Genomic DNA, 58,886 nt, shown 5'->3' with positions numbered 1-58,886 from the left:
GTATAACATGGTGGGTTTTTTGGGTTTTTTTTACCTCTCTCTCTACTATGCTGAATGAAAAAGCACTTAATCACATCATTACTTTGTTCAACCTAATATTTGTGTGAATCTGTTCTAGCTCAGTCTCCACCCACAGAGGACAGTCTCCACCCCTGCTTCCCAAACTCCTGGCTCTTTTAAACTTCCAAAGAACAGTGAAGCCATGAAATGAGAGGAATGCCAAGGGAGATTGCCAGGTCACATTCACAAAAATAATACACAGTGGACGGATAGCAGCAGATAAGCACGGATGTGTCTCTCATAGCACACAGCAGGGGCAGATCTCTTCTCCTCATTAGGGTGGTACCAGGTTCCAAGTGACATTCATGGTTTTCGGAAAGGGAAATCACTGAGTGGCCAGATGCGAGAGCTTGTTCCTATGTGAATGTTAATGGGAGAAGTAATCATACTGATTTAAAAGAAGTCCCTCTTTGGCCATCACCTGCTTTTTGTGATAAGTTCAAAGGTCCAAATTTGCCACCTACTGTGGTAGGGAATGTTAATGAGCACTTAGCCATCAGGGTCCAGTTCTGCATACTGCTCCATACCCCTTTGTGTGCATATGGAAAATTAGTACGTCAGGGTTAACTGTTCAAGCCAAGCCTTTCCTCTAACATACTGTTTTTGTTTTTTTAACGTGCAGGGAAATTTCCTTTTTTTCCATATGGAGGGCATTGAACCACATTAGTCCCCTCTTGCAATTCAATATGATCAAGTTACATTACTTTCTGAGTGCAAGAACTAGGCCTTTGTTGTTGCTTATGTCTAGGTCTATGGTAAGTTATAGCATACTACAACTTTACAAATGAATCTGCTGAAAGACTTTCTGGCTCGACCAGGTGGTGTATTTTGTTGCGATGAAGTTTTTCTAACTTTGTGAGTCCTGATGAGACCCATATTTATATAAGGTTTATATACGGCATTCTATACACAGCAGGCAGAGAAGTCCAAGCCATACACAGAATCTTTAGGCTAACTCAAAGCCAATGTCCATACTGTTGCATACAAGTAAACCCAGCACCTGTGAGTTAAGATGTTCCTTTTTCAAAAAATGGCAGCAAAGAATTACTTGAGTGGGTCCTCTCTACTCTGGCTGTACTCAACACTTAGGCTGCATTCACACTATAACTTTAAAACATACTAGAAGCACATTCCCCCCCTTTAAGAATTCTGAGTACTATAATTTACCCCTCACAGAGTTACAATTTCTAGCAACCCTTAACAGACTAGTGCCCAGATTTCTTTCAGGGGAAGAATATGCTTGAAAGGTATAGCATGTGCAAATTCGGTTGTATGGTTTTATCATTCCCCCAACCTCATCCCTATAAAAGCAGCCACTTGAGAACCGAGTTTTAAGGGTTGCCTTAATGGAGTTTCTTAACTGGCCGTTTTCCCGTTCAAAATGGCTCTCCCCTGGCTGTTTTTGCCACACAGAAGGAAAGGATAACCATATATATTTCCCCTACAAGTGGAAACATACCAGAGGCACAGGAAGCAATGTTGAGCAGGAAAGCACCTGAGCAGTTTCCTTTCCACAATGTTGCAGCCTCCAGGGCTACTCTGGGAGAGAAACAACTACTGAAATACTACTAATGGAGCATTACATGTTATGGGGGCCTCAGTTCAAACCAAATGCTCCATCTATTGAGGGGGACACGCAAAAGGCCCTGGTCCCCATATCCCATAGGTAATTATATACTCGGGGTATGTGTGTATGCGCAAACACAGGTATCTATATGGGTAGTAAAACGTGTGGGTGAAGTTAATTGCTACAGCATTGGGCCTCGGGGCCCCTGGGTTTAAATCTACAGTGGTACCTCGCAAGACGAATGCCTCGCACAATGAAAAACTCGCTAGACGAAAGGTTTTTGCGATTTTTTAGGTGACTCGCAAGACGAAATTTTCGATGGCCTTTGCTTCGCAAGACGAAAATCTCAATGCGTTCCTATGGTAATTAAATTTCAATGCATTCCTATGGGAAACGGTGCTTTGCAAGACGAAATTTTCGCAATACGAAACGACTCACGGAACGAATTAATTTCGTCTTGCGAGGCACCACTGTATGCTACTCATAGTCTGCTTTAGTCAAGTTGCACTCTCTTGGCCTCAGTTTCTCCAGGAATAATGGTTTATCTTGTAGGTTTCTTGGGCGGGTTTAACACAAAATGCTCATTATAATATGCGAGGGTCTGTATGTGTGCTAAAATATGGCGCATATCCTTTCATTTAACAGAAAATACAGTGATTGGTTTACATGTAATGGTGAGGTGGAGAGGTCAACACAGGGTTTCCTGAAAGTAGAGCCCTTTTTTCCATGTCAGAACGAACACAGTTCATGATAAATACCTGCTTTCACCATGAGGGCCTGCTCAAAACGAGAAATCCTCATAGTGAAACCAATGGGGGTAAAATCCTCTCATGGGAACTTTACCACATCTGGTAAGAAAAGCTAACGTGTCAAAGGGCCAAGGTTAACATCAAGCACCTCATCATTATCATCCAATATTTGAGAGCAGGGCCTGTTGCTGTGCTGGGTGGCTGAGTCCTTACAATCCAGGGAGAAGAAGCCCAGATGCCCAAAGGCCCTCCTCCCGCAAGCCAACTAAGGAATGGAGAGCAAAGCGTTGCTGATGCCAGCACTGATGGATGCGTGGAGAGAAGCGATGGCGCAGATGAGATCTTCTTGGTTGAGAGGGGCCTCCGCAAGAGAGCTGGTTCAGCCACCCACATGATCATTGCAAGCAGGGAGTGCGGGATGAAGGCGATGCGGATGGTGGGATGGAGGGGATGAGCGATGGAGGGGGTGGCGGCGAGGGGTGGTGCTTAGATGCCCTGCTGAGCCGGGTCATACCTTCCTCTGCGAATGTTCCTTTGCAAGCCGAGGAGAGAGAAGGAAAGAGAGAGAGGGGGACGGGGGTTAGCAGGTAACTTCAGCTGGGTACACCTTGGCCTAACTGCCTCAAGTCTTCGTGCCGCATGCCATGGTCGGTAATGCAAAACCCAGCCACGCATGCAACATCTTCCTTACCATCCAGGACAGCTTTTGTGCAGAGATCTACCACCACTAACTATTCTTCTTAGCTGACATAGCTCCTGTCGGAACTTTAAAAGGACCTTGGGAAGGCCAAGAAAGGAGGGGTAGATTCGCCGGGATCTCCCCTGTGGCACACAAGTTGTTGCACAAGGGCCTCAAGTATAAAGTCTATGTTTGAGCTGAATTTTTAATATTGGATATGAGCTTCTTAAAGCATGTTTCTAGCCCTCAGCAGCAAATTAAATGAGCATCTTAAAAACAGGTAGCAATTAGAAAACAGAAGAAATGTGGTCAAAACTGCCACTATATTAAGGAGAGGGGATTTCCCACACAGCAAAGGTTTTATGGTTTCCTTCAGCCTCATGCTATTGAGCCCTCAGCTGAGGCACAGCTTTCTCTTTTTCTTACCACCTTCACCCCATAGTTCTAGTAAGGAAAGAATCTGAATTTGACCACCAACCCTTTCCTCCAAGCACATTTTGATCATCTCATGGCATATTCTCCTTAAAAAAAAAAAAAGGTCCGAAAAACAACAATTCAAAACACTTGAGAAGTATATAGCTGAGGAATGTGTTAGGCAGAGACTTGAAGATGCTCGTAATACCAGAGAAGAAATTGCAGACCTGGAAAGAAGGTGGTCAGCTATTTTAGCTAGAAACCGGAGGGCCAAGAGCGTGTTCCACCCCTCCCCATTCTCTCCCTCATCCCAGTGTCCAGAACAGCAGTTTGGCTGGGTCTGTTGTGCCTTGCTTTCCAATGCAGTAGTGTAGACAGGCAGGCACATACAACATACAAATACCAGCAATTATTTTTGTGGGTGGGGAAGATTTGGGGTGGGGGTTTGAGTGGGTTACAGTTAACTTTGTAGGAGCCAACTCTGAGGTCCCTGCAGCTTGTGCCTTCGGAATTTGCTTAGTAGAGGATGGCAGCTGCCACAGGTTTCCGGACTCTATTGTCCCCCACCCCACCTCCATGCCAACATCCCCTCCCTCCAGCCACCATCTCCTTAAAGCCAGTATTTTGAGTCATGCAACCATTATTTCAGACACTCCTCTTTCACTCATGCAAGTGTCAGTCCATGCAGAACATCAAACAGGGAGCCTGGTGTGGATCAGAGAGGAAGAGTGTGACACCCCAAGACATTCTTTGTTTACCCCCAACACCACCAGCAGCCACCGCCCCCCCTGTCAGCCCGCCTCCTGAATGCTGCCATTAACCCCCAGTCCCCAAGGCTGAATAACTGCCTCCCCCCAGCAGCCCCACCCTCCCAAAGCAAACAGTGATCTGTAGCTAAGCCCATGTCTAGATGATCTAACGCCAAGTGACCCTTCTACCCAAAGCAAAACCGCAGGGTGCTGGACCCACAATTTCCCTCCACAGTAATATGCTGCAGGTCAACTGGGTGAAAAAGCCCAGCTTGTTAGGTGAGAGGGCAATGGACAAAGGTTAAAGAGGATGCAAAGGCCCCAATTCAAAGCAATGCAGATGGCAGTTAAAGGTGTGCAGGTATATACACTCCTAGGACAGATTTTTAAGAACTGGGGTGGGAGGTGACAGCACTTACAGCCCTACCAAACTCCTACAAGCCACATGTTCATGTGGGGGCAGGACAAAGACCCTGCTCCAGCTGCTGCAAGTACAGACAAACTGCCTGAAATGGTTCAGGAGGGAAAGCTAATGGCATATCAAAAACTACCCCAGCCCGGTCACCGATTCCATTTGAAAGCTCCCTAAGACCAATTCATGTTCTGCCTTTACAGGTGGCAAAGTAACACCAGAAAGCAATTTTAACACATCATACATGGTGAATGTTTTGTCCTGGTGTGCCCCCATGCATCCGGAGCTGGGCTTCACTACATCAGTCTGCCCCCATCCCCACCACTCCCAGCGTGGCTGTCAACACAAGAGGGTGCCTTCCGTTCTCCATAACATGCGCCGTGCAAAATGCATTGAGGGTTAAAGAGTAAGGCTGACAAGTGGGCTCAGGAGCAGACCTGAAACGCTCTCTAAAGTTGTGGCCACATCTGGGCTGGAGGTGGAGTCAAAAATGCCTCCATCAATTGATATTCTCTGAGGCTTGGTGCCTCTCTCTGCTTTCCCTAAGCCTGCAGCCCAGGCTTGTCACATTTCCCTGCTGCAGCCAACCCCTATCTGTCTGAGGGTGGATACAGACTACCAGTCGGCGCCCCATTTTGCATGGCAATAAGCACCATGTGCAAACCTTTCTTTGTCACCCTTCCCCTTGCACTGATGGCTACTTCCTGGGATGGTTGAGGAGTCTCCTGAATGGCAGGGGAGGAATCTTAACCAGGCTCTCAAATCAACCCCCGGCTCCTCCTTTTCTGACTGAAGGTTCTGCAGAGAAGGGGTGTCGATCCATCAGGTAAGACCGATCCCTGTCTCCAGTCCAGACAGGTGTCTGGACCGTCCCCAGGAACCCCCCGTGCCTTCCCTACACTACCAAGTGAAGGAGTTAGCAAGTGGCCTTTCCACAACAACGCCACCGGAAAACCGTGGTTGTATGAATCCACCCTGAGAAAAACGGCAAAAGCTGGACTTGGTAGAGGGGTGGGACATGCCTCAGCTCAACAACACCCCCCCCCTTCCCCAGAGCTGAGTGCAGGCACCAAAGGAGCTCACTGCAAAGGACACCAGGAGCAGAACATGCGAGAGAGCTCCCCCCCCCCCGGCAATACAGTGCAGGGGCGCACTATTTGAACGTCACAGCATGCGCAAGTCAACGCTGCTTACTTAAATCCCCATCCGGTGCCACCCAGGACGATAGCAGCCACCAGGATTGCTCCAGCGATGGAGCCAATGATGATGTTGGTTCCGCTGGGACCTGCAGAGGAAGAGGGGACAAAAAATATATATACGTATTGTGAGGTTACAACCATAGGTGAATGGCAGAGCATTTGCCTTGCATGTAGAAGGTCCCCCATTTAAATCACCAGCATCTCCAAGTAGAGCTGGGAGAGTCCTCAGTCTGAAATCCAGGAGAGATGCTGCCAATCCGTGTAGACAATACTGAGCTAGATGGACTAATGTGCAGGCTCAATATAAGGCAGCTTCCTCCCCATGTTCCTATGAAAAGGGGAGGTCCAACAATATGGGTGCTTGACGGACAGAGCCTGAATTAGAAAGAGGGAGCAGCCAGACTGACCTGATAAGAGAGAAATAATTAAATGCAGGCTTAAAGAAAATGGTGGGTGTAAGAACTCGTGGGTTTAATCTGTGCATTTAGATCAGGGGTCGGCAAACTTGCCAGGCCTCAGGCTGGTTCTTCCAGCGCCGATCGCGCGGTGGGCCGGAGGGCGGGGGAGTGTGTGCCCATACGCGTGTGCACATGCCATTTCCGGTACACTTCCTGGTTGGTGTAGCACCGGAAATAGCTTGTGTGCATGTGCATGGGCCTCCTCCAACCCAGAAGTGCACCGGAAATTACGCTTGCGCATGCGCACAAGCTATTTCTGGTGCTCCGCCAACCCAGAAGTGGGCAGCTGCGCCATGCTGGTAAGAGCAGGCGGCGGGGGTCACCATAAGCTGGATAATTGAGTCCCTCGGGCCGTATCTGGCCCACGGGCCTTAGTTTGGGGACCCCTGATTTAGATTGACACCCAAAATAAGAGGTGGCTTTCAATGAACTGAAGCTGCGTGATTCTGGGACAGTCTTCCAAAAACACCTGTGGGAGAAAAGAACTAGAGCAGGATAAACTGACGAAAACTAGTGATATGTACTCAGGTTTCTCCCAAAGGTTTGATGGTTACCTCCCTTAATTTAGAATGTGATAAATGAAACAAGGTATGTGGAAGCCAACAACAGGTTCGAGAAAGGGCTTTGGGATCTTCAGAGGGAACACAGAGGAGGGTCTCTGTTACAACCTCATGTTGGTATAAGGACCACCACATTTGCCATTTTGATTTGCAAGTGCATGCGATAAGGTTCTGATCACCTTTAAGAGAATCTTGACCTGCAAACTTACCCTTGTACTTTTCTGTCTCCCCTGTGGGCTTTGGATCTGGGATAGGGTCATAGACACTGCAGTCCTTTCCTGTCCAATCAGGATAGCAGATGCATTGGCCCTCATTGCTGCAGACCTATAAAAAAACAAAGAAGCTGCATGCTTTGATCCTTGAAGATGTTCCTCTGACGTTTAGTTAGTATCCTAAAAATGCCCACTTGGGCTGCTTCTGTAAGAAGCAAGTTGGTTTCTCTATGGTGGCATGGACACAGTTACAAGATGAAATGGGAAAAACAAATTTAAATCCCTCAACAACATTAAACAAGAAGCCAAAGCATTGTTTTCTAGCCTTTTCCCCCATGGCGGGGAGAGACCATTTCTGAATGAGATTATTCTCAAATAAATTAAATGCATCCATCCCTTTCGATTTTGCCATCACGTAATACACCATATTATGCTCATAGAACATAATTGTTAAACGTTTGGACTGGGTCATGATGACATACTTCCATTTTGATCCATACTTTCCAGCTTCAGAAAAGACTAAAGGAGGCTCCCTCTCAACCCTCGAGTTTCAAAATCATTTTCCCCCAAGACTTGGGCCCTGGAGGAAATAAAGCCAAGGAAACCAGAGCAGATGGCTCAATATTTGCATCTGTGCAGACCGTACTGCTAAGCATACGCCAAGAGCAAGGCACTTATGAACTGTTTGCAAGTTGTACCCCATGGTCAAAGCAGATCTGGCCACCCCAGCTGCCTGGACAGGTGCTGAAGTTAAAGGCGGATACAGGAAGGCATTTGTGGTCAAGACACAGCATGCTGGGTCCGCAGGGCGTCCCGTCCTCCACGTAGCTCACATCCGTGCCATCTACAAGCTGCACATGGCCGCCCCTAGGAGAGTAAAAGAATAGTTCCACTGTGTGGGTGGAATACTTCACAGCTCCCACACATGAAAGAGACAAGGCTCTATAACTACAATGATGGTGGAGATAATGCGGGAGGGAGAGGGGCCCACCAGTGACTTCTTTTGGCAATTCCTGTTGCTGCATCTCATGATGTACTATGAGGGACACCTGCAATTCACATGGAAGTTGTGGCGGTGTGCCTGCAGGACTCTGCCAGCCTAGACTTTGCTAATTTGCTGAGAAAAGAACACCCTGGGAGGAAGTGCTTAACCCTCCCCCCACTGCAGATGGATCTAGATGGTGAGACTCCACTAACCTGCAGTCAACATAACGCTTCTGGTGATAGAAAGTCATGGTGGTGATTTCACCAAGAAGTTCGCCCATACGCGGAGAACCGGTCACATTGGCGCAGAGGAGGTATCCACACAACACATCTCTGAGTGCAGGGGGAGGAGAAAGAACCAGATGAGCTACAAAAAGAAGGGATTTTGCACCAGCTTGGCGGCTGCGGTAGTGTGGTGGCAGGGCTGTCGTAAAGGGATCGGCCGCCGTGGCGCGATGATCCCTCGGCGCCCCCGGCGTGCTGCCTCTCCGCCCGCCTCCCTCCCACGCTGGCCGCCCCTCGGGAGGGGGGTGGGCGAGCGGGGGATGAGGGGCGTGGCGCAGGGCTTTGCACGCCCTTCCCAGCGCTCCAGCTGGGGCTCCGGAGGGCAGCCGGCTTGCAGCTCGCCCCCCGGCGTGCGAGCGCCCGCCTGCCCGTGGGGGCGGGTTGGGGAGGGGGTGCCCGGTATGCCGGCGGGCTTGCGGGGGCGCCCCTGGGGGGCCCGGCGCCATAGTGCGCCGCGCCATCCAGCCCCTATGACGAGACGGCTCTGTGTGGTGGTCTGGTGCAGTGCATTGTAGGAAGGGGACACAGTGCATTCTGGGAAAGGGCAAAATCTGAGATTACTCACTGCTTGATGCAGGGCACCCAGCGGTTCCCCTCACGCCCACAATTCCCTCGCTCAGTGCCTTCAACATTCAGCTTCTCATAGCAAAACCTTTCAGCTGAAGCTTGAGTCCCAGGGAGGAAAAGAAGAGGGAGGTATGGCACACCAGAGAACATAACACACATAGATTCCATACTTCCCTGACCCAGCATTACATTCTCTACAGAGCTTCTCTTCTGAACAGCTGCTCATCAGGACTTCTAGCGAAAGCCAAAAACCCTGGGGGGGGTTTTGCTCCAAAAAGATTTTGCAAGGAAGGGTGTAATTCTACAATTGGTCTGAAGGTGGCGCTGGTGCCTTCAATGACCGTCAGTTTACATTTATTACTGTGACACTGGGAAGATCTCCATGGACCCAGCCCTTGGAACACAACTTTTTACCAGACCCAAAGCTGGGGAGGCCTTGGCGTTTATATTACTCATCCAAAAATGTTGCTAGTATCATAAGATCACAAAGTAATAACAGCAGGGCAGATTGGGTATCTGGGTTTTTAGTTTTACACTCAGAGAGGCAAACCTTCATAACTTAGTCCACAGTTTAACTGGATTATGACAGTATATTTTGCTGCCACTGTTGTGGAGACTGAGGTCAAGATGCTGCTTTCTTTGCTCTGCCCTACTCCACTTTCACAATTTGGAAAAGCAGGGTTTGGATTGCATGTAATTACTCACCTTATTTGTGGATGACACATTCCTCCTTGTTACAAACCCTGAATGATCTATCCCTACCTTGGAAGTTCTCATCAATGATTTTGGACACCTCTTAGGGTATAGCACTTACTGGTATAAACCAGCAGCTTGAGTCATTCACGGGCAATTGTTCCTCAGGCACCTCTGCATGTGGTGAACTGTGATCTGGATTGCAAGTGTTAACCTAAGTGAGGCTGCTGGTGGATAGGTCTACAATAGGACAAGGAGCTGGACTACGGTATACCAAGCTTGCAAGTCCAATGGGGGCCTTCTAAGGACATCTTGGTACAAAGCTTTGTTGCAATTCAGTGCCAGTTTCAGAGAGCATCCAACTTAAGCAACCCAGACTGTTAACTACAAATTAAGCCCCTCTTACATCGTGCCAAACAAGAACAGCATGTCTGGTCTTTAGCTGTGGTGTAGCCCTGACTATTTCATTACACTAATGTTGTGAAATGCTGTAAAGCCCTTGCCCTCTGCTCTTGACTTGGCTCTGGAAAAATCAGGATACAAGATGGAATCGGAGCCAGCCAGGCACAGACAGAGAAAGAGATTGGCTGGGTATCACTGAGAAACTAGCCTATAGATGGACGAGTCTGAAGACTCGCTCCCTCTGTCTCGCAATTAAATTTTGCATGTTAGCATCTCTTGGGGAGGCAATGGCAGGGAAGGCTGAGGATACTGCTATCTGTTCATCAGTGATTTGCTGGTGCTGAACCCTCACCAGCCTTTCAGCCCTTGGCATGATCGCAGGATCATCTTAGGTTGTCCCTCATTGACTCAAGCCATTAACCACCTCCACCTGAGGTTGCTAGGTCTATAACCTCCTGGCCAGAACTCAAACAATATGCCTCTCACCCTAGTTGTACCCCACTGCCAGCAAAAGAGAGCAGTGGGGCAACAGAGTGGGTATAAAAATGAGAGGTGATACAGCTGTGTACAACCTCCTTGCCCTGCTCCTTTTAAAGCCACAGGAAGAACCTTCAGGAAGAGCACCTGGTGGGGTTATGCAGGTAGGGTGGCTGTTCTGTCTTCCCAAAGCTGCGTATTGCTGTCACTTACAGAGATGGGGAGTTTGGTGTGATGCAGGCACAGCGCAGGCACACCGGCAGGAAGGGATTGGTCCTACTGCTGCACCCACACCACACCAAAGCTCCCAATGCCCTGTGCTTCCCCATCTTGGTAAGCAGCAGCAATGCACATCGTTGGGAAAACAGGAACAAAGGAGTCCTACCTGCACATCCCCACCCCACCCCGGCCACTAGTGCCTCCCTTTTGCCAGCATACATCACCCACTGATGTTATGGGGACGTAGTGGCAGCATGAAACCAGGCTTTGCTACAGCATCCCCCACTCATATGAGTGACCAAGAGCACTACTTACCACGATCCCACAATGCACTGCACTGGCGGTCCCTGGTTTTACAACGGCCTCCGTAGCACCGGCCCTGCGCAGCAGAAAGTCAGAGTTGTTAAAGGTTCAGAAGATGCTCACTTGATCATATGCCTCGGTGGACAAATAGAAGGCTCTAATGTAATGGCCTGGAAGTGCAGATTCAGTTCCTCAGGTCTCTGTAGTACTAAGGTTGCATTAACCGTTAGAGTAGCTATTCTACAGAGCAGAGGTCTGGATAATTTGGGGTCACTATGAATAAACTAGCATTTCCCCAAGCAATTTCCCTTTCTCCATATTTGGAGCCAATGAAACTTCCTTTAGCATAAATTAACGGGTAGGGAGACAAGAAGCTGCATTCCCAGGAAATCTTAACACACTGGGAGCCTGGCCAGCATGAAAAGCTTGCTGCTTTCAGAGCAGGAGGGAGTACGGCGGTACCCCGGGTTACGCCCCCCCCCCGTGTTGCGGACATTCGATTTGCGAACGCCCGCAACCTGGAAGTGTTTCCGGAGCGTGTGCTACCCGCGGATGCACAGAAGCATTCTGTGTACTTCGTGCATGCGCAAAAGTGCTCAAATCGCGCTTCTTCCGGGTCCCCCCCCCCGGGCATTCGTGATACGCATGCCCGCATTACGTACTGCGACCCGGAATGGATCGTGTACGTAACCCGGGGTACCGCTGTAGACACAAATAAAGGTGTGTCCTGCTGACCAGCTTCGTCCGATAATGTAACTATCAGACACAAGCTGCATCATGCCCAGGGGACTTGACTCATCACTCTCTTGATTTCCTCCCTACTCTCATGCCGTACAATATATGGCCACTCTACAAAGATAAATTTTCCCTCTCCATTCTACTGGACATTATTATTTCTAACAGAGGCTAGCAGTGAGCTCCTTCTGTGGGCTGTTTCAATCTCTACACTGAGATGACTTCTGTACTTTTCTGAATTGCCTATAAGTGAATATTTCATCAAAGCTGGCTTTCCCCTATCACAGTGGTGGTGCACTGCTAGGAGAAATTGTGCCTAGCAGAATTTTCACCCGCTATGCAACCCTTAAAAGGCATAGGCACACTTCTCTGGCAGTGAGCGCAACAGCTTTAACCATTCATTCATTCCCTTGCTTTCCTTCCCTGGTGCTGGAACAGACCAGGATTTCTCCAGCCTGTGCATGGCAAAGACACATGGATGCAACTGACTATGGTTGCAGCTATGCCCCTCACTGGCGGCAATGCCAGGGATATCACACCCAAGTGCGAAGCTGAGATACCAAACTTACCTGTTCATTTTCACAAAAATAGCCATCCTGTTTGTGCAAATTGGGTGGGCACTATGGAGCGAAGAAAAAAAATACAGAGAGAGGGGAAAGGCAGACATAAATATTTGATATAGAACAGGACAAGATACTTCACAGCTCAAGAGTCGCTAAATTAACCAGTTCTCCACATAGCTAGGATTGGAGGATAGGGCATCCAGATTAGCTTGAGAGCTTCCTGCCAGAATTTAGCCCATGTGCCTCTTCTTTTAGAAATTAAAGCCCTGGAGAATCAGATCTTGGAGGTGCAGGAGGCATCCCCTGGTGTTCAAAAGGGAGGTGGTTTGACTGGAACCCTGAAGTGCATCTTCCTGATCCTCCTGATCAGATCTTTGCCTGGTAACTTGCCCATCTCACCTGACTGGAGTCACCTGTGCAGGTTTCAGGGATGTCACACTCATTCACGGGATCTCGGCAGGTTACACCCCGCGGCTCATACTGTAGGGTGCGAGATGGGGGGAAAGCAAAAGAGTTATTTAACATTGGCTGGTAAGGAAAGGGGACAGGCAGAAACATCTTCCCGCTGTTCTTGCTCAGTGTGCTGGCCTTGGAGGTGAGGGGAAGCTAGGCTCCACAGTCTCCTCAAACATTCCTTCCCCGACCATTCTCAATGCAGAAAGAGAAACATTGTCCGCACTCTCCCTGGAGCAGCATGGCTTGCTGCATCTCACTTCTTTTAATAGAAAATAATAATGAGAGCAGCAATGGCAACTTCCTGCAGTTGCTTGTACATCTGTTTACCGAATGTTCATCCAGGTTTGTTTGCATAAAACAACATTGGCTATTTATTGAAAATTCATTCTGCTTTGATTGCAGGGAGGTTAGAGGACATTGTTATCCCAAACATTCCAGTGCATTTTCCTGACACTTTCCTTATTGCAAAAAGTCTTTGAGGGAAGTGGGTTTGTTATACAAGACCACCAAATCAACTATCAATGTGCAACCTGAATCCAGTGGCGGAGCATGTCCAAACACCGCCAGGGGATGCACCCGAGAGGGGCAGAGCACAGAGAAGAAGAAGAAGAGTTTGGATTTGATATCCCGCTTTATCACTACCCGAAGGAGTCTCAAAGCGGCTAACATTCTCCTTCCCTTCCTCCCCCACAACAAACACTCTGTGAGGTGAGTGGGGCTGAGAGACTTCAAAGAAGTGTGACTAGCCCAAGGTCACCCAGCAGCTGCATGTGGAGGGGCGGAGACACGAACCCAGTTCACCAGATTACAAATCTACTGCTCTTAACCACTACACCACACTGGCTCTCAGAGAGAGCCAGCTGCAGCTCACCTAGCATTCTCACTCGCGCATCCACAGCCTCTCCCACCACACCTCCCCTGTCAGGCTTGACCCAGGGGATGGAGGAGCCGTGGCTGTGCGCATTGTGTGCCTGCAACCTCTCTCTGCCCCTTGAACCAGGCTTGACCTGGAAGATGGAGGAGGCGTAGCTGGGTGCCTTACGCACCCGCAGCCTCTCTCCGCTGCTGTGTAGCTGCATGTGGCCCAACCCAGGAGAGGGGCAGCAGCTCTCTGTCACCGACTCTCCACTTCGCCCCCGGGTCAGAGGTGTGTGGAGCTGCACAGAAGGAAGCTGCCTCCGCAGCTCCAGAGTCAGGCTCTGATTGAGCCTGTTGTAGGGGCGCCTAGTCAAGCATCCTTCAGGAAATGTGCCCAGGGTGACCAGTCCCACCACTGCTGCCACTTCCTGGCAGATTCAGGCAGTGGCGTAGTGTGGGGACAATATGCCACTGCCTGAATCTGCAAGGAAGTGACTGAATCCTAGCCAAAAATAGTGACAGTTTGGAAGCACCCAAAGAGTCAAGTGGTTGCAGAAAGGCTCACCTCGTGCCTAGGACCCACAGTAATATCTAGAGCTGGACTTTTTCAACACAACACAACATGTTGGGGTTCAATCCCTGTGAATAGTCTAGAAGTTTCTATAAGACAGCTGAAGCTAAGCAGTTGTAGACTAATGACCTCGAAGGGGAGCATGTCACATACACCTATGTGCATGTTTATGATGTGTGTATGTATGATATGTGTGTGATGTATGATGCTTTATCTGCCTGAACTTATTTTGTAGAAAATCACAGACAATTGTGCAATAAAAATTCATGCCTCACATGGGCAGTGCCCACTGTGCTTTGGCCTGGTTTGCAGCACGCCCACAGGCACAGCTGATTTTTCATCTGCTGCAGAGTTCCTTAAAAAGGTGCCTCGCTTAAAACTAGTGCCAAATAGACTCCGAGTGGAGCTTATGCCCGTGGGAACACCTCCCCCTGCCCGCCCCACCACTGCTGCCAATCTCGCTCACTTACCTTGCACCCTCGGCAGCACAAGCCATCACTGCACATAGCATCATGCGTCAATGTGCATTTCTTGCAGCAGTTCCCCCCACCTTTGGAGCACTCCTTCAAGGGGCAAAGCAGAGAGAGAGAGAGAGAGAGAGAGAGAGAGAGAGAATAGCCAGGTGTAACTTCGCTGGGAATTTTGGATCAGAGCTGGAACAAACCCTGTCTAACAATGGGTGCCTTGAATTCTGAACAGGGCCCTTTGTGTTGAGACTGGAGACTGCCAGGTTCCTCCAAGGCTTTCACTGAGAGAATTTCACCATGTGTCCCAGTCTCCACCTCAGTGCTTTAGTGATGCAGTGTCTTCCAGGTACAATTTCTTGCCCTTAAAGGCACAGTAACCTCAGGGTCTGGGGCCAACAAGATAAACACTGCCATTATGTATGTTCACCTTTGCCCTGTCTGTTTTCCAAACTAGCAGTTCGAAAGCACGCAGTGCAAGTAGATAAATAGGTACCGCTCCGGCGGGAAGGTAAACAGTGTTTCCGTGCGCTGCTCTGGTTCGCCAGAAGCGACTTAGTCATGCTGGCCACATGACCCGGAAGCTGTACGCTAGCTCCCTCGACCAGTAAAAGCGAGATGAAAACCACAACCCCCGAGTTGTCCGCAACTGGACCTAACGGTCAGGGGTCCCTTTACCTTTACCACTACTTTCTGCCTCCACTCACTATCTACTGTTTTCCCACTGTGGCAGGCAACCTTCCACAAGTCTGTGCTCTCCAAATATTTTGGACCAACTCCCATCAGCCCCAGTCAGCTGCCCATGTCGAGGCTTGTGTCTTGCACCAAGTTCCTGAAATATCCCAGCCTCCTGAAATAATATGAGGAGCTCATAAGCATGCAGAAGGCAGGACTGAATAAGAGGCCCAAGTCCAGCAATGCAATCCCCACATCACCCCACCTCCACCCCCATGGCAGTTTCAGCCCCGCTTGAAACTTACCGCCAGAGACCCACAGTCACATTCTTCTCCTGCCTCTACAAATCCATTACCACATTCAGGGGGATCAAGGAGCTGTAACAACAGGGGGCAGGAAAGAGATTAAATCTTTAGCGGCCTGCAAGCCATCTTCTCATTTTGCATGTATATCTTGATATTCCACCCCCACCTCTTTTTGCACTAGGCCAAAACTGCCCTCCCCCCATTTCATGGCCCCATTTTGAGGGAATGGAGGAGGCTTGCTGTTAGAGTAGAGACGGAAGCGGTATTCTTTCGTTAAGTTATCCTTCCATAAACTAAATTTCTCCACTGCTGCACCAAGTGGCAGCCTAGCTGACCACCGTTTTCTTTGACAACGCCTTACTTGCATTGACACCGTGCTGCTTGCAATGACGGAGCAATCTAGTTTGCAAATTAAAAATTTAACACGGCCCAGGAAAGCCCTTCCAAAAGTATCATCAGCAGATGGCCAGGGTTCAATCTTCAAATATTTCATGAACATAACAAGCTATGTCTACGGTGATGCTGCTGGGTTTGAACGTTATAAAAGAATTAACAGGTTTCTTTCTATTGATTTTTGAAGGGAGCAAGGAGAAGAAAGAAAAAAAGGACAAATTTATGCCCTTCGGACCATCTGATAAATGTGTGTGAGAGCAACTAGCCCCCAGCACATGGCTGTCTCTCCTTTCCACTTGTTCCCACCCCCTCCTGCCCCCTCAATAATGTTACTGAATAGATGCCCTAGCCCAATGTGTTTCGGGGTGGTTGTAGCGGTTTTGCACAAGACACAGTCAAAAGAGTGTGAGGCCCACAATAGTAATTGCCAGTATAAGCATAAATGAGTAGGACAGTGGAAGTTTGCACCCCATAAGCGGCTCTGGGCCACCACTTCACTAGAAATTTGTGGTCTTTTGAGGTGCACCAGCACCATATCTGACTCAAATGCTTCAGTCTATGCAAGTCCATCTCATCTCTGCTGCCTCCACACCAAACTTTGCCAATGTACATATAATTCAATACAGAACTTGAGCTATGTATCCCCAAATAATTTTGGGGTCACCCCAAATCATACACACACAGCACCAACAGAATGTACCCTATGCCACATCCTAGCATTGCGGCTGGACCAATTATTGGAGGAAGCCGAGTGTCTGGACCTATTTTACTCTGGTCTCAAGTCAGTTGTATGGACACTGCCTTGGTCGCTCTGACTGATAACCAGGTCCATTCCCCTTGACTTCTCTGTGGCTTTTGATGGCCACAGCACCTTCTGGACCAAACCAATGCCATGGAGGTGTGAGCCCTGTGGGCTCACAGGGATACTGCTTTCTACTGATTCCAGAACCTGAGGAATTCCACAGTGCTGCCTCCTGTCCCTGGTGCTTTTTAACATATTCACAAACCCGCTGAGAAATATCATCAGGAGTTTTGGAACGAGGTGTCATCAATATGCGAAAGACACTCAGCTCTATCTTTCCATGCCATCTGAATCGGAAGAGGCCGTTCAGGTGTTGGACCAGTGCCTGGAGGCATTAATGGGCTGCATTGAGGCCAAAGAAAATGAAGCTGAATCCAGACAAGATGGGAGGTTTTATGTGTTCCAAGTTATTGAGTCCGGGAAGTGGCAAGGTAGCCGGTTCTGAATGGAGTTGCACTTTCTTGGAAGATTCTTTGGCTGTAGGCTATAGGTGAGCAGATGAGTGCTTTGGGTTTACCTTCAGTGGCTTGTTAAAGAGACAGCTTCCCCCACCATCAGCCAAGAATTTATTGTACTCATCAATGCTGCAGCGTGAGAACTTCCGTGGCAGGTAGAATCTGTGGGTTAGAGAAGAGAGCCATGGGCATACATTAATGAGGATGCTGTTCCTGACTGCAAAGTGAAGCACTGCTCCAACTGTTTTGCCCTTTGGTGAGCCTCATCTCTTCCCCACACTCACCCAGTGTCCTCCATAATACAGCCCAGCCATGAGTCGGGACAGCGACAGTCGCCTGCAGAGAAATGGGGTGATAAGAAAAGAAGGAGATGCCTTGTTAAGGAACTGGGAGGGGTATATCCTGTGACCCCCCTCTTTTCTCTGCCTACACTTTGTGTCCTTAGCTATTCGTTCAAATGGAACCTTCTAATCCAGGGGTCAGCAAGGTTTATCTTGCCTAGGCCGGATTGGTCCTGCCAAGATCCCTCCGTGGGCCAGATCGCGCACCCAAGCAAGCATGCCTGCGATTTTCAGCGTCTGTGTCTGCACAGATGCAATTTTCAGCGTCAGCTTCTGCGTGTGCACAGATGCGATTCCCGGCACTGCAGAAGTGAGTCCCTGCACCGTGCTGGTTTAGCGCAGCGCACAAGCGGGCAGCCTGGTTCGGGGGCAGCTCGTGGGCCAGTAAAACGACCTCCACAGGCCGCTTCCGGCCCATAGGCCTTAGATTGGTGACCCCTGTTCTAATCAAAGAATCCTAGGACTGTTATCCCCAGGTGTCACTTATCCCATCCTCTGTCTTAGGACAATACATCCCATCAACAGCAATTCTGTCTGTATAACCTGCACTAAGAATCTCTAACAAGGCTCGATGACCGATCCTTTGCTCCAGTAGCTAACCATTGGCCAAATTTATATTTAGCGGAGCTATTTCACACAGTGCAAACTGATTTGTTTGCGTAACACCTCAGACAAATGGCAGAATGGTGCAGTTTCATTTGATCTGGCAAGTTCAACTCTTGAGCAGCTCACCAGAGTGGCTAAGGCAAAATCAGGAGATCAGACTTGCCTTAAAAGTATGTCTCCAGTTCAGAAAGCAGAGTGTGTACATATTTGCAACCTCACTCTTCTCAGAGATGCATCAGAGTCTGTCATCGCTCCCTACTGTTATGATCTGAACCCTGATCAGCAGTCAGACTCTGACGCAGAAGAGCAAGATGAACCAGCTGCATCAGGACGACCAGTGATGCAAGCTGTTGAGGTGCTGAACCCACACCTGGACCCCGATACTAAGCTGAAGCCTGTCCGTCATGAGGCCCATGAGTCACAGCCTTCAAAACTGCGACCCCCAGAAACAGCAATCCCCGAGTCAGATTCCTTGGGGCCTTGAACTCCTTGGTACACTACCTGCCCAGCAGCACAGGGTGCTTTAAGCACCAGGGGAGAACAGACTCAGATTCCATTGAGTGCTATGCTTCAGACCAGCGGGCTACCCCTTGAAGCTCTCCACTCTTCAAGAAGGGGATGGGGCATTAGATGGTCAGTTGGAATAAAAAACCTGTGGAGCTCCAGACCCGGTTAGCGTAAGCTGTCTGCTCAAGGCTGTCCGAAGTCATGTATCTTCTGTCTAAATATGCTTAGAGGTCTACTGTGCCCTGTGGACTCCTGCTTACGGTCAGGTCAGGATATCTCTCCATTCAGTCTGACACCCAGCTACTTACCTGCAGAGGTACGGTGCTTGTTCCACATCATTCCAATGTTTTGCCCCAGGGTCTGAGCTAATGTTACAGCCATTGCTCCCACGTTGCCATACTTTGGGAAGGAAGAAGATGACATCATGTTAGGAAGCCAAGGCTCATCTTGTGGAGTGCTGCTTTGAGTAGGTTTATCTCTGCCCCTATTGTGGCCAGTTTCAAGCTCAAGTGGCCCTTGGGCATTCAACTCTGGGAAGATCAGCACCAGAGCCAGCCCAATACATTTACAGCTGCAGTTTGAGCAGCCCACTTCCACCAAGCCAAGGTGCCAGCCAAGGTGCTTATTCTGGTACTCAAGGCAGATAACCCCACAAACACCTCTCCTCCTTCCATGGCAGCAAAAATAAAACAAATTAAATAAGTTAGCAATTTCCTGACATTTCATTACACCCAGAATTGGCTGTCTCACTCTACCCAATGGTAGGACAGGGCATAATCAGCACCTGCTTGTGATCTTTTCTATGCTAATTATTTATGTAGTCTCATAACAGTCTATGGTGCTTTACAGACTAATGTAAGCAAACAAGGCACACCCCTTTCTCAAGGATCCCCCAATCTAAATGTAGATGAGAGGGCAAAAAAAAGAAATAAGAGATAAATGTGAAGAAGTGCAAGCACAAAAATCTAGTCTTTATTTGAGTGGGGGAATGAGCATGGGGAACCTGTGATCCTCAGGGTGCTGCTGAACTCCTAACTCCCATCAGCCCTGACCACGGGCCATGCTGACTGGGACTGGGTGCCCCAACAGCATCTAGAGAGCCCTGGGTTCCTCATCTCTGTGGCTAAGATTTTACAGAAACAGAAGCTTTGAAAGCAAGAGAGATGTAGCATCATAGAGGTGCTCAATGAGTTCCAGAGGTAGCAGGAGAGAATTGGAGGGGAGTTTTAGGAGATCTCTTGGGCAGCTGAGAGTGGCAGAGTTGGAGGAGCATGCCGCTTTAGTTCCCCACTTTCAATATCCCATTAATTCCAGTTCCAGTATCTGCCCCGCTCACCTCGTTGACACCTCCACCTCGGGTGACTGAGCAAATCCCTCCAACGTATGCTGTACCACTGCGGCTGCTTCTGAAAGTGTGTCCGCTGGAGGAAGAAGAGAGGAGGAGGGTTCACTGTACAGGAGAGGGAAAGGGTAGCCTTGACCAGTACTTCTGTGCTTCCCTCTTATTCACTTACTCCAGCAAGGCTGGCTGCCCTGTGGCACTCCATATCTTGTTGGACTACAGCTCCCATAATCTCTGACCATTGGCCATGCTAGCAGAGGCTGGGGGGAGCTGGAATCCAAGGAGATCTGGAGGGGCCACAGATTCCTCATCCCCATACTACAAGCTAGAACAGTTGCCTGGAGAAGAGTATGGATTCAGGGCTGCAGTGGAAAAGAGGCAATCACATATGTTGGCTCATGGTCTCTGGATAAAGGAAGAGCTGGGGAGAGCCATACTGCTCAAGGTATGAACAGTCTACACCATCACCCTTGCTCTTCCCCTTGAATCAAAAGTTCCCACCCCAGAACACATTTAGCACCCAGAATCCAAAGTCTGCACCCATAAGCCCATGCTTTTTATCAAGATGCACGCTAAAAAGGAGATACCATTTGCACTGGCATACTTTAGATTGCAAAGACTGAAATGAAGGTTTGTCCCTGTTTTGTTTTGTTATAGTCTGTCAATATATTCTAATTTTAACTGATTTAAGAGCTGCCCTCTTTTGCCTATGATGCTAAGAAAAAAGCTCCTCTGTAGTTTGATTTCACAGGCAACCTCTTGCAAAATGAATCCTAATTAAATTACAGAGCTTATGAGCTCTAGAATCTCAGTTCTTGCTAGGTATCATTTTGCTTCACCTGCCAAGAAAGCTCAAATAATGATTTCTGGAAAATCTCTAGAAAGAAATATAATTTGCAGTGTGACTTGCAGGTGGAAGTGGCTACAACACTGGAGAGTACCAGTCCATTTGCCAGGCTACCAGAAGGTTTGCCACTTAAATCTGCCACAGACCAGTCTGACCTGAATTTGTGCCTGTATAAAAACGTAATGATCAGAAATCAGCAAGTGAACTTTTTCATTACATGAAGATCAGCATCGTTACTTGTGAATAGCCTTATTCATGTATTGAAAGAACACATCTGTATAAATCATGGAGGAGACATGCAAAGCAGTACCATCCACAACAATTCCACCCCAACCTTCTTTGATGAGTGCATTTGGATGAATATCGGAGTTGGAGAGAATTCTAAGCACATTCATCCTAATACCCAAAGATTCCCCCTTTGGACTTTTCTGTTAGGGGAGGATGGGATAGGGATGTTGGAGGTTTTGTGCCCACGTGGGTTCTTTGAACACATGAATAACGTTCAGCCTACCATCAGCCTAGCATCAAAGGCAGAGCTACAGTGGCTACGACAAGTGAAAAGCTGGCAACCCTCTTTCAAGGTACTCAGGGTTCCCATTCAAAACTCACGAGAAGAGATGTACAGCATCACTGTTCTCAGGAAGAGCATCCTGGCGGTACTTCATGAATTCACTCAGTGTCTCCAGGGAATCTTCGTCTACCTGGATCTTGTCCCCTGATGCCCATGTCTCCATGGCAACCAACACAATTCTTGTGTTCAACTGCTCCTTATAGATCTGGGCACCAGAAATAGCAAATCAGAGGTCCTGCTTCAAGGGAAGAGGGACTCAGCCATCATATACCTGTGGCATCCTCCCCAGGCATAAAAAAGCCCTTGTGGACTATACAAACAAACAACCCCAATGCCAAATCAAAGCTAAAGGAAAACACATTCCCTCCTTGATACTTCGTATCCTCATTTTCTTTTGGGTCATCATGGCATGGGGAGTAGCTCCAGTGCTTGGCAGGACCCTATATAATCCTTTCCCATGGGGCAGAGCATCTCCTGCCTTGAATAATTCTCACCTTTTGGGGAGTGGGAAGTGACCATTATGCGTCCTTTTTGGACAGAGCTGCAATGTATCCTTGTACTCACCACATCAGCAAGGTTCACCACAGACTTCGCAAAATTGCTGGTAAGGAGTACAGAGCGACGCAGCTGCTCAAACTGAAATAGAACATAAGAAAAAGGGTTTGAAGGGACATCACCCCATGCTAGAAGACCCTGAACCTGGAGCAGCCATGGGTGTGGATGTGTGGCTTCTCCTTCTACTCAACCCTTGCTTTCTGGGGGTGGGGGTGGGGGTGGGGATATCAGTTTCCTTCAATGCATAAAAGAAGCCACAAGCAATGGCCTAGATTACTTCCACACTAAGGCCTTTGAGTGTGTCTGAATCATTGCTCTTCTGCAATCAACCACTGCATTATTTGGCAATGATTGCCCTAGTGGGCAAATCCTGGTGTTTAATCAGAAATGAGTCCTGATCACCAGAAGTGCTCTGAAGCACAAGGGGGCACCTTATCGCAACACAGACTTTTGGATCTTCTAGTTCAGTTCACTGAATTGCAGTGGCTATTTAGGGTTTCAGACAGGAGTCTCCCCTAGATCCATCTAGAGATACCAGCGATTGAACCTGACCATTTTCATGCAAATATTTATAGCTGAGCAGATCCCAGTTCCAATACTTTAGCCAATACATTGCAGTCTCTGCACTTCCTGTTCAGCACAGTCACAGTGTTACTGATTCCTTTAATATTAATGGCCTTAATCAGTCAGTTCCTGATCTGAGTGGGGTAGGATGCTTTAAGTATGGTAACTGTTTTCCTCCTCCACCACTAACGCTTCATTTAGATGAGAGGCAATCAGTAGTTTACCACTCCCCAAGAAAGAACAGGAAATGACTAATCAAGAGGCTATTCTCTGTGATGTTACTGCTGCACTGAACTGGATGCAGTAGCAGGCACAGAAACTGTCCCAAGGAAGCTGCTAATTAAAGGCACAATAGCACTGGAAAATTTGTCAATTCATACTAGACAGGTTGGCAGTGTAATTGCATTTAATATACAAACCAGGCCTGAAAAAGGTCGGAGGACAATATTGAAAATACTGGAATGCAATGGACTGGCAATGATGTAATCTGGATTCCCTGGAAAAAGAGAGTGAAAAAAAAGCAGAAATGGCTGGTGCAGAGGGGTGGTGCCCTCCTGACAGTGATGGCTGCTGTTGTCAGGTCCGCGAAGCAGTTGCTCACGAGTAAAGACAAAGTCCGTCTTGTCTTTAACTGGTTTTTTATTGTGAAAGCTATTTACAGTGTGGAGCTACTGAAAAACATGACTGCCTAGTCGCTAGAAGAATCCGGAAGTGCCTGTTTCTGGCTGTGATCCCAGCACAGGAATTTCAGCATCCTAAAAGGCCACCTTCCCGGTCTTTTGACCCCTCTGCACAGTTCAGGCAACGGAAGTGGGATCTCCCCCTCAGAACAGGTTTGCCGGATGGTGCTGGGTCTCTGGGCAACATCCTGGAGCCCACGCTCCACCTGGCTGCCTGAGGATAACTCCTCCTCCCCAGGGGAGGCGCTGGAAGACTTGCTGGGAGACGTATCACTGGCTAGGAGTGGCTGGGGCTGCCTGTACCCACCCAGACTGTCTGGCAGTGGAGTGCAAAGTCACATGAGTTATATGGTGCTCAACACTGATCCTGCAAGAATGAATTGTCAGTGCCTTTGTACAGGAGAAAGACCTCAACAAAGGACAAACTGACCATGCCTTTTAAAAAAGAGATGGGTAATCAGGTTACAGAGTGGGACTGGAAAGGAGATCTGCTTAAGCACTTTGTCCACTTGCTCAAAGAAACAGAGTTGGCAGGTGTACCTATGGTGAGATGGCTTATTTTTCTTTCTGTCCTCTTGGGCTGCCTTCCCTATGACCCATTCTAAGAGGTCTGCAACCACAACACAGTACACCCATCTCAACTTCTTTTCCCAGGCCTGGACCCACCTCTTGGTAGCACTCACCAGCTGGTGGTCATTAACTACAATGAGTTCAATGAATTTGGTCTCGCTGTGGACAGTTCGGTGACTTCGGTGAACCTGGGTAGGGTGGAGAGAAGAATGCAGGGTCAAATAGGTACTACTTAGGCCTCTTAGAACTGCCTTGCTTTCCCACCCAACAGGCATAAATTTTATATGCAGCCTTGAGTATACCCAACCCCTCCTCCCATGCCCACTCACCTCTTCTCTCAAAAATTATGTACTGAGGACACTCGTAATAGGAGATCTGAATGCATTGTGCAAATGAAACACTCTCCAGAGTATATTTTGGAATGCCATCATAATATTTTGCTGGATCAGTCAAAGTAGGCCCCAACTGCATCTTAGCTTTTGTACAATACTTTCCACAGCTCCCTTTTCAATGGCAGCTATGCCAAAGTGACACTCACTCTTTTTTGACAGTGGTTAATGGCCACCATAAAGGAACACAGTTTCCAAGGTAGGAGGAACTGCATTTCCCCAGATCCATAATAACACTGGGGAAAGTATGATAGTGTTGCAACACAAGGCTATCCTTGGTAGTGGTGACGGTAGAGAGGACTGTGTGCCACTGAGGACAAACCAGCACAGAGATTCCATTTTTTCCATAAATTGTGTGGAAAGAACACAGGAAGCTGTCTCCCTGAGCCACATTACTGGTTGGTCTAATCTGACACTGCCTACGCTGAGTGGCAGCAGATTTCCAGAATTTCAGACAGGGCTTTTCCCCAGCCCTCCTTGGAAATGCCAGGAACTTCTGCGTGCAAAGCATGAGACCTCCCATTGGCCCACAGCTCTAAGGCGCATGGATTCCCTTGATCCTGAACCTCCTGCGCTTCCGCGGAGTCAGCTGGTTGAGAAGTAAACCTACCTGCCGCCGGCGTCGTAATTTAGGGAGCCCAGATGGAATGTAGTAGTTCAGTTCAGCAAATAAACACCCTGGGTAGGGGGCAAGAGCGGGTACACATCAGATTTTGAGGGGGAGGAAAGGGGCATGACTGGAGAGAGAAAGGAAACAGCTGCTTAATTCCTAAGAAGCAGGCTGCTAGGCCTCAAGCCTGCCTGGAAGTCCCCCCTCCTGAATCAAAAGCATAATATTAGACCCAGGACTTGAGGACTCATTCATGAGTTATTTGTGTGCAGGGAAGGAGTGAGGAAACTTTTCCAGCCCAAAGATCACATTACCTTGTGGGGTGCCATTGAGGCTCCCAGCCTGTGTGTGTGTGTGTGTGTGTGTGTGTGTGTGTGTGTAACCAAATGCACATGGTGAAGGTCCCAAACTGGGTCTTTGACCCGGGTGAAATGACCCTAGTGTTGCCCCTGGGTAATCTTCCAAGAGCCAAGAGTCAATGGTATCCACACACACAGCCCTCCACCCTCCTCCTGAGCAAGCAAGTGGCATTATCACAGTTCAATGATACATTCCAGCTAGGCAAAAGCGCAATGAGTTTGTGGCCTGTGGGGGTATCTCAAAGGCAGGGGTGCAACTAGGCTTTACAGTGGTACCTCAGTTTAAGAACAGCCCTGTTCACAAACTATTCTGTATACGAACTCCGCAGAACCGGAAGTAGTGTTCCGGTTAGTGAACTTTACCTTGGTCTATGAAAGGAAGCCAAACGGTGGAAGGGCACCGGCAGCGGGAGGCCTCATTAGGGAAAGCGCGTCTCGGTTTAAGAATGGCTTTGGTTTAAGAATGGACTTCCGGAACGGATAAAGTTCGTAAACCGAGGTACCACTGTATTTCACCCAGGTCAAAGACCCAGTTTGGTACCCCCCTCCCACACATTTGCATACACACACACACAGAGAGAGAGAGAGAGCGAGAGAGAGAGAGAGAGAGAGAGACTGGGAGCCTCAATGGTGCCCCTCTGGAGGCTTCACCCGGGGCAAAAATCCTGGCTAGCCCCCCACACCACTGCCCGTAGCTACAGCTCTGTCAAAGGCGAAATGCAAAGCCTTGGAGGTTCTCCACTCCTAGTGTCAGACATAACTGTGTGGACTATGGACTGGGGCTGTGCTTTTAACCCAATCTTCAAAATTACATCTTCTTTCAACCACCATGTGCTCCATGCTGCTATTTATAAAGAAAGCCCAAAGTGCTCAATGGTTGTGCTTCCATGCAGTGAAGATTGTCAGATGTGCAGCAGTCCCAACAGTGCAGAGCAAATACAACACAGGCAGGAGTGCACATGTTGGGCTCTGTTTACAGATGACTCCATGCAACAGGTGGTTCTTGAAAGGTGACAACACAGTGTCAGGGGTTAGGCTAAACCTATGACCCCACTCCATACTTTTCACACACCTTAAACACAAGTAGCAAGTGAATCAACCCTTTGACACCACTTTAACTGGCATGGCTTCCCCGGAAGAATTCTGGGGCATGCCTTTGGAGGAAGAAACCATCTGATCAGTTGCCACCCAGAAGCCATGCTATCATGCAATCCAGCCTTACAAGGGCCCCCGTGGCATACTGGGAGTAAGTACAAAAGAAGCATTGTAGTTGAGCTAAGAAGAAGGAAAGGCGACTGGTTAACAGTCAGCAAAAACCTTTGTTTTAGAAATCTGATTTTGGAATATTTGCAATGTGGCTGAGTTTTCCAGAGAGGGGTCTGCCAGGAGGGCCTAAGCTTAAATCACTCTTTATTGACAACTCAGTGAACTGACCGTTAGATTTGCAAGAACAAGGAGTGGCAGATGGGAAGGCAAAATAATATAGACAGGGCATCCTAAGAGTACAAATACTGTTGGACACACAGTATGGGATTATTACAAGTACAGAACCATTCTTCTGATACCTGCCTTTAAAGAATCCTGGCATAAGCTGCTCAAGGAAAGAGCAGTCTGAGGAAGAAGCCCTTCAAGGAAGAAGCCTCTGGAAGCGGACACCTCAGGCATCTATTGAAGTGGACTCTTGCCTCCCCAAGCTTATGCCATAATGAATTGGTTGGTTTTTAAGGTGCAAGAAGACTCCCTGGTGTTTCGGTTGCAAGCGACTAAAGATAGCTTTCCCTCTGGAAATTGTTTTAAGTGGAGCTGTCTCTTTACCAACTGTTCAAGAGCACGCTGCAAGTTCGGAGCCTGAAGCAGTTTTTAGGCTCCAGATTGCGCTCTCAAGCACGCTCCAGATTGGCTGACCTACAACTCGGAGGATAAGAGCATCTATAGGCTATTGAACCACCATCTGGATTGCTGCAGCTGCTCACTGCCAGGCCATGTTTTCCCCCAAGAATTGAAATTATGGGAAGTGAGGGCTGGCGAGACAGACCTTCTGCCCTTGGCAGACTGACTGGCACTGTAGTAGGGGTGGGAGGAGATTTCATTTCATGTAACTTAAGCTTCCAATAAACTTAGCTTCATTTTTTATTCTAATTTTGCACAGCTCCATCAATGAACTTTTCACTTGCAGTGCATTAAGTTTCAGTAGCTTTTGGGGGCATCCGGTACATCCAATCCTTCAACTGATGGACTTATAAATTAACACACAGGATCAGGCCTATTTCAGAACACTGCATTCTGTTCAGTGACAAAAAAGAGAACTGAACTTGTTGCACTTGGAAGATGCCAGAGATGGCACCAAGACTCTGCTTTTGGCTTTTCACCTAGAAAATGACAACACTGCATCCTGATGATCTCTGGAGGGGATAGGGGATTCCCTGGAATACCCTTGCAGAAGGGACGCGGGTGGCGCTATGGTCTAAACCACTGAGTCTCTTGGGCTTGCCGACCAGAAGGTCGGCGGTTTGAATCCCCGCGACGGGGTGAGCGCCCATTGCTCAGTCCCAGCTCCTGCCAACCTAGCAGTTCGAAAGCATGCCAAAAAATGCAAGTAGATAAATAGGTACCGCTCCAGTGGGAAGAAAAACGGTGTTTCCATGTGCTGCTCTGGTTTGCCAGAAGTGCCTTTGTCATGCTGGCCACATGACCCGGAAAAACTGTCTGCCGACAAATGCCGGCTCCCTCGGCCTGTAAAGCGAGATGAGCGCCACAAACCCAGAGTCGTCTGCGACTAGACCTGGCTGTCAGGGGTCCTTTACCCTTACAGAGCCATCCAATTGATGGGAATTCTGCCTTTTTGTGGGCAAAATCTGATGGTGCAAAACCAGCTGCATCCAAACTGCCAGCACCTGAGCCCAGTGGAGGCTACAACACAAGCCCATGGTGCCCATAGCGTTGCTGCCAACAACCACTCCTAACACTCTGCCCACCAGGCATGCATGCCCCGTCCCCCCACATGCCTGGCCAATCCGCCGACATACAGTATGTGCACAACAAGCGCAGCCAAGCATGACTCTGTAAACAAAAGCATGTCTCACACCAGCATCCCAAGCACATGGAAACTGCAATTGCCGCCCACACAATCCTGTACACACACCACAGCCATGCCAACGAACCCCAGTGATGCATACACACAGGGCAATGCCTAGTCCATTGCCTTCAATCTGCAGATCCCAGGACGCAAGTGGTGGCTGGAGGCCACAAAGCCTGACTGCGGCTGATAATCGGCACAGAGTGATATGACTCCCCATTTTCCATTAAGCAGAGATGATCCCATCATACGGCTTGGACTCCTCCAGCACAGCATGACTGGGCTACCATGCAAGGCTGCAACGCCCAGGTGGTTGGGGGTGGGTGCCAAGGCCAGTGTCTTTGATGGTGCTGGACATCTCCTGCAGCATCGTTTGCAGTCTGGCACGTGGAGGCCTGATGGATTTGGCAGGTGTCTATGATACCAGAGTACCAGTGGGGGCATATGTATCTTCAACCTCTCAGGCCCAGCAGTTACAGAGTATGGTGAGGTGTTGATAAGTATTTGCTTGTAATTCATATACTCCCCAGCCCCCTGCACAGAACTATAGTTCCCAAAGGCAATAGTAGTTTTAAATCTGTAGTCTAGACATGCCCCAAAATCATTACAGGGTGTGTTATAGATCCTGCAATTATATCTTAAGAATTACTGGAAGTACATTCCAAACCAGGAAAAAGGATAGTAATAGAAAGGACCATTGTTTATTCCAGCAGTAAAAGTACTTCTCTTCTGTACTATCTGCACTGCTTACTCATTGTGGGGCAAATGACTCCTGTTCACCGTTTTTGTCTGCACTTATTAAGATGAAGTACTTTACGGCTGAAGAGACTGCGGGAGCGAATTCCTGCTTGTTAGGGAATAGGTGCAAAATGTCCATCCAAAATGTGGCTTAAAAGCAAGGAAACTATTGTACCAGTCTGTTAAAATCACACATACCCGGTCCAGTTACAAAATCAGGAGGCTTGTATGTCAAGAATATATTACAATTGAAACCAATATTTCTACATGTGCTGCTGCTACTACACAGCTTTACTTATTAATGGGAAATAATAATCATGGATGTTCTTAAAATGGACAGTGACAAATTTCTCCTCCCTCCACCCCGCACATGGTTAGAGTCTGAAATAGCATCTCTGCTCAGAAGTAAGAGGGTACTCTGTACATGCTCAGAGGTGCCTTTCTTCTTGCAGCAATAGAAAACAGATCCAGCCAATTAGCAACATCAGTTTTATAATTCATTAAGACCATTATAACTACCTAAATAAAAATATTTTGGAAATGAACGAAGTAGGACCCCAACCTAAAATAAGCACTGGGAACAATGGAATCAAAGAAATAGATGTGCATTGAAACATTCAGAAATTAGGATTTCCACATTCAGATTTGAAATCTGAGAAATGTTTTCTTCTTTTAAAGTTTTCTAATCTAAACATAGGAATACCTAAAAGAAAAAGCATGCCAAATTTCAAGATATGAAACACTGAGTGCATGTCCCATATTGTAAATATTTTATACAGTCATACCTTGGGTTCTCGAACGGAATGTGTTCTGGGAGTCTGTTCGACTCCCAGAACCATTTGAAAACCAAGGCGCAGCTTCCAGTTGGCTGCAAGAGCATCCTGCAGCCAATTGGAAGCCGCACTGGACGTTCAGCTTCCGAAAATCGTTCAAAAACCGGAACACTCACTTCTGGGTTTCAATCGTTTGGGAGCCAATTTGTTTGGTAGCCAAGGTACAATGTAATGTTAATGTACTTCCTCTTGGGAATACGTGGGAGACTAGAAGATTATTCACATGCTAAGCTTGGAAATTTGCTCCAACTCCTAAAGAACAAAAGTACACAAAGTCCTTTTGGAGGACAGTCAAGTTTACCTGGTTCCGTGCAACCCTGAGCAGTGCGAGGTACAGGTGTCTTGTAGATCAGATGCTGGAGTGGACCCTGCAGTAGGCAACAACAAAAGATAACATTTGCTAATACCCAGGCATCTATCCTTTTAACAGGGGGTTACAGAAATGGTGTCAAGAATTCTCACTCTTTGACCAGCCAAGAGAGCTGGCCTCAAGTTGTACAGCAATACCCCAATTCCTGGACTGATTGTATACATGAATATTGTTGGACCAACATACTTCTGCATGAAAACTGTATGAGGTATTTCTGGGCTGAAGTTTTCCTTAGGTTGCACCTTCTGTCTAGAAAGGCCGTTTCCATGGACCCACCCAAAATCTTACAGTGGTGAAGATTTGAACCCTTTAGTTAATGTTTTGTTTCCTTATTTCTTTGAGCTGGGCTCATTGCCAGGGTCTGGAACTGATTTTACCAGGGTGTTACAGCTTTGTAGTTTGAGAATCGGTGAGAAGGAGAAAGGGCTTCTGAGCCTGAGCTGTTCCTCCTGACCGAATAACTACAGACGCCCAGTGCAGATGACCCAAATCATGCTGAGTCAATCTTCACAGGGATTTTGTAGTTATTCAGTAGTGAAGAACCTCTTTATGCTCAGGTGCTCTCTCTCCTTTATTATTGATTCACACTCCTAAATGCCCTGGGGCTGAAAATCGATTTCCAGACCCTGGCAGAGAGTCCTAGTTCAAGTTTGTATTATATTACCATTACTGTGCTTTTTATTCCAAGATTTTGCTAACAAACCACCTGTATTCTATCGGCTTCTCTGCCCCTACCTCTGCTCCACCCAACTTCTCTGCCCACCCAAACCATCCCTCAAAAAGGGCACACTGAGGTAGAAGGGCATATTGTGCCATTGATGTACCACATGCTGTAGTGGCTGAAGGGTGAGAGTGTGGAGGCTGAGGACTCTCCAAGGAGGGGATGAAAAGACGCAATTGGAATCTCCATCCATTTGCTGCCATGGCAACAAGAGTGAAAGGAGGCACCCTGGGAAACTCCTTAAGATTCCTTGTGCAAAGAAATGTTTGGGACTAGACCCAATGCAGAAAAAAAATCATGTTTAGAAGATGCCTGGGCACCCACCCCTAAAGATATACCATCAAGATGTAACGCTATAGAAGTGCTTAATTTCTTTGGGGACAGGTTTCAGGTGGGTACAGAATTTTTTAAGCTTGCAGTGAATTGTTTTTTTATCATGCATGCCTCTGCCAAATGCTGGGGGCTTTTCAATTATCTGTTCAGCAAAGAAACCTACCATATGAATTTGCCTCGGAGGGAGAGAGAAATGAATGCTTTGAAAAATACAGCCTAATTCACATACATGTCAATGATAAACTGAACAATATACATGCACATGAAGAAAAACAGAGGAATCGAAACAATTGCTTTGAAACACTGGCCATAGGAAGAATCTACCCCTCATGGTTTTTAAACTGGCATCCTTCTGTCTGCTTTGCCATGCCAACCAAGCAAAAAATAAAACACATCTATTATGTTTGTATTTCACCCGTCCTTCAATGCTGCTTGAGGAGGAAGCATACATAGGGTTGTCACACTGTAGCCTCACAACAACCCCAAGAGGTAGGCTAAGTTGAAAGAAAATGACTGACCAAAGTTCAGCCGGAGAGATTAACAGATGATTGGAAATTGGAATCCAGATCTTAGCGCTGTAAAAAGCTAACATTCTGTTCCATATACCTCACACTGAGTCTTACTCTGTTATTACGAGCTTCTTCCTAGAACAGGTTCCTAGAACCTAAAGAGGGTTTTTTTGTTGAGGTTGTTGTTGGTGGGGGGGCCAGTCAGGATAAATAAAATGCAAGCTAATCCATGCACTGTTTCACTCGGCCTTCCTCTCACCTCTGGGCATGAAACCCAAGTGAGGCATCTCTGTGGCAGTGATGGAATTACAGCCTGGTCCAAGACTTACCTCTTGGTGCTCAGGTGAATTGTGAGGCTCCAGAAGGTACGTGGCCTTTCCATCAGAGAAAACGCCGCTGAAGGAGGGGCGCAAAGAAACACAGAGAGGTTAATCAGTCAGTCGTGGCCATTACACAGAAGAGTACTCACTGTACCTAGTGAAGCCCGTCACACCAGTTTGGAGGAAGGCGGATTTTGTGTCCGGAGGCACATATATTACACACCCTTGGGGATTGCTGGGGAAATAATATTCTCAGGTCCTAAGCCAAGCTCTAACTTGACAGTAAAAAGGTAAAAGGTAAAGGACCCCTAGATGGTTAAGTCCAGTCAAAGGCGACTATGGGGTTGCAGCGCTCATCTTGCTTTCAGGCTGAGGGAGCCAGCATTTGCCCACAGACAGTTTTCTGGGACATGTGGCCAGCATGACTAAACCACTTCTGGCGCAACGGAACACCGTGACGGAAACCAGAGTGCACAGAAATGCCATTTACCTTCCTGCCACAGCGGTACCTCTTTATCTACTTGCACTTTGACGTGCTTTCGAAATGCTAGGTTGGCAGGAGCAGGGACCGAGCAAAGGGAGCTCACTCCGTCGCGGGGATTCAAACCGCCGACCTTCTGATCGACAAGCCCAAGAGGCTCAGTGGTTTAGACCACAGCTCCAGGGGTGCTTTGGCTTATTGGCAGGGCCAATTCAAGACATGTAGCTGTGTGAGGTGGAACAGCAAACGTTGCCCTCTTTCAGATCGAAGCTGGCCAAGTTATTTTGGCACATGTAGCAGAGAATCCCACTAGCATCACTCTCCAAGAATAAAAATTACAATCTTATATGAACATTTTGTGTCCCTTTCCCTTCGTGGCATCCGAACACAGCTCCCGGAGGAGGCTGCTCCATTCTACCCAATGACAGGACTGGCTGTGCTTGACAGAAATGGATTTCCCCTTCACTGGTTCACTTCCCACTTTCAGTGCTTGCTACTTACTGGAGGCCATGGCAGGTGGACAGAGCCGCAAAAGAGTTTGCTTCCCCACGGAGACCGCCTTGATAGTAACAGTGCTCTCCGGCTCCCTGAAACAGACCATAAAAGGAAAGGACCTCTTTCTCAAGCTTATATAAATCAGATTAATTTGCCTCTTAACATAGAGCCCCTTAAGCACCAGAATCAGTAACTGGGTGCTTCTGGGTCAAACCCAGTCCTCAAGGAGTACCATATGGCCCATGCTTGTCAATCCAGAGGCAAGAGGAATATACTGGTATTTGCTGCAGCAGCAGAATGGTTTGGCTTGGCAGCTCCTCTTGTACACATAGATGAAGTCTACCATACCCCATACCCCCTTTCAAAGAGGCCCTCCCTTAGCAATAGAGAATATAGACAACAATTCTAGTTTCCAAAAGGGCAGGTGGTGTGGCTCAAACCTGCTTAGAAGATGCATTCTTGTTCCCTGACCCAAAATGCACAGGTGTGCCTTGCAGTAACTTGGTGGTGTGTAAAAGACACTCTGCACACACTCAGAAGCATTGCAGTTTTTTATTCACACATTCCAGGGCTTATCTGTGGCATCCAAGACAGGTTTCAGGGCTGAGCTCTGTGAGCTTTTTGAGCTGCGGTGAGGTTTTGTCACTAACCTAATTGTTAAAAACAGTGAGCCCAGAGGAACAAAGTTCCACCAAACTCTTCGCAAGTATTTAAAACAGGAAAAGAGATGGAACAATAACAATAAAACCAGCTAATTATGTAAGACTCACCCCACAGCCACTTTATATGTGAATAGGGGACTTGCATATGTAATGAGACTGCTGAGGCCACCCCATCCTATATAGCTTGGTCCTAAATGACCAGCAAGATCTACCAGTTGGTAGAGCACAAGACTCTTAACCTCAGGGTCATGGGTTTGAGTCCACTGGACAAAAAGATTCCTGCATTGCAGGGGGTTGGACTAGATGACCCTCGTGGTCCCTTCAAACTCTACAATTTATGATTCCATGAAATGATAAGGAAACAGCAAATGGGGGGAGGCAAGAGCAACTGGGGTGGCTATGTACAAATGCAGTTTGCACATAGATAGGGGACTAATAGATAAGGGAGTTATCAGAGGTTTGGAGGCTGGATTTGAAGGGGTGCAAGAGAAAGACAGGAGGTACCACATAAGTAGTCTGGGAAACAGAGCTCCAGGCATAAAGGGAGGCAAGAAATACTTGGCTGGGTCCACTATCCCATTTATACTCAGGGCGCTCCCACTGTTGGTTTGGGAAGTGATGTACACACATCCAGAGCTATCCTGTGGTGTCTTAGTAAATACAATAATGAGTTTTGATGCATCTCCCCCACACACACAACCAGCTTCCATCCAAACTGAGAAAAAGAACCACCTAGCTGTGTTTGAAGATGATGGTGTGTACACTGCCTAAGTTTAAGAGAGCAAATGTTCTTGAGGATGCAGATGCAGCAGCCAGGGACATGTTGGGCCAAAAGATAGGACCCAGGAAGGACAAAGGGCACTTTAAAGGGCAAGGAGCTAGTGTTGAATAATAATATTGATGATGATGATATTTATGCCCCAGCCAGATGGGCAGGGTATAAATATCATCATCATCATCATTAATATTATTGTCCCAGCCAGAAGGAAATGGGAAGCTGGTGGTGTTGCAGACTGAACAACAGGAGAAAGTGAACGAATTGGGCATCTGAGTTCTGGATAGTTGAGACTAGAGGGCAATGAAAAAGTTCTATACTTATCCACAGTTTCCCTTTGCACTTTCCTTTTGCGGCACAGGTCCGCACTTTAAGCACTGTGTCTGAGTGCTCTTTTCCCCCACCCTGGAGCTTTCCCAACAAAAAACCGGCTCTTTCAAGTTGAAGATTCAGCAGTGAAGAGCAGGTTTTCATTGGGAAAGCTCCAAAACAAAATTGCACTTGGACACTGAGCTTTAAATCATGGACCGTGCCTGGAAAGTGTGGAGGAAAGTTAAATGTGGATATGCCCAAAGAGAGACAGTTGCGGAGGTCCATGTGAGAAGTGACCAGAGGAGCATGCAAACCAGAGCTAGAATGGATGGGAATGAGGGCAAGGGTATGTTTACGCCATGCTCTGCAAGAAGAATCAGTGTGACTTGGTGATAAAAGGAACGTGAGGTTCAAAGGAGAAATAGAAGTCAAAAATAAAGGCAAGGTAGTTAGCAATGTTATCAAATAGATACAGGCAGCAATTAAGAACAATGATGGAATGTGGGACACTGCCAGTCACGGCCAGCCCACCCATGAGACAAGGTGAGGTGACCCCTTCGGGGGCAGGATCCACAGGGGCAAAAGAGCTAACCTCCAAGGACTGCATTGCTGCCTGCTGCTGCTGCAGCAGAGGCAGCAATAGCTGCAGCACACTCCTTGGTAGCCAGAACTGCCACCTTCTTGGTGGCCTCTCTCCAAACAGGGGGCACTGCTGGTCTCCTTCCATCTCTAGGAAGGAAATGGTGTGATTCAGAGCAGGTCCCTTTCCCCACTGCTACAGATTTTGATTCCCACTTCAGCCAACAGATAAGGTTGATACCATTCCCCACCTTGTTCCCAATGTATATCTTCCCTCCCTCCTCATTCCTGAGGCAGATCTTTATCCCCCCCTCCCCCAGTTCCTGATGTAGCTATTCACTCACCCCTTCTTCCCTGGCAGGCAGTGAGGGCACCATTTGTGGTTCGCCTCAGGTGCCAAAATGCCTTGGTCTAGCCCTGCTGCCAGTTGCCGGACAATGGGCACCTTTGCACGTTATGCATACACACAATAGGGGATCCATGGTTATGAACAGCTCAGAGACATACCACCATGGACTGCGTCAGGGAAGAGGCCTGCCGCCTCGCTCTCGCTCTCCTCCCTTCCCTGAGTCTTGCCATGCCCCAGTTCACGTGTGCCCCTGCACAGGCTGGTGCTCAAGGCTGCTGCTGCAGTCTGATAGGCAAGTGAGAGAGCCCCCTCCCACTCCCCCACCCAGGTCTATTTATAGAAGGCAGTGTGGTTCAGGTTAGCTCAGCAGGGGATGGGGGAAGCCAGAGCTCAATGCAAAGAGGGAAAGGAGAGTAAAAGTGGGAGGGGGGCTCAAAGAATCTGGCTGCCCACTGCTTGTGAGTGTGCATGACCAACCACTTAGCAAACACTTAGCATTATTGATGCTCCACTTGTGAAGCTCTCGTTTGCACCAATTCCTGGCTTGTGCGAGGAGGGCTATTTCTGGAGCTCCCATTCATTCGTTTTAAGACTCAGCGTCTGCAATCCACCTCACAGCGTTAGCAGCTGCAAACACCGAGAGGCCTTCCTCCCCTCCACAATCTCCCTCTTGGCAGCAATTTCATGTCTGAGGGAGGAAGCGGGTGGCGGAAGAGACAGAGAGGGATCCACCCTAGGACAACTGCAAACTGTGCAGAGTTGTGATTCGTGTGCAAGAGACTGGCCAGGTTAATTTAAAATTTTAAAAAAAACACTGGGGCTCAGACTTTCTCAGAAGCCCCATCCTCTAATGCAGAAGCCCAGCAGCCTAGTCTTAGATCTTGGGGTGCTTTGTGATCAGTGACGATGAAAAAGCACTTTATTTACGCTCAGGGAAGGAGGAGCAAATATTCATTCATTTATTAAACTTATTAGTCGCTCAAACAAGCGACTTACATTGAAAAATTGTATCTACATAAACACAACAAAGCCTCTTTAGCTTGTGTCCCCTTACCGTGGTGTGGCTGCCGTTTCCATCCTCCCTGAAATGGCGTTCCACATAATGTGAAGACAGCAGGTGGCTGATGAGAGAAGGGGAAAGGGGAGATGCATGAGGAGCGTTACAGATATAGCTCAGTTGGTTAGAGCATGGTGCTGATAATGCCATGGTTGCAGGTTCAATTCCCGTATGGAACAGCTGCATATTCCTGCATTGCAGGGAGCTGGACGGACGACTAGATGATCCTCAGATTCCCTTCCAATTCTATGATATATGGGATCACACTCCCACCCTCCTGTTGCCCCCACTCCTTTCATAACAAATCACATGGAATGAATAAACCTACCCAGACTTTCTAGTAGAGATGGCACACCAAATCCTAGGCCATTTTTCTTGGGCGTTTCTCACTGTGACCATTGTAGCCATTCACCTTTTTTGCTCAGGGTGGCTGCCAGCATCTCATCCCTAGCTGGCATGTTTTCTTTCTTTTTTAATGTATTTTTATTAATGATTTCTTGATTTACAAAGTATGTGCAATGTCTCTCTCTCATATTTTTTTCATGTATCATTTTTACAAATCAGTTTCATTTGTTGAGGCATTAGGCAGAAAAGGGGGAAAGAGGTGGATAGGGGTTGGAGGGGTTGGGTGACGATGTTTCTATTTTGCTTAATATATGTGGGGTTTGATGTCAGTGTTGCTCGTGCAGGTTCTCTGTTGTTTGCTTGTGTTCCTTTGGTGGTGAGAGAGGTTGGAGTTGGCCTAGGGTGTGGTTGTTCATTTGTGGTTGGCTGTGGTGGTCTTTGTTTTTATGTGTGAGTCAGGTGGGTGGGTGTTTTGGATCAGGTTAGCCATATTGATTTGTATGCTGTTGGTATGCTGGAGAAGAGAAGGTTAAGGGGTGATATGATAGCCATGTTCAAATATATAAAAGGATGTCATGTAGAGGAGGGAGAAAGGTTGTTTTCTGCTGCTCCAGAGAAGCGGACACAGAGCAAGATTCAAACTACAAGAAAGAAGATTCCACCTAAACATTAGGAAGAACTTCCTGACAGTGAGAGCTGTTCGACAGTGGAATTTGCTACCAAGGAGTGTGGTGGAGTCTCCTTCTTTGGAGGTCTTTAAGCAGAGGCTTGACAGCCATCTGTCAGGAATGCTTTGATGGTGTTTCCTGCTTGGCAGGGGGTTGGACTGGGTGGCCCTTGTGGTCTCTTCCAACTCTATGATTCTACGATTCTATGGTGGGTTTTTGTCATTATCTTGCTGGGCTGTGTATGTGATAAAGGGGAACCTGGCATGTTTTCTGTGTGCATGCCCATCATAAGGAAGGTCAATGGCCTGGACAGGTCTCTGGGATGAGCCCCACTGCTCCCCAGACCAACATGAATGAGTTTCCATTATCCCTTTCTTGGGTGTCAAGAGCCCTGACACCCCATTCATTCCAATGCACCAGCAGCTGGCTCCTCTTGGCTTCCGCCAGCCTAGCCCTTTGAATATGCAGTCTTTCTCTGGAAGGTCTAGGCCAGGAGATTCCTCAGGAGAAAAAGGATTTGAATTAATGCAGCTACTGGTAATTAAGATTTCCTCTATGGCATGTCTGGTTTGGGCAGTAACAAAATCCTTCTATTATTACAAAATAATTATTATTTCTAGGAGTTTATTTATTTTATTTAACAGAGTTCTTACCTGCCTATCACTATAAAGGCCCAGGGCATGTTACAACCATATATTTACGTAACATTAAAACCCAATAAAACAGTTTAAAACAAGCCAAAGGATGTACATCAATCACAGAGGTGACTGGGCCGTGATAAAGAGGTGCATCTTTATACCTAGTCCCACCTTCCACTCAAATGATATTCTGGGCTGCTTCCAACAGACTGCAAGAATACAAATCAAAACAGACACTGACATGCACAACCCCAGCAGCCCTTAATGTCCTGGCCAATTGCAGAGGCCAGAATATGCTTCCTGCCAGTTCTACAGCGTCACGGCAAATCCCAGCGCTAAGAAAAAGGTTCCGGGACCAGGCTCCGACATTCTCAGGGCATCTGGACTCCTGGATGAAAGCACGCATTGGCAAGGGGTGAAACTCAATTACCTGACACATGCGGTTAATCACACCATCTCTGGTTACAGCCCAAGACTCATCGGCCACCTCGTCTTACGGGTAACCTGGTGCCTTGAGCTTAATTTACTTGCAGGATGGCAAGGGAGAGGCAGAAATCCAGATGCCCTATTAAATATTCAAGGGCACTCACCTAATCGCAGCATTCAAACACTGCTGTCTCACCGAAGAGGGTAAAAGAAACTTCCCACAAATATATATACTCATACATATGTGGTGATTACTGTGGGGGAAAAGCTAAACTTCTTCACAGCACTGTGCAGATCATACAGCAGTGCACACAGTCCCAGCACTGTTACACAGTGGGGATTTGTTTTGTTCATGTTCTTATCCTGTATTATTTGCTTTTATTTTGTATTTTTAGGCTTATTTTGTATTTTTAGGCCTGAGATCTCCGGATGAAGGGCAGCACACAAATGTAATAAACAAACACAACTATGCTCTATAAATTAAGACAAACTCGTAATACACACACAGACGCACGTCTAGTGTCACAAAATACATGGGCGAGCTCTCAGGCACACAATCTCACCTTAATTTGCTCAGTCACATTTGCATTTTGCACAAACATGGTTTATATTTCACCAACCATATCTACACCCATAATCGCATACACAACTTCCAGGAGTACCTGCAAAAATACAGTCAGGAACAAGCCACACCAGAAGATACAACTTCCTGGCAGTTTAGATTTTGCTTCAGAAATCAGGTACTGTTCCCCCCGCCCTTACATAGTGTCATGGGTTAGTGGGAGAGCAGGGATCCCCCAGATCCCTGGGTGCCAGATTTCCCCCTCTAGATTCTTGGGTGCTGGGGTTTAATCAGAGCTTGTTTTTCTGCCAAACAGAGGGGCAAAGGGAGAGGAGCAATGATGGACACTCTTGAAGTGTAGTGTTCTGCACCCACTCCATGGAAGGCTTCAGGTGTAAATGTGGGTTTAAAAAACCATATTTCTTAAAGATACTAGTCTCCACTGCATCTCTTTCCAAAGGAACACGAACCCTGGTTACGTGCCAAGATCCCAGGGATTTCTTGCTATCACTCAGCAGAGATTGGGGTGGCCTGTGACAATACCTTCTTTGTACTGCAGCTAACATCAGGATTCTCCAACATGGAAAGAGAGTTACACAGAATGTTTCTGTCTCTCCGCTTCCATTTTCTCAATGCCTTAACCAGCCGAGGGATGCAATCCACACCCAATTTACTCCAAAACAGCCCCATAAAAAAGAATGGGATAGTGCTGGTGTAAACATGCAGTGGCTCTCCCTCTCATGCAGCAAGCCTCCCATTACAAACTCCCTCATGCATACACAAGCAGTAGGACGACTGCACCCACGCACACATCTTGCCACACATACCTTGGCACGTCGTGAGGAATACACAATCAGCACACAGATACACGTTCACTGCGGCTCCTATCCTGTCACACTCAGCGGCAGTCATGCGCTAAGAACACAAGCGCATGCACATCCGTTCCCTTACGGCCTTGCACACCACCTCACACGTCGACAAGTGGCAGCCCCACTCATGAGACTTCCAGTGCAAAGACAAGCTTGGCATTCTGTACAATCAGAGCTAGTACATTGTTTATCCCAGGCCCAGTTTTTAAAAAACAACAACAACAAAACCAAGAGCTTGAATTGAGACAATGGTTTTCTGTCCCACTACAGGTGTTAATTAACATAGCAAAGCTTGGATGGTTGCGCTATCACCAATTACTGTTGTTGAGAAGAGGCAATGTATACACTTATCTCATATACATTGAAGCTTTCTGCTGAACTGTCGCACACAGCCCCTCTTGCATTTCATAGCTATTTGACTCCACTATTAACTTTTCTCTCTCTAGTCCAGGGTTTCCCAAACTTGGGTCTCCTGTTGTTTTTGTACTACAATTCCCATCATCCATGACTGGTCTTGCTAGCTAGGAATGATGGGAGTCGTAGTCAGGGGCGTAGCTAGCCTGACTGCTGGGCGTAGCTAGCCATGACTGCTGATCTTGCTAGCTAGGAATGATGGGAGTTGTAGTCAGGGGTGTAGCTAGCTGCTCCGGCACCCGGAGCGGCAGGGGCGGGGCGAGCCACCCATGGGAGTGGGGCGAGTTGCCCACAGGGGTGCCACAGTGATCCGTGCATGGGGGCACCACATGGGGGCGGTGTAGCAATCCGTGTACAGGGGTGGCGCAGTGAGCTGCCCACGGAGCCTGCCTGGCAGACACAAGCCCCATGCTGCCGTTTTGGAGAGACACGTGACTCGTGCGCGCTGCAGGCTAGGTCCCGCGGTAAGTGCCGACCCCCATGGTGTGCCATTTTGTCACCCCCCTCAAAGATGACACCCGGGGCAGACCACACCCCCACACTCCCCCTTCCTACGCCCCTGGTTGTAGTCCAAAAACAGCTGGACACCCAAGTTTGGGAAACCCTATTCTTGTCCCCATCCATCCATCCATATGTCAGCTGTTTCATACATCTGATGAAGTGGGTTAGGTAATTTTGTGCCACAATAAATTTGTTAGTCTTCAAGGGGCCATAGGACCACAAAACGAGATGTCCAGATAGACGGAAATCACATCCTCTGTCCCAAGTCATTCCATATCTATAGAAACGTCATCTGGAAGATTGGAAAACGTTTACTGAATATATGGGAAATAATTGTGTACAGCTGAAAACGCTGGCAGCATTAAGATAAATTCAACAGTGTAAACAAGTTTTGATGGATGCAAGAATACTAAATGGTATAGTTTTTGTAAAATGTGCAGGGATTTATGATATGTAAAATGAACCATGGAAAGAGAAGAAGGGAAATCATTGATATCTTAAGGATGTAAAATGAGTATTTTAAATTGTAAAACAGAAAATTTAATAAAAATTATATGTAAAAGAAAGAAAGAAAAGAAATGTCATCCACATGCACCAATTAAAGTCCTAGGTCTATTCCCACGATAACTTTAGATGCAACTACTGCACTTCTGTAGCTTCCACTCCCTAAGTACGACTTGTATTTAAAAGGATTAATTTCTAAGCAGAGGTGTAAAGTGACTCTCAGGTGCATGGGGTTCAGCTGTAGTTACACAGTGGGGAGAAGCAAGCCTTTTTACACATGCTGAGAGACACATGTCCAAAGCCTCAGATACCACCATAGTCCAAGAATTACTTTGCATGTTCAGATCTAAATCAACTTAATCCAGCATTCTGTTTTCACATATGGTGGTGGACACCTCTGGAAGCGCACAAGCAGGGCATGGTGAACAGAACTAATTTTTTTGCAGACTGCCCTTGCATCTGCTGCTAGACCATCTGTGGACATAGAAGCACAGTACAATTTTGCTGTGTGGCTAATTGATGGACTTGTCCATTGTGAATCTGTCTTATCCTTTTAAAAAGCCATCTCTGATCTAAAGGCCACTATATCTTAAGAGGTCAGAGGTTTTATTGCCATCAAGTGGTATACAAATTTCGTTACATGAATGAAGTAAGTTCCTTCTAGCAGTGAATTTTTCATGGGTTCTCAAAATCTACCGTAGTCTACAGATCACAAGTGTGGTGTGTGGCAAGGATGCAGAACAGTTAATAATATCTGTAGGGTCCTGCACTTCATTTTTTATTTTTTAATGAAAAACCTGTTTTGATCAGGGCTTTTAAATAAACCTGTGGAGGACCTTTCCTTTTCCCTTACCTTATTCTGAAGTTGTACATTCCAGCAATTGACTTTGGTTTTAAGCCCTCTCACCATCTGCCTGGAACAAATATTTATGGCCACAGAACTGACTAGCCATTATTATTATTATTATTATTATTATTATTATTATTATTATTATTATTTCACACCCATCTGACCAAAACATAATAAAACAGTACATTAAAACTTCCCTATACAGGGCTGCCTTCAGATGTCTTCTGAAAGTTGTATAGTTACTTATCTCCTTGATGGAAGGGTGTTCCATAGGGTGAGTGCCACAACTGAGAAGGCCCCTCTGCCTGATTCCCTGTCACCTCACTTCTTGCAATGAGGGAACCGCCAGAAGGCCCTCAGAGCTGGACCTCAGTGTCCGTGCTGACCGATAAGGGGTGGAGACGCTCCTTCAGGTATACAGGGCCGAAGCCATTTGGGGCTATAAAGGTCAGCACCAACACTTTGAAGTGTGCTCAGAAACTTACTGGGAGCCAATGCAGGTCTCTCAGGACCGGTGTTATATGGTCCTGGAGGCTGCTCCCAGTCATCAGCCACACACACCCTCATACATACAAGGGAACACCCACATCTGAATATGAAGGAAAGATGCAGAGAATACTTACTGGTTCAACTCAAGGTCCAAGGTGAAGGCTGAGCCAAAGGCATGGACAAGGAAACTCACCTGGGCCAGGTGTATAATCTGATGGAAACAAAGAGAGACCATGTGAGGTCAGAGTGACACATTCTCACGTTCTTGCCTGGCATTTATTTTAAGTGTATCAGTTATACCAGCCTTCCCCAAGCAGCTGTCCTCCAGAAGCTGCCGGATTACAGCTCCCATCATCCTCAACCACTGGCTGTGCTGGCTGGAGCTGATGCGAGCTGGAGTCCAGCAGCATCCAGGGGGCAAAAGGCTGGGCAAAGGCTGGGCTAACCAGTACTGACAGGGGTTGTTCTGCAATATTCCTTTAAAACCAAGTATGTGTAACTGCGCTTGATCACATTCATTTCTTCCTTGGGCCAAAAAGGGGTTGATCCACATCCAAACTGGAAGAAAATTTAGGCATGCTTTTGAGTACAGTATATCTAAACCTGCCCTTTCCCACTTCCAATAGTAGAAGTGTTTAAAACAAACAAAAAACCTCAGTTTAGTGTTCTTCCACCCTCAGTCCCAGGAAGAGACCAGCAGGGCTTAGGATGAGATAATTCACCCTCCCCTCCTTTGTAAAACCGCTCACCTTAAAATAATGGGCACCCATAGCCAACGCTGGAATTCTGGGCCCACTCCAGTGCACTTCCAATATTCTATTATTACACTTTCCTCCAAGAAAATTAAGATGCTCGTGAACATTCCATGGCATCAGAGCAACTCAGCCAATAGTTGAGGATGGGGGCACTTTCAAGACAAGCAGGAGGTAGGCATACAGTATTTTCAAGTTACCTACTACACTGTACTGAACGTCTTTACAAGACAGGTTTTGGCTTCAAAAACTGTTTTCACCTGGATTTGGACTTGGGACTTATGGGGGAAGAGTTGTAGCTCAGTGGTAGAACACATGCTTTTCATGCAGAAGGTCCCAGGTTCATACCCATGAAGTCTTGCTGAAGGTCCAAAACTAGTCAACTTCTCCCTTTTATGTCTTAGCATGTCTGTTAAGACCCCAATTTTGGTCACTCAATATATTTTTTCCATATCCTTTCTCCATGTCTTCTCTAAGGCCACAGCTTTTAGTCGTCCCATCCTGAACCCAATTTCTCCAGAAAGGGCTAAGACTCCTGCCTAAAATCTACTGCCAGTTAACGATGGTGATGCTGAGCTAGATGGACCAATGGGCTGACTGAGTAGAAGGCAGCTTCTTATGTTCCAATGAAATAATAATAATACAATAGCCTGGATAGCTCAGTTGGTTAGAGTGTGGTATTGATAACACCAAGTCGCAGGTTTGATCCCCATATGGGACAGATGCATATTCCTGCATTGCAGGGGGTTGGACTAGTGTTTCCCAAACTTAGGTTTCCAGATATTTTTGGAGTACAACTCCCGTCATCCCTAGCTAGCAAGACCAGTGGTCAGGGATGATGGGAACTGTATTCCAAAAACAGCTGGAGATCCAAGTTTGGGAAACATTGGACCAGATTATCCTTATGGTCCCTTTCAGCTTCATGATTCTATGAATGCACACCCCTAGGCATGTGCAGAGTGCAATTCCCTCATCTTTTGATTAAGCATACTCCCTCCATCCATCTCTGATAATGGGTTTCTATATTGGCCTGGCTTAAGCTGCTACAAGCTCCTCTTTCAAAGGAAATTAACTATGCACATAGCGGTTTTCCTATTCTAGATGGCTATCTGGAAAAACTCCCACTTACCAAACCTGCCCAAGTATCTGGTATTCAGATACTTATCTGCCCAAGTATCTGGTATTCAGAAATATATCACCTTTGAAGATGCAGGTTCCATTTGTCTATTACGGATAATAAACTGCTGGCAGACCTGTCCTCTATAAATGTGTCTGATCTCTCTTAAAGCTTTCTAAGTGGGTGGTTCTCAACACATCTTGTGGCACTGAATTCCATAAGTCAATGCTGTATTTTGCAAAGTCCTCCTTCCCCTCAGTCCAGAATGTACTGCCAACATAATTTACTGCATGTTTTCCTGGACCAAATCGCATCAAGTGAAAAAAGTGATGGACTTGTAAGATCCATTGAGATGGGAAAATAACTTCATATACTGGGCAGAGCTATGTGCTATTGGGAGGAAGGGTGAGTACTGAACAGTTGAGTCAAAAAAAAGTTCTCAGAATGACTGGATGTAGCAGGTTAAAAGCTTCTGGGGTTGAGCCCTGGCTCAAAGTAACCCCTGCTCAAATGCTGCTGCAGCAAATTGGGATAATGCAATTTTTGGCTGTGCGATGGAGGAAAGGAAGGGAGAGGGAGGAGGAGGGAGTGACTAAGGTTGGATGTGAAGGTGACTCAAACATTAGGGCAAGTTCTGGTTTCTCTGTTGTGTGCTCTCTCCTTTCTTTAAGGTGGGAGGAGGGGGGAGAGAAAAGGAAGGAAAACGCAGGGTGAAATTACAAGAGCATTTCAAGGACTGAAAAATAAGATTTCCAGGGAGAGACATCAAGGGATCAACATATTTAGCTGCAATCAAAAAGATGACTGAAGGGTATGACACTTTCACTGAACACTCCAATAGAAGGAATGTGTTTTAACTCTTGCTGTGGACTGACTTGTGCATCCAGTTTAGCATCTTGTAATAAATGTGCTCCAAACCTTATTTCTATATAGATTGGGGGGGGGGGCGCTAAAATGGGGTAGAAGAGAGGTGAAGGAACGTAGCAAGGCCAAATAGTTTCGACTCATCTTTTCCCCATGCCAGGATAATCAGCTGTGTGCAAACAAACAGGACTGCCATATTTTGAAGGGCAAAAAAGAGGACACATTTGCCGACTTCTGCTTCTAACTATGGATTGCTAGAACTCTCATTTTACATATCCACAAAGAGGGCACGTCATGGGAAAAGATGACATATGGCAACCCAGAAGGACTTGTATATCTGGTGTGGTGAGTAAGGTAGCATACAGAGTTCCCTACAAGCAAGCAGTGGCTAGTGGACCGGCCAAGAAAAAGCAGTAAGAATTGGGCTAGCTGATTGAAATGCCATGGAATCCCTTGTCAGCCAGGAGCTGTTGTCATTTAGGATAACAACCCTGAATGCAAATATCTTCAAGCAGCTATCCTCTTGCATACGTGGACTTTCGAAAGGCTTTTCCCCAAGTGCGATGCTTTCCCTGCGTAAATTAAGCAGACATGGAATAAGAGGGCAACTCCGCTTGCCGAATGCAAACTGATTAAAAAAAAAAGGAAGCAAGCAGCGATTAAGAATAAATGGACAATGAACACAATGGGAGAGACGTAAGTGATTGGGAATCACTTGTACCAGGACCGTGACTTTCACTTTGTTCATAAAGGAAACTGCCTTGGGGTTTTTTTATTACAATCAAGCAGTATATAAGTGTTGGGAAATAAAGAAAGAAAGAAACTGAAGCAAGATTGTTATGGCAGGTCCACCTGTGACTTAGGTATTTTCACTAGACTGCACAGTCCCTATATGCATTGGAGACTTTAGTCATGTATACTTTCAATGCACAGAAGGGATCCGGAGGTCCATTCTACACAATGGCAGAAATGAGTCCTCAGTATGGCGCCACTGACTTTTCGTAACTTCCTCCAGTTACATATCAGAGAGACACTGATACCCTGTTTCTCCTAAAATAAGACATAGCCATAAAATAAGCCATAGCAGGATTTCTATGCATTTGCGAAATATAAGCCGTTCCCCAAAAATAAGCCATACCCCGAAAATAAGCCATAGTGACGTGGTACCTCCCATTAAAACAGCCTGGAGAGGCGTGGCTATGCAGCGTACCGATGTGACACGGTTAAAATAAGACATCCCCTGAAAATAAGCCATACTGTGTTTTGTTGAGCGAAAAAAATTATAAGACGGTGTCTTATTTTAGGAGAAACACGGTATGTGTCTGTCATATCACATGGATCACAGTATGTGATCAAATCCCACCTGAAAATAGTGACAGTCTGGAAGTGCTCCATGTCTACTATATTCACTTAAAACAAAAAAAGGTGGGGTCTAACTATTGCTTCAAATGAGCCATGAGCTGAACGCTTCCTGACCTGACCTTGCTGCCTGCTGTCAGTTCAGGAAGTATTATCCTCGGCCAAATCCAGTTTTGGCACAGGCGCTGAGCAAAAGGTGCCCAAATTGACAGAGAGCAGCAAAAGCAGGCAGGGGAAGAGAAGGGAGAGAGCGTAGCTCCCTTCACCTGTGAGTCTCTTTTGGGGTAAAACATTAGTTTCCCCATATACATTTTCTACATGTATATGGCAGACACATAAATACCAAATGCAATTAGACATTCATTATTTTGCTTTCTGTTTTACAGATCCCATCTGTGTTTTATTCGTTTTTAACAGTTTTGTGGGTTTTATTTATGCTCTATCAATCAATACTTTTATTGTGTACACCTCTTATAAAGCTCTCTTCTCCAAGTAAAAATCTGGCTTCCCTCTTACTGTTAGTTTGGCCCTTGGGAGCTGCAGATTTGAAGCTAGGAGATATTTATTTATTACATTTATATAGCCACCCCATAACAAGAGTTCGCTGGGTAGCTCACAAAGCAAAAACATCACCAACAACATTTAAAAGCCCGCACAAAACAATAACTATAATAAATTATTAAATGCAATTAATTGGTAAACTGACTTTTGGGGAAAAAAAAACCAAGTAAATCTTGGAAAGTAATTGTACATGACTGGAATTAAAAAATACTGCCTGATCAGAATTCAGATGGACATTGCAGACTTAAATTGATTTAGAAGCCTTGCTCAATAATTTAAATTGCATAGCTGCTGGTTTCTAGACACTTAAGTTCTTCTACATTACAGCCCTTTAGCAAAGCTGAGGCTTTTCCTCAATCAACAGAAATAATCAACAGAACATAACTAAAATGTGGATTCCACAAAGCAACTGATATAACACTATGTTGCCCAGCAATGTCTTTTTCCCATAGCCAAAATCCCTTTCCTGCTCAGCAAAGGTCCCCTGCAACATTAATTAGTGATTTCCTCTTTGCAAATTCAGTCTGTTTTCTATCTTCCTGTTCGGTGCAGTGTTGCTGATTAATTACGGCTTCTGTTTTCACAGGAGAGGGTCTTTAATTACTGGTCTCCTGTTCATTTCTTTCATTGCAAAAATTTAAAGAAACCAGTAATTATCCCTCCCCACAAAACAGGGAACAGAAGCTGACGACTGAAGTCATAGTTCATCACTAATTCCCCCGGCGATGCTGAACAGGAATATGTGAGGTGGAAGCTTTTAATTAAAGACACAACGTCTCTTGAAAAACCTCAGTAGTGCTTTCTCACTCCTGAACAGGCTGCTGGTTCACTGCAAACAACTTCAAAAATCAGCTATGAAAAAGATGAGAAGCAACATTGGCAGGGGTGCCAACTTGAATAAAATATGTTGGGGGCAGGTAACCCTTGCCCTGCACAACCAATCACAAGATGTAGCACATGCACACCATTTGAATGACAATGGCCATCAACTTTTGGGAAGCTCGGCCGCCTCAAATATTTTATTGGGGGGAAAGGGACTTCAGCCCCTAGGAGTTGGTTCCTATGAACATTGGGATGCAGTTGTTTTGCAACGACGTCAAATGCATTCTTTGTAAACAGTGAGTGAACGAAGCATGGCAATTCCAGACTAATTAGCTAGTATGGAAGCAATCTCAGTACATGCCCAGAAGCATTTCCACTTCATTATCATTTCACATTCTGTGGGATGGAGGCCTGTGCAGGCCCCACACCCCTCCCCCCAAAAAATCATCTCCATAGGGTAGCTGTCGCAAGGAAAAGGATAAAGATTGTCAAGGTGTTTGGGACACAAAAAGGGTACCATGCACGGTGAGGAATTTTAACAGAATCCTGCCATGCCCATCCTGATCAATCTTCCTACTCACTTATCTAGGCAATGCAAAGATTTTGTTCTGGAGTTAGCTACCACCTGGAGGCGGGTGGGGAGGGACTGAAAATCACAAAGGACAACCTGCGCTTTTAACCGCCCACCCGCTGCAGTCAGCTGTGCATCACACTTGCTCAGCACATTGGGCTGCCCCCACCCACCCTGCCCCAGCCAGCAATCCACCACCAGAAGCAATTCTACCTTGGCTTCCATCGTGGCTGAGTGATTATCTTATTCATTATGGATGAGATCTTCTACATGCCTCCCATTTAATCTAGTTTAACACTTGCATACACCTACAGCAGAGAGTTTAATGGAATCTGTTAAAGAGGGTTTGAAGGTGAGGGTGGGAGAAGAGCGGATTGGAAACATTTACAAGTGTGTGGGAGACGTTAGCATACCTTCCAACATTACTCCAATGAAAACAGGGACGTAATAATAATAATAATAATAATAATAATAATAATAACTACTACAGTACTACTACTATTATTCCCTGTCCATCTGAATGGGTTGCCTCAGCCACTCTGGGCAGCTTCCAACATATATAAAGACATAATAAAACATTAAACATTAAGAAACTTCCCAATACAGGGCTGCCTTCAGATGTCTTCTAAGGGTTGCATAGTTACTGTATAGTTACTTATCTCCTTGGCTCATAACTCCATACCCAACTTGATCCTTTTAAGAAGCCGTTGTTTTATCATAAGATTTGAGTTATCCACCATCTTAATTTGCCCAGAGGCACACTCCGTAATTGGATGGAGCAGGGAAGGAGACATACATGCAAATTTCATCCAAATCCGTAGCACGAGCCTGTGCCTCACTCAAGTCTTTTACAGTGCCTATATACTAACAACACCCCCATGCTCAACAGTGCCTTGCTAATGTTTCCTCATAGGTAGAGACAGTCTCTTCCCAAGGTCACATTCACACCATACATATAAAGCACATTTAATGCATGTGGATTCCCCCCACAGAACCCTGGGAACTGTAGTTTACCACAAATTTCACTTCCCAGCACTCCTAAAAAACTGCACTTCCCAGGATTCTTTGAGTAAAGCCGCATGCTTTAAATATATGGCATGGATGTGGCCCATCAGGTTTTGTACCCCAAGATACCAACTAGATGGCATTAGATGCCATTTTTTAAAAATTTCTGTATTAATATCACCTTTTTTGAACAATGCTCAGGCTGGGACAGATATTTCCCCTTCTTCATGAAGATCCCCAAACTCTGCTTCAGGGGCCCTGAAGTTTAAACTTCTTTTAAGGAAAAAACGGAGGTAGAAATGTTGGGAGATCTAATCCTGGATCTTTCACATCTCAATCTAGTTTAGCCTTAAGCCATAAACTGTGTGCCATGAAGAAATGTAAGTCCCAACGAAGTATTAATAAAATGTTTGTGTGACTCCCAAACACCTACTTACAGAGTTCTGCATCTCTGTCTCATTTATTGACCAGGCCTAGCCTTCTTCAATAAGCCTTCTTTGGGTTGGGTGATTCTGCCATAGCTCTAGGATCCAGAGGAATTGAATGACCTGATCATTTTGATCTGTTGCAGAGATCACCTGCCTTTGAAGGATGCTGCCTGTTGGGTCTCTGCATGAGTCACTGATCTGAGCTGGCCTCCTTTCAATCAGGAAGCATCCCCAGAACAGTGACACACAAAGAAACAAAGAAGGTAGGACTCCTCTAAGGGCTATGCCTTTTGCATAGTGCTTGACCTTTCGGAGTGAAAGAGTAAAAGGTAATTCCAATTTTAATTTCCAAAAATGGACCTCAGCTATCAGAGGCATGGAAACCAAGGGGCTAACTTGCATTTGTTGGCGTATGGCAAAATGACTCTCCCACCAAAAGCCTAGATCTCTGGACAACAACTAGATTTTGCAAAAAGGCCATTTTGCACAGGGAAGGGAGCCAAGGTTCTGAATCCTGCCAAAAAGTTCCACAGATGTTCTGTCCTCTGAATCTCCAGCCTCTGCCCAACTGGAGGAGAGGGCCGTTGAGATCCAAGGCTGCCAGCTGTCATTTCCTAGTAGGGCTACTGGTGGGGGCAGGAATCCCTTTTGTTAAAAGGAGTCAGGAGCCATTCAGTTCTGTTTGGCTGTCTATAAGTCTCCACTGCTCTCTCCTCTTAATTCCCTTGCATCTTTGCACTGTTCGCGGAAGGCTGAGCCAAACACATTTCAGAGAGAGAGAGAGAAACCCAAACAAACTCCAGGACTCATTCTGTAGTCAAGTGGCTTGGCAACCCCATACGTCGAGAGAAAAAGAGATTTTTTGAACCGTTTCCACTGAAAGAGATGTGAAAAAAAGATCAGGAGACCCAAAGGTAGAAGGGAAAGAATGGTTTGCAAATGTTTTATGTGAGGCAGGGCAGGAGGATAACCAGTATGGGAAATGTTTTTGAGACACAGAACAGTCACATGTACTATCCCCCCCTCCTTAGGTTCTAGTTGGAATATTGATATATCTAACAACCTATACTAAAAATAAATCCATTAACATGTCTCTTTTCTTTGCAAGAAAGACAAGCTAGTATTTCTCAAGTGTGTTTCGTGGGAGGATTTGGTGCAAAGCAAAGTACTGCTTGCATAACAGCTCCCCTTAAAAACCATGGTGGGGTGTGTGTGTGTGTGTGTGTGTGTGTGTGTGTGTGCACCAAGTCCTGTGATTTCAAACCAACAGCTTCTGTCTTCCTTAAGAATGTAAGAATTGCTTTGATAAACCAAGTTGGGTCAGCAAGATTTCAGTGATGAAGCTCTCAGTAGGGAATGATGCCAGCCCCCATCATGCTGCCCACCCCCCAGCTAGCTTCTGAACATGGGAGTTTTTGCACAATGTCTTCTAACCTCCCCACAAACAAAACAAGAAAGAATGCTCATTAAATGGCCAACACCACCTAATCTCCCTGCAAACAAATCAGGATGAATGTTCAATAAATAGGTCATCTGGAAGCAGCCTAAATTAGTTGTCATCAATAGGTATTGTGGCAATGAATTCTGTATTGTGTGTAGCTCAGGATTATAACAACATGTTAGATCGGATCCAGCCATCATTTTCCAATGGTGGACAACTAGATGCATCAAGGAAACCTCATAAGCAGGGCATGGAGGCAGCAACTTTCCTCTGCTGTTTGCCTGCCTGCAAAGAGCATTAAGAGAGGTTTTGCTTCTGAATTTGGAGACGTACATTGCAATCCTAACCATGTCTACTCTAAAAACTCCTGCTGAATTCAATCGGGCTTCCTTCCAGGTAAGAGGGGTTAAGATCACAGCTTTATTTATTTGCAAACTTCTTCCATAATCTTCCACCAGTAATTTCAAAGTGATTTGCAACAAGGTTTGCAAGGTTATATTTGCTATCACAACTGCTACCCAGTCCTCCATGCAAAAGGAAAGAAAGAAAGAAAGAAAGAAAGAAAGAAAGAAAGAACAGCAGGCACAAAAAAAAATCATGAGTGCTAGAAGGAAAGCAAACAGTGAAGAGCTTCATATCCAGGGGACAATGAAATTTGCACTGAAATATGGAATTGTTAGGCTAGAGTACATGGGAAGGTTATCTAGGCGAAGGACAGGGAACCTCTGGCACTCCAGATGTTGTTGGACTTCAACTCCCATCAGCCTCAGCTAGCAAGGCCAGTGGGAAGGAACAATAGGAGTTGTAGTCCTATCTGGAGGGCCACGGGTTCACCACACCATATCTAATACATCTAAACTTTCCAATGGCTTACAATGGGATCCATACCAAATCAGGTTTCCTGTTATTGAGGAGCAGCAGTGCTTCACTGAGAATTGACTCTGGCCTTTCCCTGGGCCTCCCCAACCCCAACCCCTCTGCATCCTTGATCTTCAACTGGGGGACTGCGACCAACACAAAGGTCACAATTTTGCCTAAACTCCACACACACCCAAAATCCAAAACCAGCAGGGCCACACACATCTTCCAACGAGAGGAAAAAGAAAAGATGTTCACAGAAAGTTATAAGGCCAACAGGGAAGGTGTGTGTATTTGTGCGTGCACAGTGGCAGACCTTGGCACCTCAAATCTCAGTGGCGCCCTGTGTGATGCCAAGATCTTCCTGTGGAAGTCGTTGCTGGTGGAAACAAACTGATCATGCTCCCCTAGATGTGCCTTTGATGTGTGTGAAGAGGCAGATCTAGACAGTGAGACAGTGGAATAAGTAACACACAAGACATGAAAAATCTAAAGTGGTCCCATTTGGGAGGTTAGAGTTAAAAGTGAGATGTGAGCTTGGGGGCCCTGAAGGCTACTGCATACTTGTTCTCCCCGGCCCTACCAATTTTCTCTGACTCCTCATCCTTCCCTTTTTTTTCTGTGACAAAGAAACCAGGGCAGAGATTTCTAATTCTACTCTAAGTCAGGACATTTGCAGTTGCAGCATTTCATGTTGCCATGTTTTAAGACCTGAATGGTATATCTATATCCGAATATTGTCCTACTCTGTTTACAATTTCTGATCACAATTTTATTTGATTATGCTCTTAAAATGAGCTTGCACAACATTGGAACCCAGCTATCACACAACCTTAGAACCAAGATATCTGGCAACGCAGATTTAGCCAATGTAATATTAGTCAATAGTTTTAAAAAGAGCACGAAGCTCTGCTTTAATCTAACAGTTTCAGTCGTTCACAGCTTTTTCCTATTTATCCTGTAGAGGAGTTGAGAACTTGTAAAGCATTCTGCTTTGATGTAGTTCTTGGTTTCCAAAGCTTACCTACAATTCCCAAAAAATATTGTTTTAGGAATCCTTGGCAACAGTAAAACTAGCCAAAACAAAATTCAAGGGACCAGGTGGAAAGATCAAGATCAACCATAAATGCTAGTGTTTCCTGTTCAAAGGAGGGTGGCTGCTGGGGCTGCAATATTTATTGCCTCCCTTGAATACCCATTCTGTCGTTTCCATGTGATCACCACATATCTGAACCCTCATTTCCTTGGGACCCTCGGTAGCTAAAGCGCTGCTAACCATCTGCCCCAATTTTGACCCTCCATCTAGGCCAGGGGGGTAGCCTGACCCCCCCCCTACATCGCACCAGAGAGTTGGAAATCCTGGAGAGCTGCTGCTAGCTGAGAAGAATTAGATATGTATCCTATTCTATGCAGGTAGGGGCAAGGGCACAAAGGATGTCACAGTTGTTTGCCTGTGTGCATTTTCTGGTTTCAAGGAAAGGAGCAGCACACTCCATTCTCACCTTCCTTGCAGCCAGATGGGCAAGTGCTTCTCAGGGCAATGGGGAATGCCAACTGAGATGCATGTGTGGCTACTCGCAAACTTCCTGGACAAATGCTCAAACTGCTCAAGAGGCCAGGCGGCTCTGCTCTGTCACTGACACTTCATAACAGTATCTTATTAAAAAGTTGGAAGCAGCTCTTGCCACCCAACCATTGTGCATGCATACCATCTGGCTTCACAGAACAGCTTGGAGCCTGCTCTCCCCACCCACACCCATCCCTGCTATAATGTTAAGAACAGCCTTAGGACAATGTCTTCCTTTAAAAAAAGAGAGAGAAAGAGAAATGGGGAGACAGGGTTCACTTACAGGGCTTTCTCCTTTTCCGCCACCTCCTGCTCCTCCACTGCTGCCAGGCTCTTTTCTCACTCTGGTGTCCAGCTGATGGTTTTGGACCTCTCCCCCAGAACTCTGTCCCACTAGCCTGGTGGGGTGGGTGATTTCCGAAACCCCCCATCTTTTGCGCCAGCTGGCATTCGGGACCCGCCTCCGCAAATCGCCAGGTTGCGTATCCGCTTTTACAAAACCTACTCCAGGGAAAGGGAAAGAAAGAAAGAAAGAAAGAAATGCAAACCAGTCACCACACGGTGCGATAAAGGAAAGGAAAGGAGGGAGGACTTGATGAGCTGGGGCTTTCTTTCTGAGAGGAGTAGCTAAAGTGGGCAGAGGGGCTGCAGCCAGCCTGCAGGTCACCCTTTCTAATCTGAAAGCACTTATAAACTCAGAGATGCAGGGGGGAATGGTGGTTGGTTGAGGTCACTTGGTGGGGAAGGAAACGTATTCTAAATCATGCGTAGATGCATTCTTTTCCAGACTTCAGGTTTGTCCCAGGACAGGTTTGGGGGCTAAATTCTCATCAGATCAAGCCATGGAGGATACAAAATGAATTCAACATGTTGCAGAGAGGCCTACATACCAAAGGAACAAAGGCTTAGATGGAGCTCCTCCAACCATCTCAGCATTTGCATCCTCTACATAGCCAGGCCCTTAGATAGGCTGGCATAGTATTGTTCTGGGTATACTCCCTGTAAGGGCATCTCTGGATCGGTGTTTTATTGGTTTCTAAAAATGAAAGAGTGCTGGGGCTCAAGCATTTTTAGAATCTGCATGCCTTGAATGGCATGCCCTGTCCCCAAATCCTGGATCTGTGCAGGGCTGTTCTGGTTGTTCAGTGCTGATGGAAATGCACTCTTCACATGCTTTGGCAGCCCTGGCATAAATAGACACCTAGGGCTGACCCTGGGCTTGTTCCCAAGCAGTTTGGGGGTTAGAGTCCCACCCTTTTTGTCCAACAACACTCGGCAATACATTCGTGATCAGAGCCTGATCCAAACCCACAAATCCCCTCTAAAATGTGAGCCCAAGCTGTGTATATCAGGGGCCCCCCTTTCCCTCAGCTCTCTCTTCCATCCCTGCCATTCCCAGGCAGAACTGACAATATATTTTCGCTGTCCACCCCAGCTGTTGCTCAACCATCTCCACCTTAGGGCTGGAAGGAACTGCAGAAAAATGTGTCTATGCAGCAGAAAAGACTGCAGTCACAGCACTAGCGAGGTGGGTGAAGAAATGTGACTATGGGGAAGGGGTGCCCAGCAAACTCGGGGAATGTTTACAAGCAACAAATTGCAACCCACCTGCCTCCCCTTCCAAGTGCCCCATTCAAAAAGGCGATGAGGAGCAACCATGTATTATTTGGGAGAGGGGAGCAGCGGTGGTGCAACATGATGCTGCTCCCAGTTAGCTCAGAAAGATGCATGCATTGTAACTCCCACTCCTTTGTTAGCTCCAACCTGCTGGTACCCAGGTTCCCCGCCCCATATGATGCCCTCTGCCCCAATGCAATTCAGGAAGGGACTGGGGAAAGTTGTGGGGGGGGGGGCAAAGATAAGAGAGGCTCCCCTCACCTGAATGACAAAGCAGCAGAAAGAGGAAGGCTGTCAACAACACCCAGTTCTGTAGCGGGCAGCTCATAATGCCTTCATAATCGGAATCAGGGCTGGCACCAGTTGGTACAGCATGCAAGGAAGACAGGTCTCAGTGCCCTTTCTTCTTTTTCTTTTGCTTTGCATTGAAAGTCTGGGATGCTCCCTGGTCCTTGCCTCTCTTCCTTCTTTTTCTCCTCGGAATTGTTCCTGAGGGGAGGAAGGTGGTCGGAAGAGGAGCGGAGAGGAAAGAGAGAGAAAGGAGAGACGAGAATGTTTTGCAGAGGCAAAATCAAAACCAGTGAAGAGCCAGGAACAGGCAGGAAGGATACGGAAATTTCTCCATCCTGGCTCTGCAGTGATGGATACAAGAGTCTAACATGATGTGAGGGAGAGAGATGGGGAGAGTTGGGGAGGGGGGAGGCAAAGGAGAGAAAGGACACGTGAGCTGCAAAGATCCCTCCCTCCTGCCTTTTTAGCATGGAAGAGCTGTCTCTTGTCGCTCTCTCCACCCCCCTACTCTCTTTCTGTAAGGACAGGCAGCAGGAACCAGCAAAGAGCAGGGGGTGGGGGAAGCAGGGTGTGCACACACTAACCTTCTCTGCCCATGCACACAGGCAAATCAGACCCGTTTACTCTGGTGGAAATCAAGACGGAATAAACATGCTCCAAAATCATGGAATTATTTATTCTTTCAGGAAGATTAGGCCAGGAGCTCAGGTTGATTCAGGTCTTGGGATGAATTTGAGAGATTCAGCACTGGAACATGGAAGAGAGAAAGAATGCCTCTGAGTATATGCAGAGTGCTAATAAATAAATAAATAATAATAATAATAATAATAATAATAATAATTTGTTTATACCCCGCCCATCTGGCTGGGCTTCCCCAGCCATTCTGGGTGGCTTCCAACAAAATATTAAAATACAATAATCCATCAAACATTAAAAGCTTCCCTAAACATCATTACCAGGAACCTGTAGTTTTTACCAAAATTCACCCCCTTCATTCAACGTATCTGGGATTAAGGAGCAAGGATGACCTATTTAGAAGAAATGGGGAAGTGTTTGGTAGCTGATGCCAGGTCAGTCAAATCAGGTGTGGTCTTGCATAGTCCTCATGTACTTACAGACTACAGGGCCAAGCCAAATTGGTGAGCAAGCCTAGTGTGCGTTATGTTCTCCTGAAGCATATACCTCCATTCACCTGCTTGAAGAGCTAGGTCTCCTGCCAGGTAGCTTTTCAACAGCACCTCTTTGTCATATGCCATGGTTAGAGTTGTGTGGGCTGATTAGATATGCATTGCAGGCAGAAGATCCTGTCCTGAAACATGGGGATGGAATTAGGGGACAAATTAAATGGCTTTAGGTTCTACCTTCTGATCGAATTCTACATTCACCTGAATAGGTTCAGGAAGTCTGGCAGTGAACTGAAATCATTATTATCATCAATTTATTAATTGCCTTTCTAAGCAACCATCACAAGGCTATGTACACTAAAAAAAAATTAAAACAGTTAACAACACAAAAACAGCAAATACATTTAAAATGAAAATGATGCAAAGTAGACACTCGTGGTTAAGACCCATTTATCCAGCTTGGAGTGTCTGTCGGGGGGGGGGGATTTATTCAGGTGGTTCCAGAAAGTGCAGATAGTGGGGACCTGTTGTATCTCCCAGGGAATGCTGTTCCACAGAATGGGGCAGCCACATTGAAAGCCCTGCTCTGAGTTATTGCAGAGCGAGCTCCTGAGATCTTTGGAACTTGCAGGAGAAACTCTCCCACAGCAATCCACTGAGTGTATAAGGGATAAGGCAGCCTCTCAATTAATTGCACAAATCAAATGTTGCCAAATTGAATGCACAATACGAAGTCCCTTCTCCAACCTACCCTATGGTAGTGCTTAAATTTCTTAAGTGGTGAGATTTACCGATTATTAGGCGTACCCTGCCCTGTGCAATCCAAACAGGGTAGGGACAGTCCGTTGGTACTCTGTGGTAAAGAAGGAAAGGTAATTTGCACGGGCTCAGAGACACAAATGTATAACTGTAGGATGGAACATTTGGTGTAATCTGTATTCTGGGCATTATGGGGGCCAACATGTTCCATTAATTAAGGGATAGTCCATCCTTAATTATGTAATGGAGTGGGAACACAGGCTGCAGCTCTGAAACATTTTCCAGAGAAGAATAAATGTCAGCAGGTACAGCACCTGAGCTCAGGGTGGTAAACATGTGTGTAAAACACCTCACTTTATCGTGCGCCATCAGGTAGTCTAGGCTCAGATAGTGGCTTGCCCAGTGAAACTCATGGCTTATCATATCTTTCCAGCCAGAGTCCAAACCTGCTAACTCCTAAATCACCTTTTGCCAGTTTACTAGTCTCTCTGGCTATTAGCACCACGGTTTGTTCCCCTTACATGGAACAGCTGCATTGCAGGGGGTTGGACTAGATGATCCTTGGGATCCCTTCCAACTCTACTACAATGGTACCTCGGGTTAAGAACTTAATTCGTTCTGGAAGTCCGTTCTTAACCTGAAACTGTTCTTAACCTGGAGCACCACT

At 46.7% G+C, this 58,886-nt stretch overlaps 1 protein-coding gene across 1 annotated transcript; it reads right to left on the bottom strand.

The window, feature by feature from the left end:
• Nucleotides 1-2,612: 2,612 nt before the first annotated feature.
• ADAM11 (ADAM metallopeptidase domain 11) lies at nt 2,613-56,775 on the bottom strand. Its single transcript, XM_033171288.1, has 26 exons — nt 56,307-56,775; nt 54,712-54,929; nt 43,218-43,294; nt 36,815-36,881; nt 33,090-33,175; nt 32,117-32,183; nt 30,156-30,222; nt 24,849-24,916; nt 23,963-24,037; nt 22,045-22,116; nt 21,519-21,685; nt 20,057-20,141; nt 19,029-19,119; nt 17,551-17,602; nt 17,329-17,428; nt 15,617-15,688; nt 14,643-14,735; nt 12,687-12,767; nt 12,294-12,344; nt 11,002-11,065; nt 8,894-8,993; nt 8,257-8,376; nt 7,758-7,926; nt 7,057-7,171; nt 5,825-5,915; nt 2,613-2,908 (listed from the first exon to the last, which is right to left on the bottom strand). The coding sequence occupies exons 1-26, from the start codon at nt 56,371-56,373 to the stop codon at nt 2,863-2,865; spliced, it is 2,361 nt and encodes a 786-aa protein (XP_033027179.1). The 5' UTR covers nt 56,374-56,775; the 3' UTR covers nt 2,613-2,862.
• Nucleotides 56,776-58,886: the final 2,111 nt, after the last annotated feature.

This window comes from Lacerta agilis, chromosome 14, assembly GCF_009819535.1.
Source record: "Lacerta agilis isolate rLacAgi1 chromosome 14, rLacAgi1.pri, whole genome shotgun sequence".
Classification (NCBI taxonomy): Eukaryota; Metazoa; Chordata; class Lepidosauria; order Squamata; family Lacertidae; genus Lacerta; species Lacerta agilis.
This window is presented reverse-complemented; position numbering and strand designations above follow the sequence as displayed.

Coding starts and splice junctions, on each gene's coding strand:
- ADAM11 (XM_033171288.1), bottom strand. CDS start 56,373: ATGAGCTGCCCGCTACAGAACTGGGTGTTGTTGACAGCCTTCCTCTTT. Junction 14,736..15,616: donor GTGACTGTGGGTCTCTGGCG/GTAAGTTTCAAG, acceptor TGCCCCTTGAAG/GAGTGCTCCAAAGGTGGGGG. Junction 8,377..8,893: donor TGGGTGCCCTGCATCAAGCA/GTGAGTAATCTC, acceptor CCCTGCACTCAG/AGATGTGTTGTGTGGATACC.